This window comes from Coregonus lavaretus (genome assembly GCF_964263955.1).
Source record: "Coregonus lavaretus genome assembly, chromosome: 2".
In the NCBI taxonomy this organism is placed as follows: Eukaryota; Metazoa; Chordata; class Actinopteri; order Salmoniformes; family Salmonidae; genus Coregonus; species Coregonus lavaretus.
The window spans coordinates 59,823,685-59,893,827 of record NC_139989.1 but is presented as its reverse complement, the minus strand read 5'-3'; the positions used below and the strand labels follow the sequence as shown (position 1 = coordinate 59,893,827).

Genomic DNA, 70,143 nt, shown 5'->3' with positions numbered 1-70,143 from the left:
ATAAAATGTGCCTTAACAAATCACAAGTTACATGGGTTGACATGATTTTTGAATGACTACCCCTTCCTCTGTCCCCCATATCTGTAAGGTCCCTTTCGAAAGCCTCGGAAGGGCAGTGATTGGTAGATGGATACCAAATAACAAATCCGACGTTGATTCTAAGCATAGTAAAGTTACTTATGCTGTGGATTATATAAAACCACCCAGACATTATGCGTCCAACATTATGCATACCCACCATGGTATTGGGCAGCTGCTGACGTTTGAAAACTAATCTGGTTTAGAAATCAAATTCTGGTGATTTTATTGTAGAGCACTTTGAAATTATGCCCAGGTTTTTTTGGGGGGGGATTGTATTGCATGGTATGCTGTGTCGGATATGCCATGTTGGAATATGCAGCTGTAGATTTTAAACCTCCATTCTAGAATGCATAAGGCACATCTTTCTATCTACATGCTTTAATTTGTGATTCTATGCAAATTATACGATTGAATGCTTCTTTAAGCATGCAGCTAGTTACAGTGAGGGGGGGGGGGGAAAGTATTTGATCCCCTGCTGATTTTGTACGTTTGCCCACTGACAAAGAAATGATCAGTCTATAATTTTAATGGTAGGTTTATTTGAACAGTGAGAGACAGAATAACAACAAAAAAATCCAGAAAAACACGTGTCAAAAATGTTATGAATTGATTTGCATTTTAATGAGGGAAATAAGTATTAGACCCCTCTGCAAAACATGACTTAGTACTTGGTGGCAAAACCCTTGTTGGCAATCAGAGGTCAGACATTTCTTGTAGTTGGCCACCAGGTTAGCACACATCTCAGGAGGGATTTTGTCCCACTCCTCTTTGCAGATCTTCTCCAAGTCATTAAGGTTGAGGCTGATGTTTGGCAACTCGAACCTTCAGCTCCCTCCACAGATTTTCTATGGGATTAAGGTCTGGAGACTGGCTATGTCACTCCAGGACCTTAATGTGCTTCTTCCTGAGCCACTCCTTTGTTGCCTTGGCCATGTGTTTTGGGTCATTGTCATGCTGGAATACCCATCCACGACCCATTTAATGCCCTGGCTGAGGGAAGGATGTTCTCACCCAAGATTTGACGGTACATGGTCCCGTCCCTTTGATACAAACAAGTGGTCCTGTCCCCTTTAGCAGAAAAACACCCCCAAAGCATGTTTCCACCTCCATGTTTGATGGTGGGGATGGTGTTCTTGGGGTCATAGGCAGCATTCCTCCTCCTCCAAACACGGCGAGTTGAGTTGATGCCAAAGAGCTCCATTTTGGTCTCATCTGACCACAACACTTTCACCCAGTTCTCCTCTGAATCATGCAGATGTTCATTGGCAAACTTCAGACGGGCATGTATATGTGCTTTCTTGAGCAGTGGGACCTTGCGGGTGCTGCAGGATTTCAGTCCTTCACGGCGTAGTGTGTTACCAATTGTTTTCTTGGTGACTATGGTCCCAGCTGCCTTGAGATCATTGACAAGATCCTCCCGTGTAGTTCTGGGCTGATTCCTCACCGTTCTCATGATCATTGCAACTCCACGAGGTGAGATCTTGCATGGAGCCCCAGGGAGATTTGACAGTAGTTTTGTGTTTCTTCCATTTGCGAATAATCGCACCAACTGTTGTCACCTTCTCACCAAGCTGCTTGGCGATGGTCTTGTAGCCCATTCCAGCCTTGTGTAGGTCTACAATCTTGTCCCTGACATCCTTGGAGAGCTCTTTGGTCTTGGCAATGGTGGAGAGTTTGGAATCTGATTGATTGATTGCTTCTGTGGACAGGTGTCTTTTATGCAGGTAACAAGCTGAGATTAGGAGCACTCCCTTTAAGAGTGTGCTCTTAATCTCAGCTCGTTACCTGTATAAAAAGACACCTGGGAGCCAGAAATCTTTCTGATTTGAGAGGGGGTCAAATACTTATTTCCCTCACTGTACATATAGTAATATATACCAAATAGGTGCAATAGCCATATTATTACGGCGCCCCTGGAGGAAATTAGTTAAGTGCCTTGCGCAAGGGCACACAGACAAATGTTTCACCTTGTTAGCGCGGTTATTCGAACCAGCGACCTTTGGTACTGGCCACACTAACCACTAGGCCAGTGTTCCCAACCCTGGTCCTGGAGTACTCCCAACAGTACACATTTTTGTTGTAGCCCTGGACAAACACTATTCTAGGGCCGTGTTCAAAAATTCCTTTGGTTCCAGTTTAAAAACGAGCAGATGAATGCACAAGAAATTAATACTTGAAGTGCTATATTTGAAGTTCATTTTTATTGCATTGTTGCCCTCTTTCACATTGACAATTTCCTGCAACCTGTCCTCACATCACAAGTCAATTTGGGGCTTGGAATTATGAACTACTTTATTGATTCATTTAAAAATCATAATTTCAATTTGTAGCTGGCCTGTAGAGTTTAGGGGTCTTCCATATCCAGAACAACTTCTTGGGTGGTGCTATCCCTTGTACCAGGCACAGGACCCGTCACCCACCTTGATGCAGGCAACGTTTCTGGCCCAGGGTCCGCTTTTGCCATTGTCCATCCACAGGCACTCATCTGGGACGCTGATTGGACAGGGGAGGGAAGAGCAGGGGATGATGTGTATCAGAGTAGGGAGAGAGAAAGACCAAGATCACTGACTGATCATTACCTCAATACTCTAGCTCATGTGTTTTACCAATGTGACCAGAGTACTCTAAGTGTGCTGTGTAAATACTGAACAAAACTGACTAAACACACTGTGCAATCACAGCTGCTTTGGTAGCGCCAAGTCAAGCTCCTCATTTGTGTGTCACTCAAAGCCTCCCAGGACTGAATGAAGTCACATTATTACGTGCACCGTTCCATCAGTATTCAGCCTGCCTGCAGAAAGAGATAGTGAGTCATGAACATGCTGTAGGGTAAAGCTGCCCCTAGATGCTGATCTTAGATCCGTTTTTTCCACATAAGGTTAGGATTGTGGGAAAGAAATGATCCTAGATCCATCCCTTGGGGAAACTGCACCCTGGAGCAGGCAGACATACCGATGCAGCCCGGAACACTGGAATTTATCATCATAATAAATAAGTAATTCATTAGTTGTAAACATTTAAGCATTATAAACACTCCATTTCATAAGCATTTATAATGATTAAAGAATTTGTTAACGCGTAAGCTTTTGAGTTATTCTAAATGTGTATAGAGAATGCATTTTCTAAAGCACTTGTTTTCTTGTACAAGATGAAGTCAATAGTCTAGAGTAGGCCATGAGGCTGTAAGCATTTCTAACCAGTGCTGGCAATGGAACTTGGGTAACCTAGTGAAAACCGCACCTGTGAAGAGATACTCCTTGTTGGTTTCCAGAGTCGCGTGACACGGGCCTCTGGTGAAGATGGCGTTGATATCCCAGTCAGGACCTTTGAACATCTAGCCAATCACAAGGAGAGAAAGGAGGATCCATCAAACATGTCCATATACAGTGAGGGAAAAAAGTATTTGATCCCCTGCTGATTTTGTATGTTTGCCCACTGACAGAGAAATGATCAGTCTATAATTTTAATGGTAGGTTTATTTGAACAGTGAGAGACAGAATAACAAAAAAATCCAGAAAAACGCATGTCAAAAATGTTATAAATTGATTTGCATTTTAATGAGGGAAATAAGTATTTGACCCCCTCTCAAATCAGAAAGATTTCTGGCTCCCAGGTGTCTTTTTATACAGGTAACGAGCTGAGATTAAGAGCACACTCTTAAAGGGAGTGCTCCTAATCTCAGCTTGTTACCTGCATAAAAGACACCTGTCCACAGAAGCAATCAATCAGATTCCAAACTCTCCACCATGGCCAAGACCAAAGAGCTCTCCAAGGATGTCAGGGACAAGATTGTAGACCTACACAAGGCTGGAATGGGCTACAATACCATCACCAAGCAGTTTGGTGAGAAGGTGACAACAGGGTGTGATTATTCGCAAATGGAAGAAACACAAAAGAACTGTCAATCTCCCTCGGCCTGGGGCTCCATGCAAGATCTCACCTCGTGGAGTTGCAATGATCATGAGAATGGTGAGGAATCAGCCCAGAACTACACAGGAGGATCTTGTCAATGATCTCAAGGCAGCTGGGACCATAGTCACCAATAAATCAATTGGTAACACACTACGCCGTGAAGGACTGAAATCCTGCAGCGCCCGCAAGGTCCCCCTGCTCAAGAAAGCACATATACAGGCCCGTCTGAAGTTTGCCAATGAACATCTGAATGATTCAGAGGTCAGATGAGACCAAAATGGAGCTCTTTGGCATCAACTCAACTCGCCGTGTTTGGAGGAGGAGGAATGCTGCCTATGACCCCAAGAACACCATCCCCACCGTCAAACATGGAGGTGGAAACATTATACTTTGGGGGTGTTTTTCTGCTAAGGGGACAGGACAACTTCACCGCATCAAAGGGACGATGGACGGGGCCTTGTACCGTCAAATCTTGGGTGAGAACCTCCTTCCCTCAGCCAGGGCATTGAAAATGGGTCATGGATGGGTATTCCAGCATGACAATGACCCAAAACACACGGCCAAGGCAACAAAGGAGTGGCTCAAGAAGAAGCACATTAAAGTCCTGGAGTGGCCTAGCCAGTCTCCAGACCTTAATCCCATAGAACATCTGTGGAGGGAGCTGAAGGTTCGAGTTGCCAAACGTCAGGCTCGATACCTTAATGACTTGGAGAAGATCTGCAAAGAGGAGTGGGGCAAAATCCCTCCTGAGATGTATGCAAACCTGGTGGCCAACTACAAGAAACGTCTGACCTCTGTGATTGCCAACAAGGGTTTTGCCACCAAGTACTAAGTCATGTTTTGCAGAGGGGTCAAATACTTATTTCCCTCATTAAAATGTAAATCAATTCATAACATTTTTGACATGCGTTTTTCTGGATTTTGTTGCCGTTATTCTGTCTCTCACTGTTCAAATAAACCTACCATTAAAATTATAGACTGATCATGTCTTTGTCAGTGGGCAAATGCACAAAATCAGCAGGGGATCAAATACTTTTTTCCCTCACTGTAGGCCTATCTCAGAATATCTAATGAGTCAATATCCGGCCATACCATGTATGATAGCCGAAGGGAATCTAAAAATGATTTGTGCATGAAGGGGAAATATGGATTTCATATTTGTCAAATTATTGAGCATGTGCTGAAGACTCAGAAATGCATCAGAAATAGTGCTTATTTTCAGCATATTGAAAAGCATATGAAGATCCGGATATGGACCTCAGCCAAGAGAAGCATATCTGGAATCAATATAGCTTCATGTCTTGAATGTGCTGAGAAAACACATATGCAATGTATACAGTCAGTATTTGTCAACATGAAGAGAGAAAATAGGATGTCACATATCTCAGGATATTGAATGATTCCATATCCGACCATAGGAAATGTCCATGTGTGATATTCGGTCGGCGTAATCCCAATATCATATATGTCTAAAAGACACATCTGGATTCAGAATTTGTCAGGATATGGTGCATATCCACAAAACTCTAAACATGCATTAGAAATGGTCTGATTCTCTAGAATATCAAAAACATATCATGTAAAGATATCCCCTGATATGGACCCTTTTCGCCCAGTACTTATATTACAGATTAATTTCAGAAATGTTATTTGCATACCAAATTTACAAAATAGTAAAAACATGATTTTTAACCTGATTTTCATTTAATTTAGAGAAGTATCATCTCTATTGTTCTCTGTAAAATGTTAAGTGTTAATTGTATGAATTTGAAACATGTTTATTGATTTAATTATTTATGCATCTAATTCATTATGTTGTTAGATGTTTAAATTATCACTTTACCTATCTTTATGTTGGCAAAATAACTGGCGTTTTGGTGTCAAGTGTCAATCATAGAGATAAATGGAGGACTCTAGATGGATATAACTCTTTTTAGTATAGACATTGACATTGAGGGATTTCACCATTTAAAAGTAGTCAACTGGGTGGGGATTCCTATGGATTGGGAGTGATCAGCCAATGATCAGAGAGTATTGTCTTCTTCAAATTGGGTTGCCTATGGTTTGTAAACCAAAGACTAAGGTAATATCAGAGAGGAAGAGTAAGAGAGAGGCCCAACTCGGCGTAAAATCTGTCTCCCTCCAGCAGCAGTTGTTGTTTAGCCCACCAAACAAGGAGTTTTTATATGGAGGTCAATGACAGTGTCGAATTTGGTCAACAAAAAAATTAATGGCTTATTTGCTACGTGATGTTTATTTGATCTAATAGAAGTTTTGTAATGCTGAAGTTGTTAGGAGTGTACTGATATAAGTACGGTAGGACACGTGACATCCTGGCAACTTTGAGAAGAAACACTTTATATCAGAGTTGTCTCGAGATGTCTGTGCATATTCATGGTATGAGGCTAGTAGCATAGCATCTCTCTCCATTGAATACAGGCAGTTAATGTCAACAACCCTCATCGAATATTCAAAAAACGATTACAATAATGAGACGTATCCACCAATCCAAAGAAATGATAGGCTGGAGCTAGACAGCCCGCCGTGCCGCTTTGTGGCCAATGGCTTCCATTATTAGGGTGGAGAGACATGCATCTTGTCAGTATATCCATAATCTTTGGTAATACCCAGGAGCCAAGACCAAGATTTATACCATGACATTGGTCCCAAGATCCAGAACCAATGAGTTGACACCATGACGAGTTAAAGACCAAATGTATGTGGTTTTGGGTAGTCTCAAGACCAAGACCACTAGATCAAAAGTCCATAGGCCCTTTCTTCAATTGTAAGAAACTCGAGTAGAGTACAGGACAGTAGAGTACAGTACTCTAATAATCTCTCATTCAACGTCAACAAAACAAAGGAGCTGATCGTGGACTTCAGGAAACAGCAGAGGGAGCACGCCCCTATCCACATCGATGGGACCGCAGTGGAGAAGGTGAAAAGCTTCAAGTTCCTTGGCGTACACATCACTGACGATCTGAAATGGTCCACCCACACAGACAGTGTGGTGAAGAAGGCCCAAAAGCGCCTCTTCAACCTCAGAAGGCAGAAGAAATTTGGCTTGGCACCTAAAACCCTCACAAACTTTTACAGATGCACAATTGAGAGCATCCTGTCAGGCTGTATCACCGCCTGGTATGGCAACTGCACCGCCTGCAACAGCAGGGCTCTCCAGAGGGTGGTGCGGTCTGCCCAATGCATCACTGGGGGCAAACTACCTGCCCTCCAGGACACCTATAGCACCCGATGTCACAGGAAGGCCAAAAAGATAATCAAGGACAACAACTACCCGAGCCACTGCCTGTTCACCCCGCTATCATCCAGAACGTGAGGTCAGTACAGGTGCATCAAAGCTGGGACTGAGAGACTGAAAAACAGGTTCTATCTCGAGGCCATCAGAATGTTAAAAAGCCATCACTAGCTGGCTTCCACCCGGTCACGCAACCCTGCACCTTAGAGGCTGCTGCTCTAAATACATAGACTTGAAATCACTGGCCACTTTTATAATGGAACAATAGTCACTTTAATAATGTTTACATATTTTTGCTTTACTCATCTCATATGTATATACTGTATTCTATTCTACTGTATTTTAGTCTATGCCACTCCGACATTGCTCATCCTATTTCTTAATTCCATTATTTTACTTTTAGATTGTGTTAGTATTATGTGTATTGTTGTGGCCTACCACTTCACGGCTGGGCCGTTGTAGCTCCTAGACAATTCCACATCACAATAACAGCACTTACAGGTGACCGGGGCAGCTCTAGCAGGACAGAAATTTGACGACCTGACTTCAGTAAGGCAATTCTACTGCCAATGTTTGTCTATGGCTGTGTGCTCGATTTTATACACCTGTCAGCAGTGGGTGTGGCTGAAATAGCCAAATCCACTAATTTGAAGGGGTGTCCACATACTTTTGTATATACAGTATAGTGTATATTAGATTATCGTTACTGACACTTCTTCAAAATACATGAAGATGTACCAACTTGTTCACTCATTTCTCCAAATTGTTTGCAGACTACTATGTGGCCATGCTGGAGAGGGGTCCAATCCCATCACCTGATGATATGTGTAGGGGTGTGGCTTAAGGCACATTCATTCTACAGTCTTTTATTGTGTGTGCTTCCTTAGGGGCTGAAAAAAGCTTGGACAACAAAAGGTGAACATTTTGAAAGGGGGTGGTGACTTTCTATACCCACTGTATATATTTCCACACTATGAGGTTGGAAGAATACTGTGAAATTGTGAAAAATATGATAATGCCCTTTTAGTGTAAGAGCTGTTTAAAAAGCCAGACTGAAATTTCAGCAGTCACGGGATGGTTTTAAAATTGCCCTTTGTCCGACATCTCGCAAATAAACTGTCAGAATCTGAGCAGCGTCTCTAGTTTTGCCTACTTCTCTAGTGAGCCCACTCAGAGCTGGGGGAGTTCGTTTCACGTCTCAGGCCCTCGGCCTGTGCCGCGAGAGGGCGGAGTTAGCCGTTTGAAAGACTGATGAATGTGCCGCAAAGAAGGAAAATCCGGGGGACGCAGGCGAACCACTGTTCATGATTCCGCTCGTTCGCAAAGAGGCAGGCACGATTAGAACTCAGTCAGATCAACAATATAAGCGTTCTGAGCTTTTGATCAACGCTGGAAGCAATATTTAGACATTGACCCATAAAGTATTTTCTTTGTGTACAAAATATATATTTGCGTTATTTATTTATTTTCAAATTAGAAAACATTCCAGAGGTCCGGACCTCGGGGTCCTCATATCAGTGGAGGCTGCTGAGGGGAGGACGGCTCATAATAATGGCTGGAATGGAGTTAATGGAATGGCATCAACCACATGAAAACCACATCTTTAATGTGTTTGATGCCATTCCATTGACTCCATTCCAGCCATTATTATGAGCCGTCCTCCCCTCAGCAGCCTCCACTGCATCATATGTAGTTAAGGCCATGATGGGAGAATCTGACTTTGTCAAATGACAAAGAAAACTACACACTTAAACATGTAATTCCTTGTTAGTTGGGTACTTTAAAAGTGTATGCTTCAGTTGATGACATTTTTAGACTGCTTTTCCTGTTCAGGAAGACCACAATGTGTGATTTGTCCATTAACCCAAAGAGGAAGTAGCTAACTAACTGGTTTTGACAAAATGTTGAGGTTGTTTTCACAAAGATTGTTGTCTGTGACAAACTCTGACATTAAAAAATACAAACATTAGTATCCTTTTTTTATTTTGTCAACTTCAAGAATGATGAAATGCTCAGGGTGTACCAGGCAGACAAATAAGAAGTGCAGTATATCAATTAAGATGGATGGTATCAGTTTTAATAGCCACCCAAGCAAGCTCTTGCAATACTGATTGTGAAATCTGTTTTTATGCTTTGACACATCACACCACATCTTCGTTTTTCACAAACATGTCTGAAATCATCTGTCTCTATTTCAAAAAGTTCACAGATGTAAAAAGAAATGCACAACAACGATCTAAAAAGAGAACTGGCTGAACTTTAAGCCATATAAGGTGCTTTGGTTGTTGGTTAACATCTGATTTCCTGTGCACAGATAACCACGAAACAGTGAAATATATTTATAGTCGTGTGCCAGATAAGACCTCATGATACTGTGCACAATATGAGATCTCTCTGCAGTAAAAGGCTGTGAGATGGTTGTAGATCTACTGTATAGTGGCTCTAGGAGAATCTGCCTGTCTTGATACTGGAGTACTCTGTTTCTCCACTGCTCTCCAGACTCACTGCTGCTTTCCCTTTTCCTGTCATGTGGACGATGGTGGAGTATGTCACTGAGGGATCCTCCTGTCGAGAGGGACAATAAGAAACAAGAGACATTCAGAGACACAGGCACTGTAGCTGACATCTAGGGATGCACAGATTCACACTAATTTACACTATATATAATGCTTATACTAGCACACACACACACACACACGCACACACACACACACACACACACACACACACACACACACACACACACACACACACACACTGTACAAATGGCTGTGAAGTATTTGTAGTTAATCATATCAGTTATGTTAGTTCATCATATCAGATGTACATTGTCTTACTGGAGCACTGAGTGGTGTTGTTGTCTCTTCTTGGTTGGTGTTTCTGTGTTCTTGAACCGTAGCATACAATACAGAGGGATCATCCTAGACAGGAGAGATACAATGAGACACCTCAGGCAGCTGGTGGCACCTTAATTGGGAGGGCAGGCTTATAGTAATGGCTGGAACGGAATCAATGGAATGGTATCGAACACATCAAACACGTTTTCCATGTGTTTGATGCCATTCGATTCACTCCTTTCAAGCCATTATTATGAGCCGTCCTCCCATCAGCAGCCTCCAGTGTGAGACACATAAAACAGTGACGTCCACAGCACACAAATAGCACAATGATTCAGATGTTATCTTTCTTGAGACCTTCATTTTCCCACTGAATTTGACATTATTTAATCCAGTAACAGTCTTTAAGACACACACAAACACAAATGTTCTCTTACCGGTGCTGTTGTCTTGTCGCCTAAACCAGCGTTTCTGTCTGCAACCGTGGAATACAGCGAGGAATCATCATAGGAGGCTGAAAATAAGACACACCTACAGTAACCTTGTCCCCTTAACCACATAATAACTCAATGACCAGTGGGATGTATTCTATCTATCTTCATTTCTCCACACTCTCAATGTGATAGAGCTTCTAAATGATTTATTTACCATTTTCTCTCCTCCTGTTTTACTCCCACTACTTTTCTCCCCTGTGTTATTCTTTCCTGGGGATAAAAAAACGGAGTTTCATACACAAAATGAACCATTCCCACATTCCACTGAACTCATTGCTTTTCTGAGCGGTTGCAATTGTGGATACATACCTTTGTTTCTCTTGTATATGTACAAAGCCACTCCAGTGATCATCAGTATGACTGGTAGTATGACAGCTAGTAAAATGGGTTGGATTATATTGTTTTGTAGAGGGGAAGCAGATGGAGCTTCTCCTGAAGTCCCCACTGTGTCTGCCCCTACAGGACATGACAGTGTTCTGTCAATCTACAGTGTAACAGATAGCTTGGCTGTGTGCAGAAAACAGAACTCCTCCAGCACAGTGCAATACAATAGATTATGGAGTCAGCTTTGTATACTGATTTTTGTTCAAACTTCTGTAAATGTACTGGCCCTTTGATGGGAATATGGGTTACAGTATGTAAATGTGATATTTCTGTTTTTATCTGTAATAGATGTGCAAACATTTCTAAAAATCTATTTTGCTTTGTCATTGTGTGTAGATTGATGAGGGAAAAAAACTATTTGATCAATTTTAGAATAAGGCTGTAACGTAACAAAATGTGGAAAAAGTGAAGGGGTCTGAATACTTTCCGAATGCACTGTATATAAACAGAAACAGACATTTAAATGATTTCATTTGAATATTATTTTCATGGAGAAGAATTTCATGACAAACATTCACTGACCTTTAGGTGACGCTGTTGGTACTAGGAATGTTGTGGTGTCTAGTCCTTTTGGTTGAGATAGTGGTGGGAGTTTGGTGGTAGTGGTTGTGAGGGGTTGGTATTTCCCTAACAGACAGGATGAACATTAGCCAGAGCAAAGACACATTACAAAACTATATTATGTACCTAAATCTAATGAGTAGAACAGTTGGTGAAATTTGCTATCAGTTGCATTCAACTTAGTCTGTCAGGTGAGGTAGTCTACATACTGCAGTGCTGTGGGCCTGGAAGGGCCCTCGTCATACAGTATTTTGTTACAATATTTACAGTATGCTGTTACAATATCTACGGATGATTTCCAAAGTGAGTAGATAATATCTATAATGGTGTTCAAAAAGATTGAAGTGATTAAACAGAATTGTCTGTCTTATTTTGAATATCAATTTTGACGTCTCTCATTTGAGTCTCACTGATTTCACACCTGTACCACTCCTGATCGTCCTCAGTGAGTTCTGAGAGGAGGACAGAGAGGTTCCCAGGAGAGGTGTTATTAAATATCTGCACTCTGCCTCGATAGAGATCACTCTGTGTTGATATTATCGCAGGTTTCTGTCGATCTCCAAGTTTAGTCCATGTGAAGCTGGGAGGTTTAGCCTGGGTTTTACTACAGGAGCAGGGCAGGAGAACAGACTGGCCTGGGGATCCATTGACCACCCTTGATTCAGGGCCTGACAGAGTGCAGCCTGTTGAAACACAAAGCAATGTATTATTGGATACTTATTTTTCTAATGACAGAAAATCGTAGATCTCTACAACTACTACCATGAACACATAACCCATTATGAACAATACTACTGCTATACCTAATAATAATTTGAAATGTCTGATATATTTTAAGATGGGCCATATCATTCATTTGATGTAGATTTTTGCATTTTAAGTGTGTTTCCTATTTTACTTTCTATATACACAGTGATGTAAGTACACAGTGATGTAAGCCTGATATTAGCAGCATCTCTTACCTTTAACAGTGAGTTTGATGTCACTGTGTTCTGTACCGTTGATTTGGCACCTGTACCACCCATCATCGTGTGAGAGGAGGACAGAGAGGTTCCCAGGAGAGGTGTTATTAAACATCTCCACTCTGCCTCGGTAGAGAGAATCCTGTGAGGGCTTGATTAATATCCCAGGCTGCTGTTCACCGTTGAATTTAGTCCATGTGCTGCTGTGAGGTCTAGCCTGGGGTTCAGTACATGAACAGGGCAGGAGAAGCGACTGGCCTGAGTAGACAGTGATCTCACCATAGTTAGTGACTAGCAGAGTGCAGCCTGTTGAAACACAAAACAACATAAGCCATAGTGTTTTTAATGTCAATGCAGGATTACAGAGCTCCATTAACACCATCAAATATGAGATATGTATGGTTAGTTACTGTATCAATAGATTATTTTGCGTTGATGGTCATTTTACAGTTTTGTCTTACTTTAAACAGCAATCCGCATATGTTGATTTTGGAACATCTACAGGTCTGAGATTTCATGACTTTTTGTAAAAAAAAATAATCTATGCTATAAAATATTGTTGTTAAACCATAAAACCAAGAAACCCATTTACATCTGTATTGAATAAAACTGACAAACAACAATTTCTGTGTTGTGATTTCAGATTTACTGAACCATACAGTATATATTTTTAATCTGCAAGATATTCTGCTAACTTTCTATTTCTTAACACATGCCAGATGTTGTTTGAATACATTTCTCTGATACTTTTACTTATGCTGGGTAGGTGGGGGGTTTTCTTTGCAATAAATATGACATAGGCTACATGTTAGGATATTGTAGGACTCACCTGCAGTGATATGAAGGAAAGAGCTGATCAGACACAGAGATCCACATGGTGACTGTCTCTTGATGTTGAGAGATGATGTGAACCAAGATAGAGACTGTTTGTTCAGTGTGTATTATGTGTTAAAGGTTCAATGCAGCTGTTTTTATCTAATATCAAATCATTTCTGGGTAACAATTAAGTACCTAATAGCTGATTTATGGTAAATCTGGCGTCTGAAGTGGCCACACAGCATTTACGGCGATGGAGCCTCCGCAGAAGTCAGGGCATTCATACTTCTTATGCTTCGCAGAGCTGTTGTGAAGGACGAATTCAAGGAAGTGAGTTTATGTTTATACTGGACGTACCACTACCGCCCCCACCTACTATCGACCAATCATGTCAATGTGCAGCTGTGCGGAGCCATCCGCATTGTTACAAAATTTGGGAGGCGCATGGCATCGCCGTACGGAGCTCGATTTGGCCTCCGCAAGCCTCCGGAGGCTCCGCAGTTGCGTCATACCCTCCATATGGAGCCTCCGCACCACATTGCCGGATCAAGCAAAGATCATGTTTTTACTGTGATTGTTTTCAATTAAAATGGTCAAAAAGACACATAAATAGCTTCTTAGCAAAGTGCAATTTCTCAAGCAAAATTCTTGCTTGAATTTTGCTAGGACTGTCTGGGAGTAGTCTGAGTAGGGAGGGAAAAACTGAAAACTAGCTGTTATTGGAAGAGAGGTTTGGAACTCTATTTCTTATTGGTCTATCAACTAATTCACTGCCTGGTGACCAGGCGGGCCAAAATGCCATCCCACCAAAACAGACTGACATTTCAGGCAGCCTTTTTAAACAGCTCTAACACTAAAGGGGCATTATCATAATTTTCAGAATTGTACAATATTATTCCAACCTCATAGTGTGGAAATATATATAAAACACAGGAAAATCACATTTTTGACTGCACTTGGCCTTTAAGAGACTGAATTTGACACCCTCCTCCCCCTGAGTGTTGACTCTGCAAATGGTATTTCTGTATGTGTGACTGTAGTCAGGGAAATAGGCTAGAGTGTATTAAGGCCGTCCTCCTCACTTCCTGACTCTCAGCCCACATCCAGTTCCAGGCTTCTCTAACAGGCCTCTCTGCTTCTCCTTTTCTCTAAATAGTAATATTCCAGTCATTAGAGTCAGCTATTCTCTGACTGAAATGTGTCTATGTAGGAGATGATTATCTGACAAGACAATTATCTTGCAGTGTAGTATTCGTAGTATGATGTAATGAGAGTTACTCGTACCTTTAATCAGTCCCTTTCTTGTGTGTGCGTGCGCGTGTGGACTTGTTCTTCTATCCTTGTGGGGACCTGAAATTCCCAAAAGTTCCCACAAAGATAGTTAAACAAGTAAAATTCTCCCTTGCAGAACCCTTTTTGGTTCCAGGTAGAACCGTTTTGGGTTCCATGTAGAACCCTCTGTTAAAAGGGTTCTACATTGAACCCAAAATGGTTCTACCTGGAACTAAAAGGGTTCTATAAAGGGTTATCCTATGTGGACAGCTGAAGAACCCATTTAGGTTATAGATAGCACCTTTTTTTTTGTAAGAGTGTAGGGTTAGGTTTAGGTTTAGGTGTGAGGGTTAGGTTTAGGGTAAGGGTTAGGGTTAGGGAAAATTGGATTTTGAATGGAAATACATTTTAGGTCTCCATGAGGATAGAAAAACAAGTGTGTGTGTGTGTGTGCATGTGTTGCAGCCCCTAGGTCATCAGAGGGCAGGGCCGGCTTCAAGCATAAGCGACATAAGCGGTCGCTCGCCCGCTCGCCCGGGGCTCAGGACAATAAAAAAAGAGTAAAAATAGTAGAATACACCAGATGCAATTTCAAAATCTGGTTGTGCATCAACAGCTTTTCTCTTGTTATATCAATCACTCAATTAGCTGACAATTAGCCATGTACATTTTTTGATTGGTAGCCAGCTATCTAAACTTGTAGTAATCACGGTCGAATACTGACCGGGCACGCAGGGCACGTGCACAAGGGCCCTGACCTCCAGGGGGCCACCATTGATTTTGTTTGTCATTCTCACGTAGATATCATTAACATGGCATAAGTCATGGCAAAATATGTAGCTTTAAAAGTGCAACAAAAATTATCTCTACCCAATGGCAAAGTGGGTAGAATTGCAGAAAATTAGCTGTAAAACTGCAAAAAGAAATCTGAAGGTTTCTCTCCGACCCATGACAAAATGTGTAGAACTGCAAAATATGAACTTTAAAACAAAAATGTTTCTCCCTACCTTCAAGAGGGGGACCACTAAATTGTTTTTCTGCGAGGTGGGGGGCCCTCAACAAAATCTCGCTTGGGACACCCACAAGGCTTGAGCCAGAAGGGGACCATTGGGCAATGCAATCATGGCCCTAGGGAGCTGAACAAGGCTGGGCTGAAGATGGGCACAGCTGAACTTTATGCAAATCTTCGGTTATATCACACGCGAGTAACCAATCGAAGCTCACCAGAGCTTCCAACCCCTACTGGATTGGCTGACAAAGGCTGTTGATACGTAGCACTACCTAGCATGCTTGTTAGCGCCCACATAAGGGTGAAGCTAGCATGGCTTGGCGAGTTACCGCTATATAGTAATTCTCAGCTGGAGCAATAGGATAAAGTGGCTCAGCTCTGCTCACCCTGACCAAAAGTTACACTTTGAGTATAGCAGGTTAAAAAATCTACTTATTTTGCGACGCCCCTACTGGAATTCTTGGTTGTTTTTAGTTTTTTTTAAATGTTGGTTGCCCGAAGATTATGGTCACTTACCCGAAAATATGAAGACAGTTGTTTACATGCAAAATTGCCATAACTTGTCAGTGTCTTAAGTCAGAATCCTCTAGAAGGGTTTTGACCTTATGACTACCAAGTATCCAAAGAGCCAAAAGTTTTTTTATGAATGTCTGCAAAAATAAAAATAAAATTCTCAATTATAACAATATTAATATGGCCGCCGGTCCACCCATCATGGGTCGTTGACTTAAATGGGAATGTCTGTTCTAGTGATTCTATTTCTATGGTTCTAATCCTTTAGAGTATCCAGGCGTCCAGTACTGTGCTAATTCTATGCTCCCAGAACCTGAAGGTCTCAGATAGGGTCAGAGAGTAGTTTGGCCAAAGAGGAACTCAAACCTTTTAACCCAATTCCTCTTTTAGCCTCCATACAGAGTTCTTATAGCTGAATATGATTGAAGTGGAGGAATAACAGACATGGTCCATGTTGGCTTTTTGAGGAAGGTAAGTACTATACAGGGAAGCAACAGCCGTCATCTGGGAAAAAACATAATCCTCATCTAGGAAAAAACATAATCCTCATCGCTGTATGTTCAATGCCTTTATTCAAGGACAAACATACATTTTATGTTGATATAGTTTTTTGCATTATTCTAATCTAATATACATTTTGATATGCTTTCAGCATATATAAGCGAATGAATCAAATACGGTAATTCCAAAACTACACTACTGTCATTTCAAACTCTTATTAAAACTTATTGGCAACAGGGTAGAATTATGATTTTTGGATGATGGTATTAACCATATTAACTTTTGCCTCTGGGGGTGCTCTTGAGCCAAAAGGGGTCCTCTATATAGGCCCACCTCCCCAAGTCCACGAGCAAAAGCATTGGCCTAAAGCTTTAATGTCTATATAGTATACCAACTTCCCCAACAATAACAACCACCATTAATAGTTTTAGTTGATGCAATAAATGAATGACAACTAAAAAATGTTTTTTTTTCCGTAATAAAGCAGCAAAATTGTATTCTACACAAAAATGACCATGCTGTAGCACTGTATCTGGTGAAAATGCCATTACCACTCCATTCATTGTATTGATAAGAAACCATAGCACATTTTGTTGATTTTGAACGCAGTCCATTTTCTGTACATAAAGTACATTTGTGTACAACAGACAATCAAGCATATCTAATATAATCTTACATGAAAGCAAACATACACTGCTCTAAAAAATAAAGGGAACACTAAAATAACACATCCTAGATCTGAATGAATGAAATAATCTTATTAAATACTGTTTTCTTTACATAGTTGAATGTGCTGACAACAAAATCACACAAAAATTATCAATGGAAATCAAATTGATCAACCCATGGAGGTCTGGATTTGGAGTCACCCTCAAAATTAAAGTGGAAAACCACACTACAGGCTGATCCAACTTTGATGTAATGTCCTTAAAACAAGTCAAAATGAGGCTCAGTAGTGTGTGTGGCCTCCACGTGCCTGTATGACCTCCCTACAACGCCTGGGCATGCTCCTGATGAGGTGGCGGATGGTCTCCTGAGGGATCTGGTAGAGCATGGCGTTTGCAACGCCAGGGTTGTGGGTTCGATAAAATAATGTATGTGCTAACTGTAAGTCGCTCTGGATAAGAGCGTCTGCTAAATGACTAAAATGTAATGTAATGTAATGGATCTCCTCCCAGACCTGGACTAAAGCATCCGCCAACTCCTGGACAGTCTGTGGTGCAACGTGGCGTTGGTGGATGGAGCGAGACATGATGTCCCAGATGTGCTCAATTGGATTCAGGTCTGGGGAACGGCGGGCCAGTCCATAGCATCAATGCCTTCCTCTTGCAGGAACTGCTGACAGCATTGTCTTGCATTAGGAGGAACCCAGGGCCAACAGCACCAGCATATGGTCTCACAAGGGGTCTGAGGATCTCATCTCGGTACCTAATGGCAGTCAGGCTACCTCTGGCGAGCACATGGAGGGCTGTGCGGCCCCCCAAAGAAATGCCACCCCACACCATGACTGACCCACCGCCAAACCGGTCATGCTGGAGGATGTTGCAGGCAGCAGAACGTTCTCCACGGCGTCTCCAGACTCTGTCACGTCTGTCACGTGCTCAGTGTGAACCTGCTTTCATCTGTGAAGAGCACAGGGCGCCAGTGGCGAATTTGCCAATCTTGGTGTTCTCTGGCAAATGCCAAACGTCCTGCACGGTGTTGGGCTGTAAGCACAACCCCACCTGTGGACGTCGGGCCCTCATACCACCCTCATGGAGTCTGTTTCTGACCGTTTGAGCAGACACATGCACATTTGTGGCCTGCTGGAGGTCATTTTGCAGGGCTCTGGCAGTGCTCCTCCTGCTCCTCCTTGCACAAAGGTGGAGGTAGCAGTCCTGCTCCTGGGTTGTTGCCCTCCTACGGCCTCCTCCACGTCTCGTGATGTACTGGCCTGTCTCCTGGTAGCGCCTCCATGCTCTGGACACTACGCTGACAGACACAGCAAACCTTCTTGCCACAGTTCGCATTGATGTGCCATCCTGGATGAGCTGCACTACCTGAGCCACTTGTGTGGGTTGTAGACTCCGTCTCATGCTACCACTAGAGTGAAAGCACCGCCAGCATTCAAAAGTGACCAAAACATCAGCCAGGAAGCATAGGAACTGAGAAGTGGTCTGTGGTCACCACCTGCAAAACCAGTCCTCTATTGGGGGTGTCTTGCTAATTGCCTATAATTTCCACCTGTTGTCTATTCCATTTGCACAACAGCATGTGACATTTATTGTCAATCAGTGTTGCTTCCTAAGTGGACAGTTTGATTTCACAGAAGTGTGATTGACTTGGAGTTACATTGTGTTGTTTAAGTGTTCCCTTTATTTTTTTGAGCAGTGTATTATATTCAGCACTGAGGACAATAGTTAATCTAGGATTTTCCAGAGGCATTTGACATTCTGATTCTTAAATGTCTTACCTCTTGGTGTCTAGTGGTTCTCACAGGGGTGAAAGTATTCGCTAATGTATTAAAAACGGCACTTTGCCGCTTAACAATTCCAATGACTGCAACTGGATTCTCTAAATGTAGTTTTTTTTTTTTTTTTTTTACATCACACGGGGGCTGGTTGCAAAACGTGTTGATATTGTTTTAGTTTGAGCCCAATAGATAATACAATATTCTTTATATTTTTTTACATTAGGGTTAGGATTTAGGGTTAGCCATTGTTTTTCATGTCAAAATTTGACAGGATTAGGCTTGAGCTAATCCTTGATCTCTCTTGGTTTAGTCAGTCTTTTATTATGTGTTCAATCAATATGCAGAATAAACAGCATTGAACAAATGACAAATGCTTTGTAAGCGCTCATCCATATTACATGATAATCAATAACACACATGCTGATCAATAACAAAGTATATTCATAGTACTCAACCTAAAAGTTGATGTGATAGTTATGCAATGCAGACAAATAGTAATCTTCTTTGAGGTTAATGTCTCTTGATTTTGTATGATTCCCAACCCCACCCAATAAAAGACTCAGGGTGTATCAAGATAGATTTTACTCAACAACCACCAGTTAAACATTTGTTATAATAGGACGAAGTGAGATTCGTCTTTTGTTCTATATTCCTTCAAAAAAACATACTTTCATAAAGGTCAGACCTTCAATGGATTCACGTAGGGCAGGTTTCTCTTTTTTTGCATTTTCATTGTTGGACATAAAATACTAAAAACACCAGGAAATCAGCTCCAAGTGATTTTAATTTTGGAAATCTGTTCCCAAGTATTCCCACGCTAAATAGAGAGACACGTAATAGTATACAAATGTAATCAAGGTTTGAAATGATTATGTTTTAGTCAAATATATGTTTGTGATTCTTGCGGTCAATTTGCAGTCTACAAATGATTTGTAATTATGTTCTGGCCCCCCCGACCATCCGCTCAAGAACAAAATTGTCCCGCGGCTGAAACTAGTTGATGATCCCTGACGTAGGGTAAAGTGTTCTGAAGTATATGATTTAATGTAGTAAAAAGTAAGAAGAAACTGTGTTACAGGTTGGCCATCAAGAGGACATCCTCAACTTGAGGACTTTGTTCAGGTAGCCTAGGCTACTCTCGGCTCCCATTTACTGAGCAGTTAGAACGTCTCAGCCCTGAAACCTTGAGTTGAGTTCATTAAGGCATGCAACAAAATTATTTATTTTAAACGTTTTGCAACAGAAAACGAAAAAAATACAGTTTCATTTTGGACAAGTCCAGGTAGCCCCTCCCTGTTTCAGTCCGTTTTCCTACATTTGATGCCTAATGAACACGACCCTGCTCATCCTCAGGTCACACCAAAATGGCTTCTGATTCGTGATCGATCGATGGTCTGCGTGTCGTCTTCACAATCAATGAACAAGCAGCAAGTCAACTTTTGAGTGAATGGAATGTCAACAACTATGTTCCACATAGCTACTGTATGTCCTCGAAAGGCATTGGCTCAGTCTCCTCCTTGTTTTCCTAAATGAACTCCAGACCCTCATACTTCACGTCTCCTATCTTGGTTTCAGGTAACAGGATCTGGCCGTCCAGTGTGAATGCCATGATGTACGAGGCGATTTTCCCAGCGTCCTCCTCCGACTTGAGAGCCACGACGATCTGATCGTCCGTGTTCGGGACAAACTTGAAGGAGGAGAAGCCGTGCGTGGGGTTGTGCGGGCCCACCCGGTTCACGGTGACGTCCTCGAAGTCCGGCGAGCAGCTGAGGACGAGGTTGGTGGCGCGGCGCTCGTCGGCCGTCTCATCGTAGCGCTCTTTGCTAGCGCGGCGTGGGAGGAAGAACCAGCGCTGCAGGCTGTCGCTCCACGCGGCCGACTCGTGGATCAGGTAACCTGGGGACAGAATGTCATGAGAATCTGAATATCATAAAGAATGCTAATAGTTTGCATGGATAGCATATACAGTTAGAGTTAACACAGTTAGCATAGCTTTTGCAGTTAACGTTAGCATTTGCAACCCTGCAGCTCTCACCTGGAGGTTCGATCCCAGCTGCGGACCTCAGGAGGTTGTACTTGGGGACCCAGTTCTGGTGCTGCACGTCACCCCGATGGCCCACCACCTTTACCCACTCTGGGTTGTTGTTGACTACCTCCCCCGTGGTGGTGGTCCACTCTTTCCCCAGGCCACCCACGTACAAGTGCTCGTCCTTCACCGCTAGCCACTCGGCCTTGAACCCTGACAGAGGGAAACAGAGGGTCATGGGGACACACGTCAATATTTTATGATTCACTGAACTACTGTACAGACCTTTTGAATGCACTAAAGAGTAAAAAGTAGTTAAGAGAAATATACTCTCTCACTTGTGGCTCACTTGTGGCTTATAAAGGACACATACACTGAGTGAACAAAACATTAGGAACACCTGCTCATTCCATGACATAGACTGACCAGGTGAATCCAGGTGAAAGCTATGATCCCTTATTGATGTCACTTGTTAAATCCACTTCAATCAGTGTAGCTGAAGGAGAGGAGACATGTTAAAGAAGGATTTTTAAGCCTTGAGACATTTGAGACATGGATTGTGTATATGTGCCATTCAGAGGGTGAATGGGCAAGACAAAAGAATGAAGTGCCTTTGAATGGGGTATGGTAGTAGGTGCCACAGGTTTGTGTCAAGAACTGCAACGCTGCTGGGTTTTTCATGCTCAACAGTTTCCAGAGTGTATCAAGAATGGTCCACCACCCAAAGGACATCCAGCCAACTTGACACAACTGTGGGAAGCATTGGAGTCAACATTGGCCAGCATCCCTGTGGAACAACTTGTAGAGTCCATGCCCCAATGAATTGAGGCTGTTCTGAGGGCAAAAGAGGGTGCAATTCAATATCAGGAAGGTGTTCTTAATGTTTTGTACACTCAGTGTTTACAAATGAGAATGAGATCCAACAAATTCCATTGCCAAGGTCGTGGTCTACCCCAGATGAGGTTCTTCAACACACCCCTTCGAGTAACTAAGCAGATTAAATTCCAAATCTGCCTGCCTGGTCTACACAGTGAGACACTCACACAATCCCAAATCGACCCCTAACCCCTACTCCATATTCACTTATGGAGATCTGAGAGGATTAAATAGGTGTAAGCAATATGGTGAAAATTCCATCTACCCTATCAGAAGCAAGGTGAAGCAATTACCATATAGCTTATACCTATTCAAGCCTCTCAGATCTAAAGGAGTGCCTAAGAAGAATGGGTTAGGGGTCGATTCAGCACTTGAATTTGGCCCATCTGCCTCACTGACCTTTGGAGACGGAGCCGTCCCCGTCGGGGAGGATGACCCAGGGCACAGCCTTGCTGCCGTCGATGTGGTAGACCACGCCCGTTCGGTCGTCCACGCTGTACAGCTTCCCGTTGAACACCACCAGCTCTGACAGCTCCATGCCCCGGCCCTTCTCCGCCAGGTGGCTCTCCAGCAGCACCCTCTCCGCGTCCCATTCCACGGCCACCTTGTTGCCGCTCTCTGACACCAGCAGGTGGCCCCGGCGCATGTAGCTGAACCACGTCAGCTTCTTGTCGCTGCGAGAGTCCGTGTCCAGGTCGGCAATCACCCCTATGCGGTAGCGCGTTCCCTGCGCCGTCCGCTCGGGGGTGCTGAGCGGGTAAGTGTCATTGTAGCGGTCGGCCACCTCGCTCACAGCCATCCCCATGTGGCCGGACTTCCAGTTGCGGGAGCTGGGGGCCTGGGAGTGGGAGCCTGGGTTCAGGTGCATGTAGAGGAGGACCAGGGCCAGGGACAGGGCCAGGGCCAGGGCTACGATGGCCCTCAAATTTAGGCGGAATCTGGAGTCCGTGGTGTTGGTCATGGAGGCCAACATGGGAAGTCCTCCGACTGAGATGCGCAGGGGGTTCATAGACGGATCATTCTGGTCCAGTTGGGTGTAGCCTGGGGAAACAGGCATGGGGGAGGGACCTGAAAGGTTAGAGAGAGGAGAATGGAGGGGTCAGAGGTCTGATTTTTGAGGGAGAAGTTGTGCTCCTCAGCACCGGGAGAATCGCAATTGCATTTCCTTGATTCCTCATGTCCTCTCTCCTCGCCACCCACTCACCTCACTTCACATACACTAGTATTGTAGTTATGACTTAGGACTAGATCCTTTAGACAATCAGTGTTGCAGTGTCTCATGACTCTAAATCATCATGCTTATCACAGTGCCATTTTGAGTGACATATAGCAGCTTTAGAATCTGACGGCACTATGTCAACCCCACAACCGTTGAATACCTCCTTGAAGACGCCACATGGATTAGGTGTTTTGATTGAACATTTATGTTAAGTCTTTCACAAGAGACTACTGTAATATCATTTCCATCAGTGAAACACCAAATCAGAGCATAGACATTCATAAAAAATATATTATGTGTGAGATTTCACACCAGACAACAGTATACAATACACACCAGCTTCATTCAGATCCAGCTTGCCTGTAAATAATCTCTGCTCACATGTTCAGCCAACGACGTCCTTCTTCAAGCCTAACCTCTTTCCATATATCAGACCACTGAAACAACACTAGCTTTCAGATCCTGAAGAGAATGTCTATGTACAACCAATGAGCATCCCACAGATCAGCTCTGCTGTGAAGGAGGAAGAAGTGGTAGCTACAGGTGAGACCAATAGAAGCTGGCCACAGGTGTGCAGGCAGTGTGTCGACGTGGAGCCTGGGAGTGGCCCATTCAGGGACATAAAATGGGACAATATGTGGTGGTGAACAGGTAAAGCAGGAAAGGTAGCAAGTAGGCACCCGGAAACCACCCCACAACCTTGCCACTCAAAACCACACTCTCAGTCAGATGAGGGTGTTCAAAAACTAACCTACTTTTAGAATAATTTGTCCAACAATCGGTCAACAGGTAGAGTAGAATCTTTATTATCCCAGAGGGGCCTAATCTTAGTAGCAAATCTCATGTGTGTTTACCAGATACTCAATCAACATCACTCATGAGAGAGATAGCCAACAGGCGACAGAATAAGGCAATGCAATCCTGCCTACGTTTTGGTATATCTAAATAAGAAACTGATTGCCCCAGCATTATCGGTGGCTTTTGTTGATAGTATCTGGCTCCATGCATCTGAAAAAATAAATTCTACACTCAATGTAGCCTAAATCTTGCCTGACGGCTCAAACTGAATTATTCCGCTGCTCTGTTCGCTATATATTCTTCAGTCTGAGACTGGCATCGTTTACGTCGTTTGTGGTGACGTCAAAATGAGGGGTGTTGAACAAAACAAAGTAATCCGCCATTGGATCATCTCTAACCAATCAGAGTAGCAAAGCCAATGACGAATTTTCAAACCTCTGCTTTACTCACGAGTGTTCTGACTCTGGCCCAACTCATTGGTTTCTGGGACCAATCAGAACTGTTAGAATGTTTTTAGTTCTGTCCTTGTCTATTAATGTTCTGTATTATTTCATGTTCTGTGTGGACCCCAGGAAGAGTAGCTGCTGCTTTTGCAACAGCTAATGGGGATCCTAATAAAATACCAATACCATTCTAGAAATCGTCATGGGAGGTACTCAGATCTAGACTCATTGCGGAGAAGAAACAAATGTCTGTGGGCGTGGCGTAGCATTTGCCCGGAGTAAGGAGTTTGAGTAGCCACGCAAGCCTAAATGTTAACTGAAAAATCTCAAATGTGAATCGGGGTGAAAGGCAGCATCGGCATCGAATGAAACATCTATTTTAAACGCGCTCTCAGAAATACACCAACATGTGCGCCCTAAAAATATTTTATTTGTGACCTCGGTTCCAGGAGCGACGCATCCTGTGACCAGGGCATCATTTCTCTAAAGCCAGCAGCAGCAGCCCCTCTTCTGCTCAAAGGCTCTTTCATACCAGGGCTGTAACCAGGGCCCCCGGCCACACAGAACTCCATTATGACACCCTGAGGCCCTCTGCTCTGTGGCAGACTGTCCTCTCTGGCATGCTAGTCTAACACACATACACACAGGCATGCACACAGCAGCTGGTTGAAACTAAATCACCAGAAAACAGATTGTTGTTTGTGCACCCACACTAAGAAGTGCCTGAGGTCCGAGCATGTAGGTTCACAAACACACGGCATCCATTACAGGGTAAGGTATCTGTGATGGATGGAATCCCAACTAGAGACTACAGAGACATCACACACTATAGAACATATTTCCAACATGTCTCTCCTCTAGCCTGGTCCCAGATCTGTTCAATAGAACATATTTCCAACATGTCTCTCCTCTAGCCTGGTCCCAGATCTGTTCATATTTCCAACATGTCTCTCCTCTAGCCTGGTCCCAGATCTGTTCATTAGAACATATGTCCAACATGTCTCTCCTCTAGCCTGGTCCCAGATCTGTTCAATAGAACATATCTCCAACATGTCTCTCCTCTAGCCTGGTCCCAGATCTGTTCGGGCTCTATAGCAAACTCCTATGATCGTTGTCATGCCATACATAGGAGTAGGTGAAGTATAGGAAAGACAGCACAAACTGATCTGGGACCAAGCTACCTCTTCTCCATATAGCACCTCACAACAAACTCCTCAAATCACAGAGTCAAAGGGCCGTGCAGGATCTGCCGTCACTGAAACAAACAAGAGCTGTGGTGGTATGGAGTTACCCTTTCTCCTCCTCCGTCCTGAACGCTGGACGACTGTCATCTCAATTCCACATCCACGCCTCGTTCCATACTGTCAGTTCTGTAACCTCTAGTCTGGCCTCGTTCCATACTGTATGTTCTGTAGCATCTAGTCTGGCCTCGTTCCATACTGTCAGTTCTGTAGCCTCTAGTCTGGCCTCGTTCCATACTGTATGTTCTGTAGGCTCTAGTCTGGCCTCGTTCCATACTGTATGTTCTGTAGGCTCTAGTCTGGCCTCGTTCCATACTGTATGTTCTGTAGCCTCTAGTCTGGCCTCGTTCCATACTGTCAGTTCTGTAGACTCTAGTCTGGCCTCGTTCCATACTGTATGTTCTGTAGCATCTAGTCTGGCCTCGTTCCATACTGTATGTTCTGTAGCCTCTAGTCTGGCCTCGTTCCATACTGTCAGTTCTGTAGCCTCTAGTCTGGCCTCGTTCCATACTGTATGTTCTGCTGACAACGTTTCTATAATTCAACATGACAACGAATGATAGGCTAAAGAGTTGGCTACAGAACATACAGTATGGAACGAGGCCAGACTGACATCATTCTCTATAAGGATATAGCAAGCATTTCTGAAACTGTCTGTTTGAGATACAAGTTTGAGGTGGGTTTTTTAAAGGTATTTTTCTTCAATTTATGCTTTGGCCACAAATACGAGTATAGGATGAGTCAACAACATTATTTGGGTATGAGGTAACAGAATATGAACTTTTAAAAGTGAGATTTTCAAATAAATATGAATTTGAGAATTTCACCCATCTCAGGATAAAGCAATGGAGAAAGTTAGTTACACACAGATATCGGTTCTAATTGTAAACCACTCAGTCTCTTAGCAGATTTTCAAAGAAAGGCAACGTGCATAAACGGTCTTCAACAGCCATATAATGGACTTTCGAGCAACAAAGTCCATTAGGTTATATGCCATTAAAGGACACAGGTGTGTCAAGACCATAAATGGTTGACTGTGACTGCTGTAGGGCAGGGGTTGCAGAATGAGCATAGCCTAACTGTTTTCTGCCTTTCAACTGAGCATACCATGTGATGGTACCTGCTGGTAGCAAATTCAGGGGTAGCCCTGACCAGGACTCGAACTCTGGTCCAGCTACTCAACAATTTAGCTGTTAGGCCTAGAGATCCGAACCTCTTGACGAGGTCGCTAGGTCATTAACCTAGGGTAGCAACATTGGTACATTGTGGGAGGCATCCCGTCTGTCTAGAGACTACTAGGTGATTGGTTAAGGTCACTACAATAGGTAGGCCTAGTTGTTTCAAGTTCTTTTTGATTGCCATAGTTTATGCATTTACATTGTTTTGAATTCATTCTGCTGTGGATAAATGGTGTATGACAATATTCACATTCAAGCATTCACTAATCAAAGTAAGTCTATATCTTCCTACTGATGTATCACCTGGTCTTTTGCATTCCTGCATTTATAAATGACAAGACACTGTTTTTACCTACAGTGCTGTGATCATGTGGTTGGTTTATAATGGGTTTTACAACAGTGTTGGACTGGCAGACTTCTACTGGTATTGCACCTGTATGATAACGTCCCCTACAGTGAGCACTGAGCAACGCTGGTGGACGACAGATACACTACATGGCCAAAAGTATGGACACCTGCTCGTCCAACATCTCATTCCAAAGTCATGTGCATTAATAAGGAGTTGGTCACCCCTTTGCTGCTATAACAGCCTCCACTTTTCTGGGAAGGCTTTCCACTAGATGTTGGAACATTGCTGCAGGGACTTGCTTCCATTCAGCCACAGGAGCATTAGTGAGGGTCGGGCACTGATGTTGGGCAATTAGGCCTGGCTCGCAGTCGGCGTCCAATTCATCCCAAAGGTGTTCAATGGGGTTGAGGTCAGAGCTCTGTGCAGGCTAGTCAAGTTCTTCCACACAGATCTCAACAAAGCATTTCTGTATGGACCTCGCTTTGTGCACAAGGGCATTGTCATGCTGAAACAGGAAAGGGCTTTCCCCAAACTGTTGCCACGAAGTTGGAAGCACAGAATTGTCTAGAATGTCATTGTATGCTGTAGCACTAAGATTTCCCTTCACTGGAACTACGGGGCCTAGCCCGAACCATGAAAAACAGCCCTAGACCATTATTCCTCCTCCACCAAACTGGCACTATGCATTGGGGCATTACTGTTCTCCTGGCATCTGCCAAACCCAGATTCGTCCATCGGACTGCCAGATGGTGAAGCGTGATTAATCACTCCAGAGAACATGTTTCCACTGCTCCAGAGTCCAATGGCGGCGAGCTTTACACCACTCCAGCCGATGCTTGGCAATGTGCATGGTGATCTTAGGCTTGTGTGACACTGTTCAGCCATGGAAACCCATTCCATGAAGCTCCCGACAAGCATTTCTTGTGCTGACATTGCTTCCAGAGGCAGTTTGGAACTTGGTAGGGAGTGGAGTGTTGCAACCACATGCTATGTGCTTCAGCACTCGGCAGTCCCCCTACCACTTCGCAGCGGAGCCATGCTCCTAGATGTTTCCACTTCACAATAACAGCACTTACAGGGGCAGCTCTAGTAGGGCAGAAATTTGACAATTGACTTGTTGGAAAGGTGGCATCCTATGACGGTGCCACGTTGAAAGTCACTGAGCTCTCCAGTAAGGCCAATCTACTGCCAATGTTTGTCTATGGAGATTGCATGGCGGTGTGCTCGATTTTATACAGCAATGTCAGCAACGGGTGTGGCTGTAATAGCCACACCTGTCAGCAACGGGTGTGGCTGTGATAGCCGAATCCACTAATTTGAAGGGGTGTCCACATACCTTTGTATATATACTGTATTTTAAAACACATGTCAACTCGAGCCTCCATCACCGCACTACCGACAGATTAGTGAGTAGGCCTAATTCGAACACGAAAAAGGGAAGTACATGTGACAACATATGAGCGCTCCTGCTTAACTAGGATATGTTCTAGAATTGTCGGATAATATTGAATAAAGGCTACACGAAGCTTCATGAATGTTAGAACGATACTCACTACAAGTGATATGTCGCCAAATGATAGTCCGATAATGGTTTGATAAGCCACAACACAGCTTCGTTTAAATCTAGGCTACAGTGTTTTGTCTCCATCGTTCGCATCATCAGGGAAACCATGGGCTACTTCCTTGTTCAGTGACACTATAAAATAAGTCCCGCCCAGTCAGCGAAAACTACCTAGCCTACGAATTGAAACGCATTCAGGATTACTATGCGCTGCTTGCGTAAACTGTGGATGAAAGTGTTACAATGTTGCAGTTGTTTGCAACATTGTGACTTTCATTGCAATGCAGGTGCAACAGAACATCTAAAACCATTGGCCGTGTTTGAGAGGATCAAAAATCGTATTGTAACTGGGTAAATTAAGACTGACTGATGAGTAGTTATTTATGATTCAAGGTTTTTGTAGATCAGTCAGTCGGTAGTCGCCTGCAATGTCGAAGAAGCTCATGTCCATGATTGCAGTGACGGTGCAAGACTACAAATGCTACTCACTGTATGTTAGTAGTGAAAGGTTCCTGGCATTGACAAACATAGAAAAATTAACAAGAGTCATGGGATGTTTACGTTGCACAATGTCTGTGTTTTCAGTAAGCTCAGCGTCCAATGTGAAACATAATAACTAGAGGTGACACACAGGGCCCACCCAGAGAGAACACAAATCGCCTTACTAGTTCTAGTAGTAAACCTTATTTATATACTTTTCACCAGCTCCTTTACTCTTCCTCCTTAGCGGCTGCTCAAATATTTGCCTTTGGAATACACCCTTTTGAAAAAAATACAAATACATGGACAGTCTGCAAACGGGAAAAGTCTTTATTTGGCAAAGGTGTGGTAGGTTTTTATATAAGGCACTTTGTGCAAGAGACTGCAAAGCCTCTCAGTACAATCTTGAAACCCAAGACAGAGAGCATAATAAGTGGTGAGAACACTTCATCAGAGAGGGCGTGAATAAATTAGCTTGTACCATATATGTCGTTTTTGATGAAGGTTCTTAGTCTGGTATGGAAGTGATTGTCACGTCCAGGAGGATTAAAAGGCATAGGAGGTCATTTACAAAACAATTTTCAATCGAATACCATCACAATGCTGCCTGAGGAAGACTAGTAGTCAAAACACGTTGCAGTTGTGCGTCCTAATGTAGTATGCTGACTGCTCCCATATGTATTATTTTGTAAATATATTCTGTTAATAGTTTATTGCAACGTACTGGCCACCTACTCGTCTTCTTTGAATGGAATACCATTACAATTCAATATACTGTATATATTACCTATTAGATGGTATTTTGTTAAACTCATCTATGAGAATTCTGATATGAGTTTGTCCGAAAAGGTGTGTGCCGGGGAAAAGAACACTCCAGAACTGAATAAAACCTTTCCAAGGCACGTCCGGGAATAGATGAAGTTTGGAGGCAAACAAGTTGAGGAGAGGGCCTTCCTGATACTAAACAACACACACCCTCGTTTACCAAATATATTACACACTTGTTTGAAACTACAATAAAACATTTTTTTTTGAAAAAGGGTTAACATGACCTGGGAGCAGGGAAATTACATTAAAATGAAAAAAATACATAACACATTTGCTATCCAATGCACACAAGAAAAACTTTACGGCTGGTTTCCCGGACCAAGATTAATAAACCTATTCCTGGACGAAAATCTACTTTTAATGGAGATTTTCCATTAAGCGTAAGTCCAGGAGTAGACTTAAACTGGGCGCGGAAAATTGGCCCTAGTGAGTTTAGTGGTTGTTTTTAAAGCACTGATATACAGTAGTTGTTAAGGGTAGCATTTTTCAGACAATGCACCCATTATTGGGATAAACAAAGTATGGGTTTGCAGAGAAAATAAACAGAAACAGTACGCATTTGTCAATAATTTAGCAATACACTTGATTTCTAAATATATGGCAATTAGTTCTGATATCCTGGGCTGGCTATAACTTTGAACTACATTGAAATTCTCAAAAGGTATTTGTATATGCACTATACCATATAACTGGATTAGGCAGCATAGAAAAATAACTTTTTGTGTCCATAGCATAGCATAGCCTCATTATTTGCAATCCAAAGCAACGTTCCCAGCCCCAGCGACATATGTTTTAGTGTTTTGATCTGAACTTCAGTGTCCACATGACTGCATTACATATGTTTCAAGACAAACAGTACAGAGAAGAACAGAAACATAACATATGACAGTTACCTCAAGTGAATCTCATATTTTTCCATGGCATTCTAGGTTTTACCCTAGTAACAGTTTTCCTTAGAAGCTCAGCTCAGGCACTCTAGTTGTATGTATAAAAATGCAGCAAAATATCCATTCACAACCTAAACTACAATATGAATACCAACTTAAATCATGTCAACACACCCTTCATTATGCAAGCGCAACACCAGCTATGACTTAAACAGTTAGGTAAAGGAGGGGACCAGTGGAGTGCAGAGATCAGTCCACATAGCTGAGGCACCATAGCCTGGTCCCAGATCTTTTTGTGTTTGGTATGACAATGACTATAGGAGTTGGCAAGACAGCATAAACAGATCTGGAACCAGGCTACAGGCACCAATGGCAACTTAAAAACATCCTCCCCCCAAATCTGGTCAATGGCTCAGTCCCTCAGTAAGACGGGGGCTGGTATGGTGCTGGATGCTCTTGGTTTTGGGGGGTGAAAGGGGACTGCTGGTAGCCCTCTGGCCCACTGGTGGGGTATGCGGGATAGGCGGAGGTGGCTGGGTAAGGGGTGCTGTAGTCATTGGCTGGGTCTGTGTAGCCCAGGTCAATGTCACTCACTCCTTGGCGGTATCTTGTATGAGCAAATGTAGTCAATAGAGCCTGTGAGAGAGGAAAGATTGGTAAATACGTTTTTTTAAATCCCATAACGTGTCACAAAGTGCTTATACAGAAACCCAGCCTAAAACCCCAAACAGCAAGCAATGCAGATGTAGAGCATTATGTGCATGTTACAATTACTGCCAGAGAGTGCTATGTGTAAGCTAAGTAGAATATTCTAGAATGCCTGGTGTGCTGCCGCATGCACACTTGATAGCTGGACAAGAGACAGAGTAATGAATCCTGACTGGCAGCCTCATCAGTGATTAGCCTCTCTCTGTAGTTATATGTGAATGTGTCTGAAATGCTATGCTACAGTATCTAAGCTAGGTACAGTTCCAAATGTATAGCTGTATTATCACTGTTAATTTGTACATGTATTCTCCTTCCTTATAGAACCACAAAGATTACTTCTATGTTGTGTGTGTGTGTGTGTGTGTGGTGGTGACCAAGAGATAGTAAACCTCTGGATATGGACACATCTGCCTTGTTCTTGCCTGACAGCCTGTAGCGAGACACAACCCTAACAATCAGCATTAATTACTAGCGGGTTCACTGCCAACCGCTCAGACGAGCTCCAGCTAGCAGTTTCAAATAGAGAGAGACAGAGAGAGCAAAAGAGAGAGAGAGCAATAGAGAAAGAGAGGAGAGAAAGAGGGATATAGAGAGAGAGGAGAGAAAGAGGGATAGAGAGAGAGAGCAATAGAGAAAGAGAGGGGGGAGAGAGAAAGAGGGATAGAGAGCAGCTCACCCAAGTGACAATGGAGAGGAAGGAGAAGGCCACTACAGCTCGGGCGGCGTCGGCAGAGATCTCTACTGCTTTGGTGGTGTGAGACCACTGATTGGCCAGGACACAGAAGCAGATGAACCAGAACAACGTCCACACTCCTGACAGGAGACAGAGGAGGGAAAGTAAAGGTTATGTTAACACTTCCTACGAATACCCGCTTCATATTGCATTATAAGTGCATTTATAACGCCTTATGAGCAATGCGTAATGCATTACAATGCACAACACTATGAGTGTAGTTATAGATGTTTATAAGCAGTGCACCTTTAGTACCTATGTCGTTAAGTATAGTGAATTATGCATGGCATATAAGGCATTATAAACCTGTTTGTAATGCATTATTAGGAAGCTAGGCTATTCATAGGAAGTGTTGGCAAGATTATCGTTAAAAAATCTGACCAGAAGTGTCAGTTCTGGGTGCCAAACTACAGCCTTACAGATTTAGCATTGGAAGTATCACCAAAAAAATCCCCCTAACCGGAGAAGATCAAATCGCCAGTGACAATGTTCTTCCTCTCTTTAGCGTTGCTGATCTGAGGGAAGTAGGCGTCCAGAACGATGAAGATGACGCAGGCGAGAAAGGCCAAAATTCCGATACCCACTCCGAAGCCGCAGGCGCTATCATTCCCGTTGAACATGCATTCGGCGTCAGGTTTGTTCGGAGGGTTGACATAGCCTTCTCCAGTGATCGTCGCAAACACCACTATGGAAAAGAGCTGAAAATACAAAAACATGTCTGTTAGAACACCTTGGGGTCCGTCACATAGGCCTATAATCTTATTATCATATAAGACACGTTGTACTAGGTGTAGCACAGTGTTAGTTAGAAAACCTGTAACCAATCACATGGTGAAATACAAAATTACAGTATGCCCTGGGGGAAAAAACATGAAAGGTAATGTCTGGAGGGATGGGTAACGGTAGAGGATAACTTCAGGGGGAGTGTGTTCGAGTTCAAGTTTTATTGTCACATGCACAAGTACAGTGAAATGTTTAACTTTCATCAAAAAATAATTTAATTTAAATATGCCATTTAGCAGACGCTTTTATCCAAAGCGACTTACAGTCATGCGTGCATACATTTTTTGTGTATGGGTGGTCCCGGGGATCGAACCCACTACCTTAGCGTTACAAGCGCCGTGCTCTACCAGCATCACTACAGACCCGGGTTCGATCCCAGCCTGTGTTGCAGCCGGCCGTGACCAGGAGACCCATGAGGAGGCGCATAATTGGCCCAGCGTCGTTGGGGTTAGGGGAGGGTTTGGCCGGCCGGGATGTCCTTGTCCCATCGCGCTCTAGCGACTCCTGTGGCGTGCTGGGCGAATGCACACTGACTTCGGTCGCCAGTTGTAAAGTGTTTCAAGGTGAATATAGGAGAAACGTGATCAGTTGTGCACTTATTATTATTTATTTTTTTAACTTGGATCATCATTGAAAAACGTGGGAGTAGTTTTGTGTGTGTGTGGTCCCCTAAGTGGCTGATATCTGGGGCTCTGGCCCAGGGGTTTAATGTCATGCACTCCACACCAACATGGCGGCTCTGCACAGGCTTTGACCTAACGCTTTATGAAGCCAACCTTTAGCGGATGTGGACAGCCTTATGAAGCCGACCTGTAGTGGATGTGGGCAGCATTATGAAGCCGACCTGTAGTGGATGTGGACAGCCTTATGAAGCCGACCTGTAGTGGATGTGGGCAGCATTATGAAGCCGACCTGTAGTGGATGTGGGCAGCATTATGAAGCCGACCTGTAGTGGATGTGGCCAGCCTTATGAAGCCAACCTGTAGTGGATGTGGACAGCATTGTGAAGCCGACCTGTAGTGGATGTGGACAGCATTGTGAAGCCGACCTGTAGTGGATGTGGACAGCGTTATGAAGCCGACCTGTAGTGGATGTGGACAGCATTATGTGGAACTTCCATCCTCTCAGGCCAGGGGCACAATGTATGAATTTATGGTTAGATCAGAATTACCGGCCTCCCGAATGGCGCAGCGGTCTAAGGCACTGCATCGCAGTGCTAGAGGCATCACTACAGACCCGGGTTCGATCCCAGCCTGTGTTGCAGCCGGCCGTGACCGGGAGACCCATGAGGAGGCGCATAATTGGCCCAGCGTCGTTGGGGTTAGGGGAGGGTTTGGCCGGCCGGGATGTCCTTGACCCATCGCGCTCTAGCGACTCCTGTGGCGTGCTGGGCGAATGCACACTGACTTCGGTCGCCAGTTGTAAAGTGTTTCCTCCGACACATTGGTGTGGCTTCCGGGTTAAGCGAGCAGTGTGACAAGAAGCAGTGCGGCTTGGCAGGTTCGTGTTTCAGAGGACGCGTGGCTCTCGACCTTCGCCTCTCCAGAGTCCGTACGGGAGTTGCAGCGATGGGACAAGACTGTAACTACCAATTGGATATCATGAAAAAGGGGTAACAAATATTTGGTTCAGAATCACTGTTATAATCATTGGCCAGTACGGAGAAAGCCACAAGTCCAAATCCCTATTTCCATCCATGGCTAATTTAGGAAAGGGATTATTTTAGCTAGCTAGCCACCGGAGGACAACGGCACAACGACTTGCAACAATTCAAGTTTTTTTTCTGTCAATTACTTTTGGTTAGTGTGAAGCCAAATCCAAACTGGCTTCCCTTGCGTGTGCCAGGACCATTCACAGTTGAGCTCAATGCTGATTGACTATTACTTTATTTTATTACCTTGCATTCAATGATATGGCCGGCAACAATGTAATACTCTTTTTGACCAGACAGCATCATATAGATGGCCTACATTTTAGTCATTAATTTTTCACACTGGCGCCCCGTGGGAATTGAACCCACAACCCTGGCGTTGCTAACGCCATGCTCTACCAACTGAGCTACATCCCTGCCGGCCATTCCCTCCCCATACCCTGGACGACACTGGGCCAATTGTGCGCCGCCCCATGGGTCTCCCGGTCGCGGCCGGCTACGACAAAGCCTGGATTCGAACCAGGATCTCTAGTGGCACAATTTTCATTCAATTCGTAAGCGCCTTAGACCACTGTGCCACTCGGGAGGATGCTTTCTCTGGTGAGATACATTTAGCCACTTACGAATTGAATGAAAATTGTGAGAGAGACGAAAGATAAATTATTTTCTTTGTTTCTTGGTCAATTTTTTGGGGAAGCCTGGCTTCCCTTAGCATCCATGAATACATGCCACTGTTGGACAGCTTACGACATGGGTGTCTCATGTGTAGCTTGAAATCCAGACCCGTTTTGTGCTGCTGTGTCATGTTTGGCATATGGCACAGAGTATTGGAATGTTAGCAGAAACAAACAGATCTCATGGGTGCCCTAGACCAACATCAAAAACAGATAGTATTGTATACTTTTCTATAACAGGGGTTGACATTAAGGGTTGGCCTATTGCCTGGGCAAGTGAACTGAGCAGTAGCATTTGCGTTGAGACAGCTCGCGGTTGCCCCAAAGGGTTTTTAAGTGAAAACACCCAAACTGGGGTTCCATGACCTGTATCCCATGATGATTTCCGATGGGAATCCAAATGGGACTTTTCCATACGGGCTTCATCTTAGCTAGCTCAGTGCATCCAATAGCCATCTCCTCTTGACATCGAACTGTATTGCAACATAAATTAATATGTTTTCCCCATTGAACTAAACACATTGTCTGTCTTATAATAATATAGCTAATTGCATACAAACAAATTGTCATCACAGCTATCCTTGCAAAACTGTTACAGGTGTAAGGAAGTTCATGGGATGACCGTCGTGTGGTGGATCTGTCAGACTGACAGTTGATCAGATAGTAGTTTAACGAACTTCTTCCACGTCATGGCTGCGAGCTAACGTTACAGCAGCAAACTACTGACATATGTAACTCAAAAATTGGCCTTTGGCAGGTTTACAACTAACATCATCAACAGGTGGCAAAACGCTTAGTTTGGTTGACACAGCTAATCTGGTCACGAGGAAATGTTCCCTGCTAGAACACAGCTGGAAAGCCTGCTAGTTAGCTAGCATTAGCCAAGTGTCATTGGCAACTTTTCCACAACTGCTACAACATCACAAACTAGAAAATAAGTCAACAACTCTTGCAGATGTTTTGCCTTCTTGCCTTGACGCGCAAAGCTTTTCCATAAAAATACAATACAATTGTGATGTGTACTGTAGTTAATCAGACAGCTAGCTATGGTTGCTAGTTAGACAGTTAGCACGCTGGCTTTCAACCTAGCGGAAATCACTCACCCAGCTCAAGATGCGGACTATGGTTTGAGGTTGTTTAATAAAGCTCATAAAATCGAAGGCACCTCCAGACAGCGAGGCCCCATAAGCACCAGATTCCATTTTATATGTTTTTTTATACCGATGAATATGTCCCAACTTCACCGAGAAAAGTACTATGCGCAGGTCTCACTTATGAAGTTGCAGTTCTTTGGTTTTGTTTTCACTGTCATTTCCTGAAAAGTTAAAGAACCGCCCCGACCATGACCACGTAATCTCTACGAAAACGTTTTCATTGGATTTATAATTGCTTCAAATAAATAGGCATACTGCTACTCTCACTGTGGCCTTTTGTTCGTAGTCTTCAATATTGCCACCTTATCACACATTTTCAAAAGGTTTGTACAACATAAATAGCTAATATTCTCTCTCTGTGTGTCTGTGTCCCCACAATCGCTTGTATCTTTAAAAAAAAACTTGTTATCACCTATTCGTTTTCACATACTTTAAAAAATAACCTGTAGGTTTATGTAGCCCACTGGTTGACATCATTGCGTTGTTCCTGTTTTACCTGCAAAAAAAATTGTGGAAGAGAGCAAGATAAACAATAATTCTGTCTATTGTGTATAAATATGTCATTAATCTTTATTGTCAAGGCTATTGTTCATCATTAAGACAGTGTTTGCAAAGATACACCCAGTGGTTTAAAGTACTTAAGTAAAAATACTTTAAAGTACTACTTAAGTAGTTTTTTGGGGTATCTGTACTTTACTTTTCTATTTATATTTTTGACAACTTTTACTTTTACTTCACTACATTCCTAAAGAAAATAATGTACTTTTTACTCCATACGTTTTCCCTGACACCCAAAAGTAGGATATGGCTTTTGATTGGGACACAGCCTGTGTATTGTGCTTTGGACATGAAAACATTGCATATTCACCACCAAATAGAAAACATTTATTTGTGTTGTTGTGAGGTCTGCATATCACAATATTTTAGATTCTCTAACTAATATCGTCTCAAAGAACTTCTATCATATCCCACTCCTGACAAACTCCATTCATAATGTAGGCCTACCACTAGATGACAGCAGAAGCACACATAAGGGATTCGTGCGTGTGAAAGACAGTTTATTATGGATTATAGAGTCACTTCATTTTATTATTTAGTGATGTGCCAATGCATTTCAATTGTCCACCACTGTAATGCAGGATTGCAATTAGAATGTTACATTGATGACAAACTGTTTAGAATGAATTTGACATTCATTAGCAAAAAATGTCGCACCATGAATACGCCACTAATGAGGATGTATTTCATTGGTTGCGTCTGCGCCAGAGAAAGCTGAAAGTTGCTGAGCTGAGAGCTCCAGGCACCGTAGGTGTGAACCAACAGGCGGCATCTCTTCGGATTCATTGGTGGTTTGCGGCTGAGCATGGAAGTCTTCAAAAACGGTGAGCGGTAGAGCCTACATCGATAATGCAAGTCTTATGCATAAAACAATTCAATTTGCAGTTACAATACATATGCAGTTTTGCTAAGTCGTAGGCTACTGCCTAGGTGTTATGGGTGGTCCTCTGTAGCTCAGCTGGTAGAGCACGGCGCTTGTAACGCCAGGGTAGTGGGTTCGATCACCGGGATCACCCATACACAAAAAAATGTATGCACGCATGACTGTAAATCGCTTTGGATAAAAGCGTCTGCTAAATGGCATATTATTATTAGTGTACTGACTGGTGTTGTTGGTTCAATCTTGTTTCAATTTGGAAACGTGGAAATGGAACTAACAAATTGAATCAATTTTCAGCTGTCAATCAGTGGAGGCTGGTGGGGGGAGCTATAGGAGGACGGGTTCTGGCTGGAATTGAATTTTTGCAATGGAGCCAAACATGTGGTTTCCATATGTTTGATACTGTTTCATTTATTCCATTCCAGCCATTACAATGAGCCTGTCCTCCTATAGCTCCTCCCACCAGCCTCCACTGCTGTTAATCACTTAGAAGGATTAATTAATTTAATTAATTTTGTTGGATAGCTTTATATCAAATCCAAAGATATTCGAGAAACTAGTTTCTTGTTGTTTTTCTTTAGTCAAATTAACTCAACTAGATCCAAGAGGGAGCTTAAATATGACATATAATGACCCGGTGTAGCTCAGTTGGTAGAGCATGGCGCTTGCAATGCCAGGGTTGTGGGTTTGATTCCCACGGGGGGCCAGTATGAAAAAAAAAATGTATGCACTCACTAACTGTAAATCGCTCTGGATAAGAGCGTCTGCTAAATGACTAAAATGTAAATGTATAAATGCCTCATGAGCTTAGCTCAACTGTAGTACCCCGTCAGAACCCAAAAGCTTGTTTTACTCTGTATGTAAACAAACACTGTATATCCTTAATGCATGCTTACAACAATAATTTAGATATCATGGATGGTCAGTCCTTGATTGTTTTTATTTTCTTTAACCTCCAAGTTCCTTTCAATTCCTGACTCTACAGGGATTTCTACATCCTGTGAGTGACTGTCTTGTTCAGTCCTGATCAAGATATTCCTGATAACATGTGAACATGACACATTGCCTGTGATAAGGGTCTTTGGGAGGAAGGAGTACACTAGTGGTCTGTGGGAGGAACCGCTTCCTCTTATCTTCCTTCCATTGTGAAACAACCCTACTTCCGTCAGTATTTTTTTCTATTTGTATTTTGTCTATTTTCGGTTTGGTAGATAATGAGTTGACAGAGTGTGAGTTGGTCAGAAGTAGGGTTGACCAACCCACTAAGAGCTCCTGATAATTCTCTATCCTAGGAACTGGAAGACATGACTGGGACGATGCACTAACTACAGTATATAACACAAAACAGTGCCTCTGTTCTGCCAATCCTCTATTCCTGGTGGGCTCCCCTATGCTTCTGTCTGTGATTGGAAAAATCTAAGACAGACAGGTGTGGCCACGCAGGCTGAAGACCAGGAGGATGGCATACAGTGTGGACTTCAATCTGAGCCCTATAATGGAGCATGAATTAGAGTAAGTTGCTGTTTACTCTCCTCTCTCTGTTAATGATGGGATTTTAAAGTAGAATTGAGCTGTGTTTTGTAGCTCATGTCTGTCCACCGTTGCATATTCTAAAGGAGATACTGCGTTATTGTGCGTGTGCTTTGTTCCTCGTCGTTAGTTGTAGTTTCACAAACACTCTCTCTGTCTGGTTGGACATAGTTGGTGTTCTCATAGAACAGCATTAGTTTGGAATTGGTCAAGGTCTAATCTCAGTTAACCCAGAACTAAAATCTTGCGTAATTTGGTCAGATGCTCAATTGTGGTACCTTCTTATGTTTATGTAGTCTGTCTATGAGAGATGAGTCAAGATCTAAACATCCCATTCAAAAGTTCCTTTATCGCTGTCCAACTATGGTTGTAAGGGAAGGGAACTCTGCCGCTCTCTAACCAAGGTTGAATTGAGGAGCAAACTGAAGTGAAGAGAACTTTTGGAGGACAGTGGAAGTTGATAAAAGGGCTTCTTTATTGCAGTGACATTTTTGGAATTTTTGATTCTCCCAGACTGTCTAGTTTTTATTTTGGTGAATGGTAGTTCTCAAAGATGATCTTATTTAAAAATATATAGTTTCATTATTTTTTCTACATACTTTATGTGCTTTTATTCGTTAAAGTGTATACTGGAAACATTTTACCGAAAACTATAAAAAAAAATAATAATACACTTTCTTGTTGTGCCGGCAACAATTTAGCAGTGGCGGCCCGCCACTACTAAATTAATATAGGGGAAACACTATTACTGTGTTTATGGTTATCAAGTAGCATATGTATATGCTCATTATTGTACATAGTGGTATTCTGCAGTGAGCCTGCATGTTACGGGTACTCTAGTTTTAATGGTCTTTGCACTTGTTTTTGTTATTGAAGCCTGCAGTGCTATTTGTCCTCTGGTCAGTTTCTCTCTTTTGGATATGTTCCAGTGACCACAGTTGCCTTGGGAACATTGGAAGCCTTTTGTTTGATTAATCATTGCCCTGAGAATTGGAAAACATAACACCGACGAACACTAGCTATTTTTTTTCTTCAATCGTTGCATAATTCATATTGAATGGGTTTTATATGTAGATAAAACCAAGAATAACACTGCTGTGTGTGTGTGCATTTGTTTACACATTTACAAGTATCTGTCCATTCATCCGTCCAGCCGTCTGTGGATGCATGCACGTGTACCACAGCCCTCGGTCTGGTATAACCCTCTTCTATCCCATTGCTCAACGTTCACCAGGAGTCTTAGGGGTGATGATACGGCCCAGGACTCCATGTGCCAGCTCATCAGGGTGACTGCAGCAGGTCTGGAGAGTGGTAATGGCAGTCCTGAAAACCTGGAAATGGAAGGCAGAGGTACTTCTATATGTGGTTGTATCCCAAATGGCACCCTATTCCCTATGGGCCCTGGTCAAAAGTAGTGCACTATGTAGGGAATCGGTTGCCTTTTTAGGACGCAACCAGTATCCTTTGTTACAAGTGGAATGTTGTCCAGTGAACTGATATGCTCAATGAGGTGAGGACTGATATCTTCTAACTCCCTCTGATGACCGCTACATCCATAACAGTATTAGCCTGGTCCTATACTGTGCTGTAGCCATCTTGTCTTTATCGTTTCCATGCCTACATGTATGACAAAGAAGATAATACACAGAGGAGTTGGCTAAAGCACAAACAGACTGGTCGTGTTCATTAGGCACCAAATGTAACACAACTGACTGAAACAAGGAGGGGCTACCTGGATTTGTTCAATAAGAAATGTTTGCAGTTTAAACATTTTAAAGCATTTTCCGTTGCTTGCCCTAATGAGCACGACCAAGGCCAGTGCAGTGCGTCTTACTGAATAGATTTTATCATCTAATTAATCATATTCAATCATATGTTCCCCACAGATCGGCTGGCCTACCAGATGAGTGATGTCAAAGAGCGGGCAGATGAGAACAGGCTGCAGAGCAGTGAGGAGTCCATGCAGACCAACCTTCTGGTCAGGAACCGCTGGTCTACCACCACCCTGAGGTTGCTGTCCTCCATGCCCAGTCGCAGTGTCGGTGAGACCATCCTTTCGGTCACAGGCCAGTTTAAGGGGAAACCTCAGGGTTGTGTTTATTAGACACAGAAGGGAAGAAAACTGCTTGAAACGGTGAGGTACTACCTGAATTTGTCCAATAAGAAATGCTTGTTTTTGTTTTCCGTTGCAAATGGTTTTGCTACGTTGTGCTCTAATGAACAAGACCCAGGCCAAAGGTTTTTGTGGGACTTGTAGAGAGACTATATGGGAAAGGAAAGGGAAAGGGGGATACATAGTCAGTTGTACAACTGAATGCATTCAACTGAAATGTGTCTTCCACATTTAACCCAACCCCTCTGAATCAGGGTGATATTTTAAGAGCGTACAAAAGTATTGCAGTTCCTCTTATATCTGCCTTGTTACCCGTGTGGCTCAGGTTTGTGTGTTCGATTCCCATGGGGGACCAGTATGAAAAAAGTATGAAAATGTATGCACTCACAACTGTAAGTTGCTCTGGATAAGAGTGCCTGCTAAATGTAACCACACCACACACATTTTAAATATGTACAATGGTTCTGAAAAATACATCTATTGGGGGTATAATCCAATGGTCTTGTTTTAATACTAGCAATGTTTTTAGGCTCGTCAAAATGGGGGGCCTAAGTAAGTACATTAATAAGTCATTAGATTAGTTATATTCTGCTGTTTGCTTTGGCTGAGGTTTCCTGTCTCTTGTCTTACTGCGCCACAAGTTTCAGATAACTACTGGAGGAGAATATGGCCTCCGCAAAAACCACTGACCTTACAAGTTGTTGACGTTTGAATAAGCTGCTGGGGTGTATTCATTAGAGCACACCGAAGCAAAACGTTGTACAACAGAATACTTATTGGACAAGTTCAGGTTAGTACCTCCCTGTTTCGGCCGTTTGCTTCCGTTTGGTTCCTAGTGAATATACTCCGGTAGTAAATGTAATCTTCCTCCTTTTAAACCTCAGGAAATGGTCTCTCCTCACACAGGGCAGCAGAGTCGTCTTGAAATCATCTCCCAGTGCAACATCCGTTCTACTCAGCTGCGCAGGTACCACCGCCAGACCCAAGACGTTTCCCTCTCCTCCAGACCTAGTATCCGTGGCTATGGGATCGAGGCAGACTCTGAGGATGTCTGTGAGGAAGGTGAGTGCCATCCCCAAACCCACTTCACCATCCACCCCTGAAGGCATCCTCACTACAGACACAGGACAATGTGTATGGCATTTGAAACCTTAGATCTTAGATCTTTTTACCAATGCTGTCTGAGTTGAGCCCCTCTTGTTCAACCATTGAATAGAGTGAACATTCTCTCTCTGTCTCTCCACTGGGAGTCAGTGTCTGTTTTGTGTGCTCTGCTGAGATGGGCAGTACCAACAAGAATGACTCCGGTGTTAAAGATATCAAGGTTTGGTTACAAAATGCTACACTGAACAAAAATATAAATGCAACAAATTCAAAGATTTTACTGAGTTACAGTTCATATAAAGAAGTCAGTCAATTGAAATATATTCATTAGGCCCTAATCTATGGATTTCACATGACTGGGAATCACAGTAGGTTGGTTGCACCTTTAATTGGGGAGGACGGGCTCGTGGTATCGGCGGAGAGGAATAAGTGGAATTGTATCAAACACATGGTTTCCATGTGTTTGATGCCATTTAATTTTCTCAGTTCCATCCACTATTATGAGCCGTCCTCCCCTCAGCAGCCTCCACTGCTGGTAATACAGATATGCATTTGTTGGTCACAGATACCTTTAAAAAAAGGTAGGGGTGTGGATCAGAAAACCAGTCAGTATCTGGTCTGACCACCATTTGCCTCATGCAAGGCGACACATCTCCTTCGCATAGAGTTGATCAGGCTGTTGATTGTGGAATGTTGTCCCACTCTTCAATGGCTGTGCGAAGTTGCTGGATATTGGCGGGAACTGGACCACTGTCGATCCAGAGCATTCCAAACATGCTCAATGGGTGACATGTCTAGTGAGTATGCAGGCCATGGAAGAACTGGGACATTTTCAGCTTCCAGGAATTGTGTACAGATCCTTGCGACATGGTGCTGTGCATTATCATGCTGAAACATGAGGTGATGGTGGTGGATGAATGGCATGACAATGGGCCTCAGAATCTCGTCATGGTATCTCTGTGCATTCAAATTTCCATCGATAAAATGCAATTGTGTTCGTTGTCCATAGCTTATGTCTGCCCATACCATAGCCCCACCGCCACCATGGGGCACTCTTTTCACAACGTTGACATCAGCAAACCGCTTGCCCACATATCTGCCATCTGCCTGGTACAGTTGAAACTGGGATACATCCGTGAAGAGCACACTTCTCCAGTATGCCAGTGGCCATCGAAGGTGAGCGTTTGCCCACTGAAGTCGGTTACGATGCCAAACTGCAGTCAGGTCAAGACCCTGGTGAGGACAACGAGCACGCAGATGAGCTTCCCTGAGACTGTTTCTGACAGTTTGTGCAGAAATTCTTCGGTTGTGCAAACCCACTGTTTCATCAGCTGTCTGCGTGGCTGGTCTCAGACGATCCCACAGATGAAGAAGTCGGATGTGGAGGTCCTGGGCTGGCGTGGTCTGTGGTTGAGGCCGGTTGGACGTACTGCCAAATTCTCTAAAACAACGTTGGAGGCGGCTTATGGTAGAGACATTTACATTAAATTATCTGGCAACAGCTCTGGTGGACAGTCCTGCAGTCAGCATGCCAATTGCATGCTCCCTCAACTTGACATCTGTGGCATTGTGTTGTGTGACAAAACTGCACATTTTAGTGCTATGAAAAAGTATTTGCCCCCTTTCTAATTTTCTCTACTTTTGCATATTTGTGATACTGAATGTTATCAGATCTTCAACCAAAACCTAATATTAGATAAAGGGAACATAAGTGAACAAATAAAACAACAATTACATATTTATTTCATAAACAAAGTTATGCAACACCCAATTCCCCTGTGTGAAAAAATAATTGCCCCCTTACACTCAATAACTGGTTGTGCCACCTTTAGCTGCAATGACTCCAACCAAATGCTTCCTGTAGTTGTTGATCAGTCTCCCACGTCGCTGTAGAGGAATTTTGGCCCACTCTTCCATGCAGAACTGCTTTAACTCAGTGACGGGTGGGTTTTCAAGCATGAACAGCTCGTTTCAAGTCCTGCCACAACATCTCTATTGGGATTAGGTCTGGACTTTGACTAGGCCATTCCAAAACTTCCAATTTGTTGCTTTTTTAGCAATTTTCATGTAGACTTGATTGTGTGTTTTGGATCATTGTCTTGCTGCATGACCCAGCTGTGCTTCAGCTTCAGCTCACAGACGGATGGTCTGACATTCTCCTGTAGAATTCTCTGATACAGAGCAGAATTCATGGTTCCTTCTATTAAGGCAAGTCGTCCAGGTCCTGAGGCAGCAAAGCATCCCCAAACCATCACACCACCACCACCATGCTTGACCTTTGGTATGATGTTCTTACTGTGGAATGCAGAGTTTGGTTTTCGCCAGGCATTACTGTAACCATGTCGTCCAAAAAGTTACACTTTTGAATCATCTGTCCATAGAACGTTCTTCCAAGAGTCTTGTTGATCATCCAGGTGCTTTTTGGCAAACTTGAGTCAACTTTTTGGACGAGATGGGTCCCATTATGCCTGGGGAAAACCAAAATCTGCATTCCACAGTAAGAACATCATACCAAAGGTCAAGCATGGTGGTGGTGGTGTGATGGTTTGGGGATGCTTTGCTGCCTCAGGACCTGGACGACTTGCCTTAATAGAAGGAACCATGAATTCTGCTCTGTATCAGAGAATTCTACAGGAGAATGTCAGACCATCTGTCTGTGAGCTGAAGCTGAAGCGCAAGACAATGATCCAAAACACACAATCAAGTCTACATGAAAATTGCTAAAAAGCAACAAATTGGAAGTTTTGGAATGGCCTAGTCAACGTCCAGACCTAATCCCAATTGAGATGTTGTGGCAGGACTTGAAACGAGCAGTTCATGTTTGAAAACCCACATGTCACTGAGTTAAAGCAGTTCTGCATGGAAGAGTGGGCCAAAATTCCTCCACAGCGACATGAGAGACTGATCAACAACTACAGGAAGCATTTGGTTGGAGTCATTGCAGCTAAAGGTGGCACAACCAGTTATTGAGTGTAAGGGGGCAATTACTTTTTCACACAGGGGAATTGGGTGTTGCATAACTTTGTTTATGAAATAAATATGTAATTGTTGTGTTATTTGTTCACTTATGTTCCCTTTATCTAATATTAGGTTTTGGTTGAAGATCTGATAACATTCAGTATCACAAATATGCAAAATTAGAGAAAATTAGAAAGGGGGCAAATACTTTTCATAGCACTGTATATTTTTGTTCAGTGTAATATTAGCAGTTGGTGGCAGTGGCAAGTTTAACAACCAAAGCGTTGATTGCCATCTCTTCTTGTCCAATGTCCATAGACTGCATTCAAGGTAATGAAGCAAATAAGTACATTTGTCATTTGGGCAAACTACGGTGTAACTTCAATTAAAAGCAGGGTCTCAAATAGCCATCTGTCCCTTTTTTTAATAGCAAGGCAAATACAAGCCTGTCTCTAAAAAGCGCCGGTTGTGTTCAGTGATTGAAGCAAATAAACACCCGGGCTATTAATTGAAGTTTTACGGTATCCTTTTAACTTTGAGTGTGGATTACAGAGACCAAGAGACAGGAGCTGGTCAACAATCTTCAGAGTCTGTCGGCCGGTGACCGTGTGCGTATGCTGCGTGCCATGCCCCTCAGTCTGGCAGAGAAGACTCAACTCAGGTGTGTGTGCCATATTCTCTTCATTGTTTGGAATTGACTATCTTCATTGTTCCAGGATACCATTTTCTTTACATGATGCCAATGTAAAATTTGACAATAAACAAATTACACAAAAGCTACTTAATCCCTTCTCTCTCTCTCATTGTTGAATCGTCAAAGACCCCTTTTACAGTCAACATCTCTCCTTAGGAAACTTGCATTCAGTGACAAAGTTGGACAGTCCCTCTTGAGCAGCCAGGTTCCCTGCAGTAGCCTCCTTAAGCGAGTGAGTATAACCAAGCTATCACTAGCATAAAACATGCTGTTGGCAATTTCATGGCTACCATTGATGTCAAATCTGAGGAAAGTGCTCCAAGCCTGACGTTAATCTCTGCACAGAGATTTTAGGCATGAAAGTAACTGTCTGTCTCCCTGTCCACAGGCTTTGTATCACGTCTTGTTCAGCGGTCTCTTCATCCTAAGTTCCCTGCAGTTGTGGAAGGTGGCTCTGAAGAGGCTGGGTGGCCGCTTCGGCACTGGTGTGCTCTCCTACTTCCTCTTCCTCAGGACTCTTCTGCTCTTCAACGTCTTCCTCTTCCTCATCAACGGCCTGTTCCTGGTCCTCCCCCAGGCCATCCACCCGCCCCTTCACACCCCCAGCTCCCACAGAGTCACAGGCCTGGAGCTGTTCACTGGCACGGTAAGATGAGGGTTATGATTGGTGGATTATGTTTATCCACAAGTTTTGCCTTTGTGATTCACTCTAAAGCTGAGTTTACACTCCACCGATTGTCCTAGCAAAATGTCACCGATGATTGTGTTAAGTTACAGTTTCTGTCATGCACCAAAGTCTCTGTGCTGTGCGCGGTGAAGTCACAATGTGGTTGTTGTGCCTCTACTGAGTACACCTAGTGGAATGTAAATCCAGCCTACGCCAATAAAACCACTGCTGCTGACATACCTAGCTAAGTCACAACACAATGCCCACCCATACAAATGTAAAGCACCTGCAAAAGCACTTCTATGTCAAAACACTACATCAGTGTTGTCAGTCTGTTTCTAAAACCACACCACCTCTCTTCCCTCTCAGGGTTATCTCTCGAACTCTCTAATGTTTTATGGCTACTACACCAACTCCACCATCAACATCAGTTGTAGACCTGATGAAGCCACCACCGGGACTGTCTGCGGCACCACCAGTGACCCTCAGATGATGGCCTACAACATTCCCTTAGCCTACTTGTTCACCATCGGCATATCATTCTTTATCACCGGCATCGTCCTCGTCTACAGGTTTAACGACCGCCTCAAACCTTTTGAAGTGCTGATATAGGATCAGTTTAGCGTTTTTAGGCTGCGTTCACACAGGCAGTCCAATTCTGATCTTTTGCCCAATTATTGGCAAAATATCTGATCTGATTGGTCAAAAGACCAATTACTGGCAAAATATCAGAATTGGGCTGCCTGTGTAAACACAGCCATTGATCATAATGTGAGTACTACCCTGATCTATTAATTTGGAATATCTTTGTTAGCCTGGTCCCAGATCTGTTTGTGCTCTATAACCAACTGCTATGGTCCGTGTTGGGTGTGACAATGCCCCAAGAGTTAGCAGTACAGATCTGTGACTAGGCTTTGTCTTTGTTGGTCTTTCATGGGAATAATTAAATGTTTTCATTGTGCTCGTCTCATCATAGCACGTCCAAGTCCTTTGGGAGGAGTTTCCGTGTGTTCAAGTCTCAGGGAAACTTGGCCATAAAGGTCTTCTGCTCCTGGGATTTCAAAGTCAGCAAGAAGACATCTGTCAGGCTGCAGTCGGAAAACATCAGCACCCAGCTCAAGGTACAGTACTTCAGACCAGGGTCATGTTCATTAGGACTCACAATGGAAAATGTTTTCTAACCGAAAACTAAAATGAGCATTTCTGATTGGACAAATCCAGGTAGTGCCTCCCTGTTTCAGCCCGTTTCTTCTGTTTTGTGCCTAATGAACACGACCCAGGGGTTTCCAACTCCAGTCCTGGAGAGCTAATGTTACTGGGTGTGCAGGTTTTTTCTCCAGCCCATCACTAATGCACCTTATTCAGCCAAATATGGTCCATGAAGACCGTGATTATTTATTTTAGGTGTGATGAACATGATTATTTGTTTCTTAAGTGTGATGAACCACGATTGTTTTGCTGATAATTTGAATCAGGTGTGTTAGTGATTGGCAGGAGCAAAAGCCTGCACACCCCATTAGCTCTCCCTGCTGTAGACTGTGACGAACGAAATAGAGGCCTGATCAAGCTCATGTTCTATGCACACAGTCAGTCAGATACTGAAAGGCCACTCACAGTCAGATACTGAAGGCCACTCACAGTCAGATACTGAAGGCCACTCACAGTCAGATACTGAAGGCCACTCACAGTCAGATACTGAAGGCCACTCACAGTCAGATACTGAAGGCCACTCACAGTCAGATACTGAAGGCCACTCACAGTCAGATACTGAAGGCCACTCACAGTCAGATACTGAAAGGCCACTCACAGTCAGATACTGAAGGCCACTCACAGTCAGATACTGAAGGCCACTCAGTCAGATACTGAAGGCCACTCAGTCAGATACTGAAGGCCACTCAGTCAGATACTGAAGGCCACTCAGTCAGATACTGAAGGCCACTCAGTCAGATACTGAAGGCCACTCAGTCAGATACTGAAGGCCACTCAGTCAGATACTGAAGGCCACTCAGTCAGATACTGAAGGCCACTCAGTCAGATACTGAAAGGCCACTCAGTCAGATACTGAAAGGCCACTCAGTCAGATACTGAAGGCCACTCACAGTCAGATACTGAAGGCCACTCACAGTCAGATACTGAAGGCCACTCACAGTCCGTCAATTTGCGACTGATAGATCTGCATATCTACAGTATCTAAAAGCCATAACTGTTCTAGCAGGAATGCACACAGGATGTAGGTCTAGGTGGGTGTGGTGTAGCATGCCTATAAGAAGCTACATTCTGCAGGCCCAGTATCAACGGAAAATAAACAAGAATATGCAATCATTTTAAGATATGGAAATGAGACTAGGTTAGCTACAAGGAACTACATTATGACGCAGATGAAAATACTGACTGAAAGTTATTTTTGAGTGTTGTAGTTTCGCTGACTCTACATTCACAAACACTGCTTGGCCAAGGATGAAAATTAGATGAGTTGTCGGTTATTGTGTACTGTCCCTGTTAAATAAATACAGACTGTTGTCTCTTTGTTCTTGCCAGGAGCTGTTCTCGGAGGTGAACTGCAGAGAGGAGGAGAAGGGCAGGCTGGCTGGGATGGCGGTGCACCTGCTAGCATGGAGCATGTGTCTGGGGAGCACGTTCTGCTGTGTCCTCGGCATCCACTGCTTTGCCAAGTACATGCACCTGGTTAGTGTGCGTGTGTGTGTGCGCATGCGTGTGTGCGTGTGTGTGTGGTGTTGGGGGGGGGGGGGGGAGACTCTTGTCACACCACAGAGCTCTATGCAAATCCAGCCGCAGCTAAACTGTTACACCCTTTTCACACTGCCGTGCCAAGCGGAGCTGTACAGCACTGGCCTGGTTAGGCATCCTCTATAGCTGCTGGTACGGTTCAGGTTTGCACAATAGGGGTGTTACTGCCAGAGTTCAAGCAGGGCTTGGGTAGTTTTTTGTGGCTGCTCTCTCTAAGGTAGATGAGCCTTCACCAAGGAGAGAGAGCTTACTGTCACTGTCCCCATGACCCACTGCTGCTGTCACACCAGCCCATTAGCTACCTTCCAATGTTCATACTAGCATACCACATAGAGTGCACTGCCCAATACTGTACACAACTTCCTTCTAAGTTGTAAATTAGTGGGTGGTATTGGCAATACTTAACTTCCTTCTTAGTAGTAAGTTATTGTGTGGATATTGGCAATCCATAACTTCCTTCTAAGTAGTACATTAGTGGGTGGATATTGGCAATACTTAACTTCCTTATTAGTAGTAAGTTATTGTGTGGATATTGGAAGAGAGACATCACCACTTTACTTTCAAGTATTGCCACAGTTGTTTTGGGGGTAGCTTTTCTCAGAGCTTATCTCTGAGAATCAGACAAAGTGTTTTGTTGTTGCAGAATTAGACTTTGTGGAGTCAACAGAGGAAATCACATTGTGAAATCAGAAAACAGCTTAAGACATGTTGTTGCCTGCAAAACAAGACAGGGAGATGTCTCGGGGGCCTACTCGAAGGGAATGAAACATTCTCAATGTTAGAGTAGGTCAGAGAAGCCTGGTTCCAGATCTGTGGTGTATAGCCCACTACTATGGTCGTTGTCATTCCAAATAGCGACGTAGAGCCTTGCTTGTTCTTACCATAATCTGTCTGTACTGCAGTGTTTCTATAGCCTGGTCACAGATCTGTTTGTTCTGTATAGCAAACTCCTATGGTTGTACGTTTGACAATGACCGTAGGAGTTGAGAAGACCTATCTGCGACCACTGCCCACCAAACTAATATTTTATAGCAACAATGTTCTGAACATAGTGTCCAAATGATAAAGCTTCCAACACCCCTGGTCTCTTCTGTAGGCCTTTGCAACAATCCTGATATTTTGTTACTCTCTCTCTCCTGTTGACAAGACAGTCCATTGTTTAATCTATCTTTCCTTCAGTATGACCAGAGGAGACTTGAGGATGCAAAGGGAGAGGTCAGTTTGGTGGATGAGGCTCGTCTGCTGGCCCTGCCTGGGGTTGTGTCCTGTGGGAACCTGCTCCTCCCTGGTCTCTTCAACCTCGTGTCTTGGATGGAGAACTACAACTCGCCCATTATACGTCTCTATGTTGCCATCTTCAGGTAAATACTGGAACAACAACTAGTCAGAGCTGTTAAATGTTTGTGCACATGTTAGTACATTAATTTTTGCCAAATTCTGGTAACTTTCCCAAAATTCCAATATTTTTCCCAGAAATCCTGGTTGGAGGATTCTGTATTTCCTGCTTATCCCCTCCTGATTCTGGGAATCTTCCAACTGGGATTTCTGGGAAACCAGCACATTTTGGGGAAAATGACAGAAATGTACAACCCTAGTTGTCCATCAAATTACTTAGGTGAATTATCTTACCAAAAGCTAACGTCACAATCCAATATGAATGGAAATATGGAAATTGCATGTTGCTTAGCCTATATTTACCATTCATTTAAATAATAATAAATAATAATAATATGCCATTTAGCAGACGCTTTAATCCAAAGCGATTTACAGTCATGTGTGCATACATTTTTACGTATGGGTGGTCCCGGGGATCGAACCCACTACCCTGGCGTTACAAGCGCTGTGCTCTACCAATTGAGCTACAGAGGACCACCATTTTGGATTGTGACATTTAATTTGGGATTGAAGCATACAGCTAGCTCTACACAACCTATTGTGTGGGATGTGGACTAATCTTGACATTAGACTACAGAAAAACATCTGACAAGGTTTGATTTTTGGAGTGTACTGTCCCTTTAATTCAACAGCATGACTGACAAGCAACACAAATACAAGTATAGTCAGAACACGTGCTAAGGAGGTTCAAATGTATGCATCTCTCCCCAGTGACATTTCCATGTAATCAAGTAGCACAGAGAACATTGTCAGCACTTACATTGACAGAAAGCCAGTCCAACAAGTGCCTGTATCAGTACATGGTGCACAGTTGAAACCAAGGGGAGGTCGTCTGAATGTCACTGGTCCAAGACAAAGGGATGGGGCCCTTCACAAAAGTATACTATACTAAAGATACCATAAAAATACCATAAAACCTCAGAGTAACATATATTTTAGATGCTCCTATCAAAGTGGTTAACAGAAGCCCAATAAGTGTGTGCAATAAAGCTCCTCAACCCACGGACAAAGTGGTACAGCAGGGTCATGTTCATTAGGCATCAAACTGAAGAAAATGAACTGAAACAGAGAGCGACTACCTGGGCTTGTCCAATTAGAAACGGTCATATTCGCTGTCCGTTGCTGAATGTTTTTAAAAAGCGTGCCTTAACGAACTCAACCCAACTCCACCCAACAAATGTTCATTCCTCTCTAACCAGTATCTGGAGCCATGTATCAAGCTTCTCAAAGTAGAGGTGCTGATCTAGGATCTGATCCACCCTGTAAATGTAATCTTATTATTTGTGCTCTAAAAACCTAAACCAGGGGTACTCAACTACTATTTGAGAAGGTCCAGTCACACATTTACTAGGTGGCAAAGATCCGGATGGATATTGTCATTTATCGCCGTAGTAACAAACCCCCATCTCACAACGCGAAAATGCAACCCCGAACTGTTCACCCCTCTCTTGTTGGCAGAGAGAACATTTTGCCGTTTTTAAAACTAATTTCCTGCAATTCTACATGTCTAATGTGTGTTCATTTGATACCTGAGTGACTCAACAAAATCAATGGGGGGGGGCCCTGGGCACGTAATCCAGCCATGATAACTACAAGATTTAGATAGGCTAACCAGCTATCTAGCTGACATGGGCTAGTAGTTTAACAATTTGACATTTCTGTCAGTTGTTAAATAGATGTAGGTCTGTCGGTGAATGACGAGGAAAAACTACCCATACACTTACACATATCGAAATTGCACCTTGTGCATTCTATTATTATTGAGAGCTGATACAGACCCGCAGTCTGTATTGACCCCGTTCTGGGTCCGGATCATGGTCCTCCAGTTGAGTATGGCTGGGCTAAACTGATCTTAAATCAGCACTCTTACTCTGAGACACTTGATACATACATCCTGTTTTATACAGGAACTTACTGCTGAAGGTGAGCATTCTTGGAGTACTGTGCTACCATTGGCTGGGTAAAATTGCAGCTGAACCAGAGCGACGTGGTCTGCAGGTAAGACACATGGAACACCTGATACTTGTCACCAGGCTGTCTGTCACCTTCAAATTAAGGTCCGTCGTCGTAGTAGTAGTAGTAGTAGTAGTATTGAAATTTACGGGGGGGGGGCTGGTCCAACTCAAGGTGTCATAAAAACGTTACCTATTTTCACATGACCTTCCCCTTGTACTGTAAAATAAGTACACCCTCCCCATAATTAATTCAAAATAATGTTTATGACCACAAATAACAATGTGTTTATAAACATTGATATCGACTTTGCCACTTCAGCATGCTTTTGTGGCACAGATGATGCCATGCAGGGCTACGGGTCAGAAGGTTGAGGGTTCGCCGGCCACCACGGAGGAGCTTACTTGCCCTGCCTGTTTCATTACACTACGATTAGAGCCTGCTGCAGACATTGATCAGCTAGGGGGAAATCAGATTTTCAACATTTTGATGCCATATGTATAATTATATCAAATATATACAACACATTTTCCACCAACAGGTTTGTATGCCAATGCACCACACAACCAATAAACAAAGCATACCAACTTCAGGTGCTTCAATATCATGATTCGTGTTTTCAACACCACAACAAATAGACTATGACAATCTTGACCAACAGGAAGTGCATCCCTCCCTATCTTGTAGGCTTACCCAGTATAGAAGGCTTGGCTTGACAATCTCTGAATGTCTAACTTTTTGGTGTTTTGTAAAAGATGTCTCTTCTCAAATGGCCGCTGCACAGTTTGGATTGATTGATTTTATTTGTCAGTAAAAAAAAAAAAAATATATATATATATATATATATACACACACAGTACAAAGATTTTTAAGTGACCGGTATTGCACAATAAAGTCGGTGACTTATTTCCATTGTGGTCGATATTTTTTACATAAATCCATATACAATTACATAGATACAGGTACATTACAGAGATACAGACAAAAAAATGCTCGACCTCCAGATGAGTATGAGGGGGGAGTTTAAGTACAATTCTTACAAGCTTGTTTTGGCTGGTCTGTAGCTTATTCTTTAGATGTTTGGGGCTGCTGGTGAACCATGATGTGCAGGCATAATCAATGTGACAATGGTCTAGCGCACTTGCCAGAGTCTTCATGGTGTCTATAGCTAGGTTTCCATCCAATTGGCAACAGATTTTCATGTGAATATTCTAAAATCTGCATCAAAACAATATGCGCATTTTCCCATCAGAGTTGCGTATCCATCAAATTGACTTTTGCAGTTACATTCCAATGTACCAAATATTTTTTTTTCAAGTTAAATGGATTTCCATTGCATTTTCAACTCTAGGCCTACTGATGGCTTCGTCACAAAAATGTTGAGTAGGGTACTCTGGTATTGGCACATGCGCTGTAGCCAGCAGCTGGCAGATACAGTGCGGGTATAGCCTACTACATGATGAGATTTGTCAAACGTCAGCCAATCATCATGTCACCAGAATAAAACCCTTGATATTTATTGAAAGTAGCATCAAGCTCATCACTGTGCACGTTCACCCCCTGTGAAGTTCATCATAACTTATTTCATCTGTAGCCTAATAAACTGCATGCTTTCCCATGATGTCGTGACATTTTTTATCCAACATGTACTTTACTCGCATAGAGAGGTTGGATGGAAACCTGGTTTATGTCGAGCCATTTTGAGGATGCTGGAATTATGTTTTGGACAAATGTGCGCAGGCCTACAGGAGTTTTGAAGTAGCCTAATCAGATTCAAACATTGACTGGGTGTGTTTATTCCACATATAAAACCTAATACATGTTCAAAGTAAAATTATAAATATTTAGGCTATATTGAAGCGTTAGGTTCTACAGTGCATTTGGAAAGTATTCGGACCCCTTCCCTTTTTCCATTACGTTACAGCCTTATTCTAAGATGGATTAAAAATAATAATAATTCCCTCATCAATCTACACACAATACCCCATAATGACAAAGTGAAAACAGGTTTTTGCAAATCTATTAAATAAAAAACAGATGCCTTATTTACATAAGTATTCAGACCCTTTGCTATGAGACTCGAAATTGAGCTCAGGTGCATCCTGTTTCCATTGATCATCCTTGATGTTTCTACAACTTGATTGGAGTCCACCTGTGCTACATTCAATTGATTGGATATGATTTGGAAAGGCACACACCTGTCTATATAAGGTCCCACAGTTGACAGTGCATGTCAGAGCAAAAACCAAATCATGAGGTCGAAGGAATTGTCCGTAGAGCTCCAAGACTGGATTGTGTCGAGGCAAAGATCTGGGGAAGGGTACCAAAAAATGTATGCAACATTGAAGGTCCCCAAGAACACAGTGGAACCACCAAACTCTGACAAAGCTCCAGAGTTCCTCTGTGGAGATGGGGAGAACCTTCCAGAAGGACAACCATCTCTTCCAGCATTCCACCAATCAGGCCTTTATCGTAGAGTAGCCAGACGGAAGCCACTCCTCAGTAAAAGGCACATGACAGCCCACTTGGAGTTTGCCAAAAGGCACCTAAAGGACTCAGACCATGAGAAATAAGATTCTCTGGTCTGATGAAACTAAGATGAACTCTTTGGCCTGAATGCCTAGTGTCACGTCTGGCGGAAACCTGGCACCATCCCTACGGTTAAGCATGGTGGTGGCAGCATCATGCTGTGTTTTTTTTTTTCAGCGGCAGGGACTGGGAGACTAGTCAGGATTGAGGGAAAGATGAACGGAGCAAAGTACAAAGAGATCCTTGATGAAAACCTGCTCCAGAGCGCTCAGGACCTCAGACTGGGGCGAAGGTTCACCTTCCAACAGGACAACGACCCTAAGCACACAGCCAAGACAACGCAGGAGTGGCTTCGGGACAAGTCTTTGAATGTCCTTGAGTGGCCCAGCCAGAGCCCGTAATTGAACCCAATCGAACATCTCTGGAGACCTGAAAATAGCAATGCAGCAACGCTCTTTTGAGCTGTGTGTCTCATGTCTTAACTGTTCTTTCATGCGCAATGATGCACCTGGCCTTTCTGCTGCCTATCAGCTATTCCTATTTGTTCTTGTCGATTCATAATAGAAAATGTATGCAGCTTTCAATGCTTTTATGTGTGGTATGATTGCTAGTTAGCCTATTGCAGATCTGGACAAACGATCCAACTAATTTACTAGTATTGTCACTATGAATGGTGGATAGAAGGCAGGATAGTTAGCATGCAGAAAAGCGTAGTGCATAAGGGAAGTACCAAAACACCTTGATATAGGGGAGGCACATGCAACCAGATGAGGACATTTGGCTAGGTTTGAATAAATTATATTTTAAAACCTGCATAAGACCAAAATGTAAAACAGGGGGGAAAACTCTCTACCCTCCCCTGTGCCCAATAAATAATTTACAAAAAACTTCCCCAAAGCACTTCTTTTTGACAACCCTCCCTTATTTTGGACCCCCCCCCCCCCCCCCCCCCCCCCCCCACACACACACACACACACACCTTCCTAATGTAGGCCTTGCAAGTGAAGCAATTTTGTTGTCCCACAAAATGAGTTCCCATATCAGATGACAATTTGTCTTTTAATGAGTTCCCACCACAGTTGTTGTAATTAACTTTTGGCATTGGTATCTTGGTCTCTACAGTGCTGGGAGAGCTTTGTTGGTCAGGAGCTGTATCGATTCCTGCTCATGGATTTCATATTCACGGTTCTCTACACGGTCTTCGGAGAATTTATTTGGAAGTAAGTAGTGTTTTGTGGTAATAATTCCTGTAAGATGTACTGATACTCCCCTCTCTGTACCCCCATGTTGTGGAGATTTGTTTGTGTAGACCTATATTCTACTAATTTTATATTCACTGTGCTCTACTTGCTCTTTGGAGAATCTGTTTGGAATTATTTGAGTGACTGACCAGCTGAGCATGTTTTGGAGATGTTTATAATTCCTGGGAGATGTAACTGATATTCTATTTTCATTTTCACTGTGCTTGACATGCTCTGGGTAATTTCTGAGGAAGTCTGTAGTGAAGTTGCTGCTGAACGTGTGTCGTATATGATGAATGGTGGTCATTATTGCTGTCAACAAAAGGAGTCTGCTCATACTGAACATTGATCATAAGGTTTATTCAGATCACAAGCTTCAGCATGGGTGACAGACTCGCGAGGTCTGGAGAGCAGTGTCCTCCCATTCTAGGGGCTGCTCTGACGTCTTCCTCCCCTAACCCCCTTATTTATAAACAATGAAACTCCCTCCTCTGGCCAATCACCAGTCTCCCCTTTATATAGCCTTCCAAGAGTTGAATGGCTCCCTCTACTGTTCAATCCCCGTATCTTACACCCCACTTCCTGTCTGTCATATGTGACGTCACGCTAAAACCTTCCTTCTTGATACCAAAAATCAACCTTCTTTCAGTTCCATTTAAACAACATTTAACACCATCATATTGTCAATACACTACACGTGTTTTGGACATGTTTGTTTCATATTCACTGTGAGATGTACTGACACTACTATTTTAAAGTTGACTGTGCTCTACAGTCTTTTTGAATAATGGTTCAAGAGTCCATTACCTTCATTAGTCAGACAGCTAAACAGTAACCAATAGGGTTTTTGTAATATTTGTATATGATTCTATTTCTGTTATTGTCATATTTGCAGTCATTCTGTACAGTATGTTGAAGTTGTAACTGCCAAAGTGTATTTGAGAAATGAATAAGTATACATGTTTTATAGAAGTTGTGCGTGGCAGACCTGCTGAACTTGTTGTTTAGAATTCCTGTCAAATATACTGATACTCCACTCTGCCCCCCCCCCCCCCCCCATAGGCTGTTTTCTCAAGGAGTGCTGAGGAGAAGGAGGAAGCCAGTGTTTGATATCGCCCGTAACGTACTCGAGCTCATCTATGGACAAACCCTCACCTGGTAAACTACCTGTTGGCATGCCATGAGTCGTCTCACCTCTTACCTCTGTGACATTAATTTTTTTGTCATGCTGCGTTAGATGCTGCCGGTGCCGTCAGCCCTGGGTCGTCTCTCTTTCTACTGATGATAATGTTATTGAGGTTTCTGTGATTTGTCTCCTTCTCTGTCATCTTTTCCCGCAGGCTAGGCATGCTCTTCACCCCTTTACTCCCAGCTGTGCAGATCATCAAGCTGTTGTTGTTGTTCCATATGAAAAAGGTAGGTAGGTTTTAGCTCATCTCAGAGCTCCACCAATGTGACCATTACACAGTGAAGATGGACCCCATCTCAGAGCTCCACTAGTGTGACCAATACCTGGTGAAGGTAGGCCCCAGCTCAGAGCTCCACTAGTGTGACCAGTACCTGGTGAAGGTAGGCCCCAGCTCAGAGCTCCACTAGTGTGACCAATACCTGGTGAAGGTAGGCCCCAGCTCAGAGCTCCACTAGTGTGACCAGTACCTGGTGAAGGTAGGCCCCAGCTCAGAGCTCCACTAGTGTGACCAATACCTGGTGAAGGTAGGCCCCAGCTCAGAGCTCCACTAGTGTGACCAATACCTGGTGAAGGTAGGCCCCAGCTCAGAGCTCCACTAGTGTGACCATTTCAGTGACAGTGGTACACTCATCAAATGAGGTCAAACAACCATGTCTAAACCCTGCACTTATCATAACCAGAGGCCCAAAAAGTGTTGAAAAACGATTAGGTAAGTAAAGGTCCGGTCCAGAAACGTATGGTCCAGAAACGTATGGTCCCCAACATGCTCTGTTTGCTTGCCTGCCTTCTCTTGCCTTGCTCACTTCCGTGCGAGCCGCTTCCTTCAATTGAAAATTAATAGATTTCGTCATTTTGTCGCCAGCTATCGCCCTCCATGGAAGCCTCAGCGGTGTTCGACTAATCAGTCTCTCTTCTCTTGTTGCTGTTCTCCTCTCTCAGAGCAGTCTACTGGTGAACTGTCTTGTTGCTGTTCTCCTCCCTCAGAGCAGTCTACTGGTGAACTGTCTTGTTGCTGTTCTCCTCCCTCAGAGCAGTCTACTGGTGAACTGTCTTGTTGCTGTTCTCCCTCCCTCAGAGAAGTCTACTGGTGAACTGCCAGGTATCCAGGAAGCCGTGGAGGGCCAGTCAGATGAGCACCCTCTTCATCTCTCTGCTGTGTTTCCCCTCCTTCCTCGGGGCCGCCGTGTCTGTGACCTACACCATATGGACGTGAGTCTGTCCAACACACACACACACACACACACACACACACACACGAGCTGTGTCTGTGACACACACAAATATATCAATCTATACCAATGTAGGCACACACGTATGCATGCACACACCTTTTTCGCTTTTGAGTCTATATTGCTCAGAAACATATTTTATTTATGCTGAAGTGTGAGTACGTTACCATAGTTCTAATAGGGATATAATTTCTCAACTGACATTTTTCAAAAATGCAACATCCCTTCAAAAGTACAAGCATCTGGAATTGTGCTGGGAAGGGTTAGGGTTACAGAAAATATATTTGAGCCAGAACAGTACGCTTCAGGTTGGCACTGTAGTATGAAAAGGATGTTGCGGTCCAAATGTTGATTTTTCCACTCTTCCCTTCAACCACCCCCCCCCCCCCCCCCCCCCCCCCTTCCTATAGGATTAAACCGTCCTCTGGCTGTGGTCCTTTCAGGAACCTCCCCTTCATGTTCCACTCAGGCAAACAGTGGGCCCAGGAGCTGAAGAGTACTAACCCCAAGCTGGCCTGGCTCAACTGGGTACACAGCTGCTTGGTGGAGAACCCCCTCTTCCTGTTCCTGGTGGCAGGTGTCTTTCTGTGAGTCAGCATCCAACAAGGACATTCTTTGGACTGCTCTGGATATTTCTTGTTGTGTGTGCCGTTTGGCTGACACTTTTTTTTATGCAAAGCCACTAGCAGTACAGTGTATGTTTTAACTATGTTACATTCGCCTTCCGATGTGTTCATGTAAGAGATAACTGCTGTGTGGTTGGTTGTACCTGACAGTCTTTCCTCTCTTTTTTTCAGAATGGTCATTTACGTTCACACCCAAGTTTTAGACGGCCAAAGGAAAATAATCAATCTGCTACAGGAGCAAATGGAAAATGTGTGTGTATACGGATAGACATTCTTTTCTGTTTCATGAAATATTCTTACAAAGATCATTGTGGTCTGTGTGTTGACGGTTATTCATATATTCTTTCTCATCACCAGGAGGGTAAGGACAAGAAGTTCTTGATTACTAGACTGCAGGCCGTCCATGAGGAGAAGCATCTACTGTCCCCTTCCTCCAGGCCTCCGCCACAGGGCAGTGAGGTGAGTGACCCTGACTGCGTACGCAATGGAAAATGTTTAGCAACAGAACATTTTAAATGTTCAGCAACAGAAAATGAAGTCCAGTCAGGGTTTGTGTGCCTTTTTTTCTGTTTGGTGCCGAATGAACATGACCCTGGTGTATGACCTCCAAGAGCTGCTGCTATGACTAGTCTGTACCAAAACCATGATGTTGTCTTCTGACAGATCTGTCTTGTCCTACAAACACAGATTCAGTTTGATATGTTAGTCTAAATGGATTCAGGTCATTTGCTGAGTTTTCTGTTAAATATTAAATCGGTTTCCCTTATGTCATTTCAGGTTTAATATGTTTTAATGGAAGATTCAGTTATTCCAGAGTATTCATTGGATGCTGCAAGTTGAATTTTGGACTCTCATCACATCAAGGATATTTGAATGTTATCAACCAGTCAAAGTGAACTCAAAGTGGATTGATGTGTGTGGTGAAGGACATTGAGCCATCTCTTGTAGAATGTAAAGTAACTGAGACTGATATGTATTCAAGACCATCCGAGGTGGTTTTTATACTAGTATGGTATTTCCAACGTGGGCCATAAATAGCTGCCTGTCACCGCTTTCAAGCTTCAATGTATACTGAAAAAAAGATATAAACGCAATATGCAACAATTTCAACGATTTTACTGAGTTACAGTTCATATGAGGAAATCAGTCAACTGAAATAAATAAGTTAGGCCTAATCTATGAATTTCACATGACTGGGCAGGGGTACAGCCATGGGTAGGCCTGGGAGGGCATAGGTCCACCCACTTGGAAGCCAGGCCCACTCACTGGGGAGCCAGGCCCAGCCAATCGGAAATTCCTCCAGTCAGCATGCCAATTGTAAGCTCCCTCAAAACTTGAGACATCTGTGGCATTGTGTTGTGACAAAACTGCACATTTTAGTGTGGCCTTTTATTGTCCCCAGCACAAGGTGCACCTGTGTAATGATAATGCTGTTTTATCAGCTTCTTGATATGCCACACCTGTCAGGTGGATGATTTATCTTGGCAAAGGAGAAATGCTCACTAACTAGGATGTAAACAAATTTATACACAAAATTTGAGAGAAATATGTTTTTTGTGCGTATTGAAAATTTGAAACATGGGACCAACACTTTTGTTGCGTTTTATATTTTTGTTCAGTATACTATATTATGTTGGTTTTTATTGTTCTTCTTTGTACTCAGTTAATATTAAATTGTCACTGTCTATGCATTTCATTTAATACGTTTGTCTTACTGACACGTCACCTAACATTACTGACATGTCACCTAATGTTACCTAGATTGTTACTTAATATTCATTCTTAGGAGGCTACATATCACAACGGGGAGGAGGGGGGAAACAATGCCCTTTTACTCAGGAATTTCTGTGTAATTCAATCCAGTATATGTGAGCTATGCTGCAGGGTGAGTAACATGGAACTTCTAGAAAACCAAGAGTAGGATTGCAACATTCCTGTGATGCAGGAAGAGAAACCTTGTATCCACCCCTTCAATTCTATCTTATAATGGGTTTTCCTAGGCAATGCTCTTAGGGCTACCAAACGAACAGGTGGAAGTACATCTCTATGGCCTCTGTTGGTATGTAACACAATCTCTATCATTATACTTTTAGTGAAAGATCGCATTTTGGGCCTTTTATTGCAGAGAAAGTCTAAGGAAATATTAGTTCATGTCTCTTGCTCTAACAGGTTATTTTCATGTTAAGTTAATTATGACAATGATACAATTTGTGTGTATTTTATAAAGCATAGAAAAAGTTACACTGATCGAATTTTTGTTGTTGTCTAAAGCAAATATCCAAAGACTACAGGTTTTCACAGGGTTAAATTAAATGAAATATTTATTTTATTCTGTTTCTCTCTAGTTATGAAGAACATGGAGCCTCAAAGGAGAGTGTACATAGCCCTCCCTAAAAAATGCATGACTGTTTTGGCCGAAAAGTGTAAACTGGTAAACAAACAGTCCTTTTTCTGACCATCCTCAAACATAATAACACTTACAGGTGTAGGATCTTAATTTGACCAGTTTGTCACAGCAGGAAAATAATCCAGCAGCAACAGGAAATGTGGATTATAATTCATGTACATTTTTGCAGGGGTTGATACATTTTTAGTTATGCCAAATCAAGTCTTTGATTTGCTGCAACAACAAGGTGATCAAATTAAGGTCAGACATCTGTAGTTCTTAGTAGCCTATGTCTGGTTGTAGTGTAACTATATTGTGTATGTCTGTAATAGGAATAGTTACTTTACTATGATTAATTAAAATATGAATGGCTTTATTTTTTATCTGTTGGACAGGATCACGGACTTTTCATTAAGGATCTCAGCACTTACATAAATGAAGGAGACCTACAAGCTTACTTCCAACAGTGGGGCAGCATTACAGCATGCACGGTAAACTGAAAAGTCATATAAATTATTGTAGTATTAGCCTCGGGTGGATAAGGCCTAAACCTTACCATTTTAAAGGGGCAATCTGCATTTTAAACAACAACAAAGCACACACCCCTCCACCTTTTTAGGAAACTGCTTAGGGACGGGGCAAAAATATTTGACCACTTTCAAATTCATAGATGGACTGAAAATCCATGAGATCAAAATGATGTTTTGAAACTAAACTGGGTTTGTTTACAATTTAAAACAAAGTATTTTCTTGGATTATTGGTTTTTATTGGTTATGATGATGGTCCATCCTTTGAAAACAGATCAAGAAGACTCCGCAGGACTCTGACTCAAAGAGTGCCAGTGCGTTGGGATTTGTCATGTTTTCCTCTGAGGAGGAGGCAGATAAGGCAGACTGGGCGGGTCATCACTATATAGGAGGCATGGATGTGGAGGTCAAGAGAGTTGTCAGTCTGAAGGTAAATCAATAGACAGAGCACTGGGCAAAAACTGGTTGAACGAATCAACAATTTTCACCCAACTTTTCACCTAAATCCAGTGACATTTTTTGTTGAAAACACGTTTTAATGAGTGTTGTGTTGACATGGTTGAGTGTATGTTCCTTTTATCCAGCACATGCAGCCAGTCTTATCAATATGTCACTTTAGGAAAGTCTGAGTCAAGTCACAGGTCTTTGTACATTAGTCAAGTCTTAAGTCTCAACAGGGCGAGTCTGAGTCAAATCTCAAGTCTCTCTCTTCAGAAACAGATGCATGTTATGATCCATGCAGGTTAACATTGCGTTGCCTTTAAGACTCTTCTAGGTCAAAGGTCAATTATTAATTGTTTTATTCAACCGTTGACTATTCTTAGAACATTGAGTCAAGTTTAAAGTCATATGCAAGAGTCCAACTGAAGTTACGAGTCATTGTTTTTGCGAGACTTTGGAAGACGTGGATGTCAATTAAGGCAGCCCTCCTCACCTCTCTGATTCAGAGGGGGTTGGGTTAAATGTGGAAGATTTCAGTTGAATGCATTCAGTTGTACAACTGACTAGGTATCCCCCTTTCCCTTCCCGTTACCATACTAAAATCTAATTTTCCATATAGATGGATGAACCAGAAGGTTCAGAAGGTTGAGGTCATCCCTGCCAGGTCTATCCCCAGATGGTCCATGGATATGGGATACATTCTTGATAATGCTCAATGGTTAGATGAAGTGGCTGGATGATACTGTACCTACATTATAAAAAAATATCCAAACTGGACAGGATACATGGATTATTTGTAGAAAAATAAATGTAGAATGTAAATTACATAATTTTTTTTCTAGGGTTTGATTGTAAAACTTTCTTTAATTTATTTTCAGATATGTTATGGACTGTAGCTTGATTTACTGATTGTAATAAAATACCAATTGTTTTCAATGTTGTGAATATTATAAGGCCTATGTTGCATCATATGTTTTTATTAATTAAAGCTTTCATGTTTCCTACATGATCCCCAGATATAACTTTTTTGATTGATTTATCATTTTCCAATAACATTTGAATAATATATTTCATTTCTGTTGTAGTGAGGTTGTTTTGTAATTTGAGTAAGTTTTACTTTTAGTAGAATAACCAAAGATATTACGAGAAAGGGACATTTCCTAAATAAAATGTGTGCTTGCTAGAATTATTTATGATAGTGACAGCAGTTGTAGTAATGATTGATTGCATTTATAGGGCCCTATAAAAACCGCGATGTGGAGAACGCTGACGGAATCACGGAATCCAGACATGAAAACGGAATTTAACAATATTCACAAATGTATTGAACTTATTAGTAGGGAACTAACTAAATGTAGCCTATTGAAAATTAATACATTTGCCCAAGTTTATCATGACATAAGACATGAACAGAATGCATCGGTGATTCGTATTTTCTGCAACTTTCTGAAGAGGTAACGAGAATTCCTCTTCTGTATTTGTGGTGCGCACATCTGCCACTTTGTGTAGCCATTAGCGATGATGCTAATGAAAAGTATTCTGGTAGATGGAAAGGCTTTCCCATAAACCTTTTCAATTAAATGTTAACTACAAAGTAGCCTATGCTTACCTGGCAGAATATCATGATTATTTGCATCAATACAGTGGGTATTTATTTAGCAAACTCTACCATCACATATGCACTACAAAAACACAGCTAAACAACCTCTTGCTACGTGCACACTGGAATTAAAGGGTAAACACACCCCAAAATCAAAAATTCGCAAAAGAATCCAGACCTCTCTTGATATTAGAACATCCAATTTAGTTGTCTTCTGTTGTGACTTTTTTTCTTTTATCTGAAAAAGCGGAAACGGAAACATTGAAAAACAAAACGTGGAAAAATACTAAACGGAATCAGGCTAAAAATGTAACAGATTTTTATAGGGCCCTACATTTATCTAGTGCCTTTCCAAATGCTCAAAGCACTAAGGCTGGGAAACTCCACCACCAATGTGTAGCGCCCCCTTCACACTACAACCATTTGTGCCAGAATGCTCACCACATCTCAGCTGGAGAGATGAGGAGTGATTATGCCAATAAAAAATGAGGGGGATGATTAGGTGCACATGGGAAGAGGTTGAGAATTTACATCTTAGCAGATGCTCTCATCCAGAACAATTTACAGGTGCAAGTAGGGTTAAGTGCCTTGCTCAAGGGCACATCAACAGATATCACCTAGTCAGCTCGGGGATTCGAACCACCAATCTTTCAGTTACTGGCCCAACGCTCTTAACCGCTAAGCTACCTGCCGCCCAAATTTAGCCAGGACACCAGGGTGAACACTCCTACTCTTACGATAAATGCCATGGGATATTTAGTGACAGAGTCAGGACACCCGTTTAACATCTCATCCGAAAGACGGCACCCTACGCAGGGCGATGTCCTCATCGCTTCCCCTTGGGCTTTGGGATTTTGATCTTAAGACTAGAGGGAAGAGTGCCCCCTACTGGCCCTCCAACACCACTTTCAGGAGCATCCAGGGACCGACCAGGAACGACCCTGCTTGGCTCCAGAGGCAAGCCAGCAGTGGGATGCAGGGTGGTATGCTAACGGTAGTAATAGGTTTTCATAGGCTATGGGTTCTGGACAAATTGGTTAGGTAGTGAAATATATATGAAGCTCTGCTCCACTGCTTTGGTTAAAAGGGCGTATTCCATGTTTTTAGCTTTCAGATGTTGCTAGTCGTTTTGTTTTTAATGAAGTGCTGAGCGTTCCAAAACTACTAAGGACCGATGTATTTTGCCCCTGTGGACCTTATTCACTCTGTGACCATGATCATTAAAGATAATTCCAGGCTAGCGGGGTAGGAAGCAGAGGTGCGCCGTTGAAGTTGATAGGCCTCTTTCGAGTGAGGGGGTCAAACTGGGGTGAGGGCGGTTGGTGATTCTGGGTAAGGGCCGATACAATCTGACTGGTTTTCATTGGGAAAGCCGTCTTGTGGGGAATTTTATAACTTTACAGTAGAGCCATTGTACCCTCTACTGGCTGTAAAATGAAACTCAACCATTTACGTCATTTAGCAGACGCTCTTATCCAGAGCGACTTACAGTTAGTGAGTGCATACATTTTTCATACTGGCCCCCCGTGGGAATCGAACCCACAACCCTGGCGTTGCAAGCGCCATGCTCTACCAATTGAGCTACAGGAGGCCATCCAGCTCCTCTTCTCTCTCCTCTTCCCTCCTCTCTCCTCTAGCCCTGTGACTTTTCTGTGTCTCTGAAGGTGGATATGAAGATCTTTCACTACAAGGTTGACCTGTCAGAAGAGGTGTTGGGGGCAAACACCTCAAATTCAGGACTATGGACGACCTGGTGAAACACTACCAGAAGCCCTGTCACACCTACCTGGTCAAACCGCTGCTTTAAACCCACTCACACACGCACGCACGTACACACACACAAACATTGATATACACTCACCTCCATATCCCACTGGGCACACCACATAATTTCAACGTGGATAATTGGGTAATATTTGGTTGAGGGTAATAAATTAGATGACTTTAATTTTTTTTTTAATTTATGAGATTACCCACTCAAAAAGACAGCCAAAAGTTGATTGAATTTCCAATGTGTTATCACTATACTTTCAACGATCTAAAGGCACAACCAAATTCCAATGGAAAAATAATGTCTGATTTTTGGTTTAGTTGTCACCCAAATGTCTATCACTGTGCTTTCAACCATTTTAAAACCACAGCAAAGTTAAAATGGGAATACAATGATATTTTGTTTATTTATACAACAGATGAATGTGTTATCACTGTGCTTCATCTAATAGCAGAACCAAATGACCTGGACTGCAGTTGAGTTTACATTAAAAGTGCAAGTGATCAATGCCGTTTGAGATTCTGCACAGATTATTTTCACATTTGTGAAGATCTCCACAAACCTGCAACAACCTACTATCTTCAACATGCACGCTTTATATGATTACATAAGAATAAATGTATAGTTACAGTAACTATGGATGTGTTCCTCATTTAAGGTGTATTGTTACATTAGTTTGTAAGATAGCTTTAGGCTATTTACTGTATTACAAAAGTAATATTGAATTGTGTTTGGTTGACAATGCAAACAAATATCAACATTTAAAGTAGATGTATCTACTGCTTGGAATGTTCTATCTGAGCCACTAGCTTAATATCATTCTTTAACTTTTATTTTTGGTTGAGTTGGAGACGTGAAGCCAACATGTCATTTGTTAACTTGTCAAAAAGTTAATAGGCTATTTATTGTATTTCAAAAGTGATATTGAATTGTGTTTGGTTGTCAATGCAACTAAATATCAACATTTGAAGGAGATGTATCTTCTGCTTGGATAGATCTGTTAAAACTGTAAATGCACTTTAAATAAAGTTTGATTTGATTTAGTCCTATTATTTAACTTACATTTTTGGTTGAGATGGAGATGTGAATCCAACATATCAATTATACATTTGTAGACAAACTGGAATATATTGGGTTGTCATAGGCTATGGGTTAGATAATGAGTTATTTTGGGGTGGTTTGTAGGTGTTGAGTTATTATATAGTGGGTTAAACTGTATATTCAAACAATCAATTCCTCTTTCAATCTACCTACTTTTTCAGCTATAACCAGTCACTACCATTACTACTGCAGTCACTACCACTACTGTAACTTATTTCACAACAATAAATAATTTAAAGACAAGCTAGTAAGCACACACATTTTATTTAAGAAAAGTGATTTTCTACTTTTCTGTTTGGTACTATTTTTCCTCTGGAATAGAAGTGGTCACTCCTTTATTGGTTGCGCGATACGTTTTACGTAAAGAAACACGGACTCGATGCGGCCAATCACTGCTGAGAGCGCGTTGATAGACAAACTGAAAATGGCGGAAAGCAGCACGGAAATCACATTCAAAAAGGTAAGACAAAGTTGCAAAAATACTATTAATTGTTCTATGATGTGAGTCACATAATTTCGGCGTAACTAAAGCAAGATCAAACCCTCATTTTGAAGTTAGACTGAGCGGACTGTATGGAGCGGACTGTATGGAGCAAATTCAACGGGGTAGCTAGCAAAATTACCAGCCTACTGGATAATTATGACAACACTGGCAGTCGTTTTTGGAAGCAATTCACTACGGTAACGTACTGTTGTCGAACATAGTGTTATTCAGAATGATGGATATTTGTTTTCTTTTTAGGAGACGGTAAGCAAACTCCTGTCAAGCTTCTTCAAGGAGGAGAAAACTAAAGGTGAGATTCTTGCTAGCTAGTGGTTGTTTCATGTAGTTATCCTGGAAAAGATTTGGACCTGATCATCGTTAGTCAAATGAAGCAACAGTTGTAGGCTATTAGCTGTCATCACCATTTGACCTTTGTTTCTTTTTTCTTCTTTTAAAGTCGGTGCCGATGCTGTCCTCCTTATGGCAGAGATGCTGCATGTGTTTGTTCAAGGTAAGTTCAAACGATTGATTGTGGCTGTAATGTACATGTAAATCAATGGAGGTGTTTATATAGACTGAGATGATGGTGTTTACATAACTTCAATATGAGATGAAGATATCAGAACATCAGGGCCAGGATTCATAAAGCGTCTTAAGAGTAGGAGTACTGATTCAGATGTGTCCCCCTATCCATATAATCGTATTCATTATGATCTCAAATGCAAAACTGTGCCTAGATCAGCAGTCTTTACTCCGAGTTGCTTTAGGAATACAGACCCCCGACTCTTTGTTTCTCAGAAGCTGCACAAAGAACGATAAAACAGGCTGAGGCAGAGGACAGTGACAGAATGGACATAGAACACTTTGAGAAGATCCTGCCTCAACTGGTGTGTAAATAAATATACCCATGTATTCTGTTAAACATCCTCTCTTCTATTACTGTCAAGGAATGATAGTATAAGAATCAACAGTCATAACATATTTCATTTCCTCCCCAGCTGTTGGATTTCTAGTATGACTTCAGGCCAGAAGATGGAGTCAGAGAGCTGTCCAGTCCTCCATTCAGAATTCGAGAGATTGAGCAACTCTTGGAGGACAATGGAAGTAAAGAAAAAAGCCTTCTGTTCTGGTTTTACTTGTAAAAGTAACGAAGCACTTTATTTCCTTCCATTGTCCTCCAAGAGTGGCTGAATCTCCTCTCTACTTCAGTTTACTTCTTAATTCATGCACCTTGGTTGGAGAGAGAGCCCATGTAGGATATTATATTGTAATTAGTCCTTTATTTTTGTTAAATTGCACACGGACTCTAATGAACTCTGTACATTTTGCTCTGTGGTTTTGCCTCTGTTTGTTGTTTGAAACAATTTGAAACCTTTGCTAACTAATAAAAGTCGTTGCTTGCTTTTTGTATTAGCCTGTGACACCTATTTTCTGGGGGAGACATGCATTGTAAACCTAAAAGTGCTTTATTCTAATCAGTTGTGATAGGAATTCACGTCTAGTACTCCAGCAGCATTGGGGGAGGATCTGGTGTTTGACAATAAAACATATACAGTGACCTCTGTAATTATTGGGACAGCACTTTGGATTTGAAATTATACAATGACTGAGGTTAAAGTGCAGACTGTCTGCTTTAATTAGTTTTTTTTCATCCATATCAGGTGAACCGCTTAGAAATTACAGCTCTTTTTGTACATAGTCCCCCCATTTTAGGGGACAAAAAGTATTGGGACAAATTCAGTTGTGTATTAAAGTAGTCAAAAGTTTAGTATTTGGTCCCAT

General features: G+C 42.7%; 6 protein-coding genes across 12 annotated transcripts; 3 read left to right on the top strand and 3 right to left on the bottom strand.

The window, feature by feature from the left end:
- Positions 1 to 9,605: 9,605 nt before the first annotated feature.
- Positions 9,606 to 10,643, bottom strand: LOC311139866 (uncharacterized protein; the record flags this gene model as incomplete). The annotated part of the gene is made up of 3 exons (XM_084174854.1): positions 9,606 to 9,811; positions 10,084 to 10,167; positions 10,521 to 10,643. The coding sequence occupies 3 exons, from the start codon at positions 10,641 to 10,643 to the stop codon at positions 9,689 to 9,691; spliced, it is 330 nt and encodes a 109-aa protein (XP_084030980.1). The 3' UTR covers positions 9,606 to 9,688.
- Positions 10,644 to 19,177: 8,534 nt separating this feature from the next.
- Positions 19,178 to 28,866, bottom strand: LOC311143922 (soluble calcium-activated nucleotidase 1-like). 4 transcript variants are annotated; one of them, XM_084179803.1, is made up of 4 exons: positions 23,505 to 23,689; positions 22,349 to 23,017; positions 21,083 to 21,286; positions 19,178 to 20,943 (listed from the first exon to the last, which is right to left on the bottom strand). In XM_084179803.1, exons 2-4 carry the CDS (start codon positions 23,004 to 23,006, stop codon positions 20,573 to 20,575), a joined length of 1,233 nt encoding a protein of 410 aa, XP_084035929.1. In that variant the 5' UTR covers positions 23,007 to 23,017; positions 23,505 to 23,689; the 3' UTR covers positions 19,178 to 20,572. The 4 variants fall into 4 exon arrangements, with proteins under 4 accessions (XP_084035929.1, XP_084035928.1, XP_084035927.1 ...); XM_084179802.1 differs by lacking the exon at positions 23,505 to 23,689 and adding an exon at positions 28,731 to 28,866 and having other exon boundaries at positions 19,184 to 20,943; XM_084179801.1 differs by lacking the exon at positions 23,505 to 23,689 and adding an exon at positions 25,701 to 25,754 and having other exon boundaries at positions 19,184 to 20,943.
- A 664-nt stretch (positions 28,867 to 29,530) lies between these two features.
- LOC311106123 (synaptogyrin-2-like) lies at positions 29,531 to 36,818 on the bottom strand. Its single transcript, XM_084148439.1, has 4 exons — positions 36,586 to 36,818; positions 32,835 to 33,072; positions 32,318 to 32,454; positions 29,531 to 31,569 (listed from the first exon to the last, which is right to left on the bottom strand). Exons 1-4 carry the CDS (start codon positions 36,682 to 36,684, stop codon positions 31,354 to 31,356), a joined length of 690 nt encoding a protein of 229 aa, XP_084004565.1. The 5' UTR covers positions 36,685 to 36,818; the 3' UTR covers positions 29,531 to 31,353.
- Positions 36,819 to 37,934: 1,116 nt separating this feature from the next.
- On the top strand, positions 37,935 to 61,746 carry LOC311104851 (transmembrane channel-like protein 6). Of its 4 annotated transcripts, none has more exons than XM_084146796.1 (21): positions 37,935 to 38,018; positions 39,367 to 39,586; positions 40,839 to 40,954; positions 41,491 to 41,646; positions 42,624 to 42,779; positions 46,332 to 46,440; positions 46,630 to 46,705; positions 46,862 to 47,119; positions 47,510 to 47,712; positions 48,117 to 48,261; positions 49,679 to 49,825; positions 51,068 to 51,249; positions 53,191 to 53,281; positions 56,888 to 56,985; positions 58,069 to 58,164; positions 58,347 to 58,422; positions 59,271 to 59,404; positions 59,835 to 60,011; positions 60,222 to 60,300; positions 60,408 to 60,509; positions 60,828 to 61,746. In XM_084146796.1, the coding sequence occupies exons 2-21, from the start codon at positions 39,534 to 39,536 to the stop codon at positions 60,831 to 60,833; spliced, it is 2,460 nt and encodes an 819-aa protein (XP_084002922.1). In that variant the 5' UTR covers positions 37,935 to 38,018; positions 39,367 to 39,533; the 3' UTR covers positions 60,834 to 61,746. The 4 variants fall into 4 exon arrangements, with proteins under 4 accessions (XP_084002922.1, XP_084002920.1, XP_084002921.1 ...); XM_084146794.1 differs by lacking the exon at positions 37,935 to 38,018 and adding an exon at positions 39,060 to 39,238 and having other exon boundaries at positions 46,600 to 46,705; XM_084146795.1 differs by lacking the exon at positions 37,935 to 38,018 and having other exon boundaries at positions 39,289 to 39,586.
- A 91-nt stretch (positions 61,747 to 61,837) lies between these two features.
- Positions 61,838 to 64,427, top strand: LOC311104871 (heterogeneous nuclear ribonucleoproteins A2/B1-like). Its single transcript, XM_084146835.1, has 6 exons — positions 61,838 to 61,935; positions 62,051 to 62,109; positions 62,396 to 62,481; positions 62,832 to 62,927; positions 63,239 to 63,394; positions 64,025 to 64,427. Exons 2-6 carry the CDS (start codon positions 62,097 to 62,099, stop codon positions 64,052 to 64,054), a joined length of 381 nt encoding a protein of 126 aa, XP_084002961.1. The 5' UTR covers positions 61,838 to 61,935; positions 62,051 to 62,096; the 3' UTR covers positions 64,055 to 64,427.
- Positions 64,428 to 68,291: 3,864 nt separating this feature from the next.
- Positions 68,292 to 69,774, top strand: LOC311146528 (centromere protein X-like). Its single transcript, XM_084183047.1, has 5 exons — positions 68,292 to 68,337; positions 68,620 to 68,671; positions 68,819 to 68,872; positions 69,160 to 69,248; positions 69,360 to 69,774. Exons 1-5 carry the CDS (start codon positions 68,302 to 68,304, stop codon positions 69,372 to 69,374), a joined length of 246 nt encoding a protein of 81 aa, XP_084039173.1. The 5' UTR covers positions 68,292 to 68,301; the 3' UTR covers positions 69,375 to 69,774.
- The last annotated feature ends 369 nt before the right edge of the window (positions 69,775 to 70,143 follow it).

Excerpts from the sequence above, each read along its gene's own strand:
- LOC311143922 (XM_084179801.1), bottom strand. The coding sequence starts at position 25,740 with ATGACAGTCGTCCAGCGTTCAGGACGGAGGAGGAGAAAGG. Across the intron at positions 23,018-25,700 it reads AGGACGGAGGAGGAGAAAGG|GTCCCTCCCCCATGCCTGTT; the intron begins GTAACTCCATAC and ends CTAACCTTTCAG. Across the intron at positions 20,944-21,082 it reads AGCTGGGATCGAACCTCCAG|GTTACCTGATCCACGAGTCG; the intron begins GTGAGAGCTGCA and ends TTCTGTCCCCAG.
- LOC311106123 (XM_084148439.1), bottom strand. The coding sequence starts at position 36,684 with ATGGAATCTGGTGCTTATGGGGCCTCGCTGTCTGGAGGTGCCTTCGAT. Across the intron at positions 33,073-36,585 it reads TAGTCCGCATCTTGAGCTGG|CTCTTTTCCATAGTGGTGTT; the intron begins GTGAGTGATTTC and ends TTGTATTTTCAG. Across the intron at positions 31,570-32,317 it reads TCCTCTCCATTGTCACTTGG|GCTCTATTGACTACATTTGC; the intron begins GTGAGCTGCTCT and ends CCTCTCTCACAG.
- LOC311104851 (XM_084146794.1), top strand. The coding sequence starts at position 39,534 with ATGGCATACAGTGTGGACTTCAATCTGAGCCCTATAATGGAGCATGAA. Across the intron at positions 42,780-46,331 it reads TGAGGATGTCTGTGAGGAAG|AGACCAAGAGACAGGAGCTG; the intron begins GTGAGTGCCATC and ends TGTGGATTACAG. Across the intron at positions 59,405-59,834 it reads GTGACCTACACCATATGGAC|GATTAAACCGTCCTCTGGCT; the intron begins GTGAGTCTGTCC and ends CCCTTCCTATAG.
- LOC311104871 (XM_084146835.1), top strand. Across the intron at positions 62,928-63,238 it reads GCAGCATTACAGCATGCACG|ATCAAGAAGACTCCGCAGGA; the intron begins GTAAACTGAAAA and ends CTTTGAAAACAG. Across the intron at positions 63,395-64,024 it reads AGAGAGTTGTCAGTCTGAAG|ATGGATGAACCAGAAGGTTC; the intron begins GTAAATCAATAG and ends TTTTCCATATAG.
- LOC311146528 (XM_084183047.1), top strand. The coding sequence starts at position 68,302 with ATGGCGGAAAGCAGCACGGAAATCACATTCAAAAAG. Across the intron at positions 68,672-68,818 it reads CAAGGAGGAGAAAACTAAAG|TCGGTGCCGATGCTGTCCTC; the intron begins GTGAGATTCTTG and ends CTTCTTTTAAAG. Across the intron at positions 68,873-69,159 it reads GCTGCATGTGTTTGTTCAAG|AAGCTGCACAAAGAACGATA; the intron begins GTAAGTTCAAAC and ends TTTGTTTCTCAG.